General features: G+C 32.3%; 5 protein-coding genes across 5 annotated transcripts in view; 1 reads left to right on the top strand and 4 right to left on the bottom strand.

Annotated features, from left to right (window-relative positions):
• Window positions 1-6,677, bottom strand: part of LOC111621650 (membrane-associated protein Hem-like) — a 92,165-nt gene extending 85,488 nt beyond the window's left edge. Inside the window, exon 1 of the mRNA XM_023363857.1 lies at window positions 6,426-6,677. Within this exon, the coding sequence (XP_023219625.1) occupies window positions 6,426-6,536 (111 nt within the window). The 5' untranslated portion in view covers window positions 6,537-6,677. The remainder of the gene's footprint in view (window positions 1-6,425) is intronic.
• A 26,017-nt stretch (window positions 6,678-32,694) lies between these two features.
• Window positions 32,695-43,779, top strand: LOC111621664 (forkhead box protein D3-like). Its single transcript, XM_023363866.1, has 2 exons — window positions 32,695-34,406; window positions 42,206-43,779. Exon 1 carries the CDS (start codon window positions 33,443-33,445, stop codon window positions 34,400-34,402), a length of 960 nt encoding a protein of 319 aa, XP_023219634.1. The 5' UTR covers window positions 32,695-33,442; the 3' UTR covers window positions 34,403-34,406; window positions 42,206-43,779.
• A 4,941-nt stretch (window positions 43,780-48,720) lies between these two features.
• On the bottom strand, window positions 48,721-49,535 carry LOC111621682 (bone morphogenetic protein 2-like). The gene is made up of 2 exons (XM_023363886.1): window positions 49,517-49,535; window positions 48,721-49,408 (listed from the first exon to the last, which is right to left on the bottom strand). Exons 1-2 carry the CDS (start codon window positions 49,533-49,535, stop codon window positions 48,744-48,746), a joined length of 684 nt encoding a protein of 227 aa, XP_023219654.1. The 3' UTR covers window positions 48,721-48,743.
• An 8,567-nt stretch (window positions 49,536-58,102) lies between these two features.
• Window positions 58,103-61,217, bottom strand: LOC111621654 (bone morphogenetic protein 2-like). Its single transcript, XM_023363860.1, has 3 exons — window positions 61,186-61,217; window positions 59,426-59,879; window positions 58,103-58,886 (listed from the first exon to the last, which is right to left on the bottom strand). The coding sequence occupies exons 2-3, from the start codon at window positions 59,661-59,663 to the stop codon at window positions 58,222-58,224; spliced, it is 903 nt and encodes a 300-aa protein (XP_023219628.1). The 5' UTR covers window positions 59,664-59,879; window positions 61,186-61,217; the 3' UTR covers window positions 58,103-58,221.
• Window positions 61,218-66,282: 5,065 nt separating this feature from the next.
• Window positions 66,283-72,089, bottom strand: part of LOC111621663 (cAMP-specific 3',5'-cyclic phosphodiesterase, isoforms N/G-like) — a 68,633-nt gene continuing 62,826 nt past the window's right edge. Inside the window, exons 13-14 of the mRNA XM_023363865.1 lie at window positions 70,126-70,308; window positions 66,283-68,629 (exon numbers count right to left, since the gene is read on the bottom strand). Of these exons, the coding sequence (XP_023219633.1) occupies window positions 68,339-68,629; window positions 70,126-70,308 (474 nt within the window). The 3' untranslated portion in view covers window positions 66,283-68,338. The remainder of the gene's footprint in view (window positions 68,630-70,125; window positions 70,309-72,089) is intronic.

The following is a 72,089-nucleotide window of genomic DNA, read 5'->3' as shown; positions in this document are numbered from 1 at the left end:
AGATTAAGGAATGACAGAGAAGGATGGATGACAAAAAGGAATTTACAGGTCTACAATTTTTTCAAATTGCAGCCCAACAAGTACTCTCCAGTAACAAAGTAAATAAAACCATCAAACACCGATAGTCATGGAGTTTGCACATGGCCAACAAACTGGTCATGTCATGCTTTCTGAGTAGTTTCTTTGTATTAGTAACACTTAAATTGGGGCCAGATTTACATAAAAATCTTCCCAAGATGCATCCTCCTTGGCAGATCTCTCACATTGTTGTAACCAAATAAGTCAAATCAATTCTAATAATTTTTCTATAAATGTGATATCTATGAGGACATAGACTAATAAGAAACCTAGACGTCCTACCCTCCTACCCCCTTCCTTGATTTCTTAGTAATTCATAAACCCATCGTCCCAAACTTCTTTCACTGATACTGCTTAAAATGCTCTAACATTCAGCAAAATTAATGTATGTGCAACAATTTTAAGGCACCAAATAGAGCTGGAAGTCTTTTTCTGTGCTGAAGTTTATTTTTCCTATTTATTACCATGGCAATATTGCTTCATTCAAAATTTCCTGTAGTTGTAGTCTGTATAATGTACACTTTTTGCTCATGTTGAGTCTTACTGTTAAATATGCTTCCAGTATTCTTATGCCACAACTTTCAAAAGTTTCCTTTACTTGCATGTTTTTGCTGAGCTTTACTTTTTCAACCTGGTTTCAACAGTTTTTTTATGGGATCATATAAAAGCAATTATTCTTACACTTTTACAAAACTTTTTTATTTAAACAAGTCTTATATCAAGTCTTTCAGATGTTAAGGTTAGCAACTTCAATCACATGCTGGGCCATCACAACATATCCAACATGTTTCACTTTTCAAATATTAATAGTAGACCAGTATTAATTAGTAGTTATTGACCATCTTCTCTCCCAGGAGGAGAACAACTACTACTTTTGGTCGAATTAACTTCAACCTACATCTGCAACAGTCTCTTTTTCCTATCAGACCGACTGGTATGATGACATTTGAATAGGAAAATTACATAATATGAAGTTACCCGTCTACACAAAATATGATTTAAGTGGTTTTTGAAGGTGCCAACTTTAAATATTTGGTCCTTTTTTTCATGAAATTTGATTTGTTGTCAGATCATTTTATATTCACATTGGTTTACCACACCAAGTGACAAATCTAACACATTTTAAAAGTTCTTTCTTCCTCTACAGTACATAATTTAAAGAATTTTTAAAATGTGTTAGATTGGTCACTATGATAAACTCTTATGTAACCTTTATGAAAACCTTTGTAAATATAAACCAAAGACTATAATATAATAGAAGAGTTATAAGTACGAAATAATCTAATAATCTTAATGTTTGTCAAGCAATTTTTTGCCAGGCTTACCTGCTAGTAACTAATAAATGAAAATATAATACAACTCACTGTAATTGCTTTTCTCTGAAGCAGTAGTTAGTTCCAAGCTTAAAAAAATTGCAGATTCTTTTATAAAAGATGTATTTTGGTAGACCTTATTTTCAGCTGTTAGCTTTTAGTCATTAATAAATAAACTACAGTAATAATAAGCATCTGAAATATCTTACATTATTTTTTTGAGAATTTCCAATTGTGTTAATTTAAAAAGTTTTGTTAAAATAACAGAATTAATGAATTATAAAATGTAATAAAAAGAACAAACTTTTTTATTTTCCAAAAAAACCAATAACATATAACATTTTAATTAATATATAATATACAAATTTATCACATTTCAGTTAAAGCTTAATATCAATTTACATAATGTTTTTAAGTAATATAATAAAAACGTTTTTAAAAAAACAGACCCGAGAACCCTCAAAATGTATCTCACAGCCCTTCAGGGTCTGCAAAGTACAGTTTTGGAACCTCTGCACTAGAAAATATAAAAAGCATTTTCAAATTGTAATGATATGTATTAAATATATTGTCAGCAACAGAAACAATCAAAGAAAATAATAACACAGTGTAATTAAAACTAAAGATTACATATACTGTATATGTTTATTATACTAGATAGCATATGATAAATGAACTAAGTTCTTTATTAATAAAATTCTATAAACCTAAATTTGTTTATTATATATATTGTAATCTTTAAAAAAAAAATGCTAAGAAATAATTATGGTACCAGTACATGTCAATGTAAATTATATGCATTATGTTATTTAATAAAAAATTTTTTAATTTTATAAAAAAATTATTTTCAACAAATTAAAATTTTAAGTTTAGAGAACTGCATTATTGGTGATCTTTATTTATTCATCTAAAGTGGACCAAACCAGTGCATTATCTGATGCAGCAACTTTAATTTTTTCAATGATGAAATGCATTTTAGGTATCTTTAGCACTCCTCTTCAGTTATCTATTTCTTAATTTAGTTACACATTTGCCTTTTTATGATGTTTCTTGTAGAAAGAAGTTTAAGATTCAAACCATACGTCTTCTTAATGCTGCATCATATCCAACAATATTTACTGTGGACAAGAGTTTTTAAATCCAAAGTAATATTTATGTTATAAACTATATAATTTTACTATTTGGAAGCCCAAATTTGTTTTAAAACACTCAAAATGTATAAAATAATTGGAAAAATTAAATAAGTTGTTGCATCAGATACTGTGATAGTTCTGTCTTCTTTAGAAGAATATATAAAATTACAGTAAGACCATTAATGTGGAGGATACATTCGTAGACAAAACAGCATTAAACAAGGTCATTTTAACAGAGTAAATAGGGAAAGGGGAAACGTGTTCAAAAATAAACAGATTTTATTTTGATTTTAAATTATTTTTATATTAATTTACATATATTATTATGTTAAATAACAAACATACGCACACAGAAATGTAAAGTTCATTTTTTGTGATGAAGGTCCTGGCTCTTCTGAAAGTCTTGTTTTTTGTGATAAAGTCGTGTAGTTTCATTTTTTGCTTTATTTTTCTTTCCTTAAGCAAATGTTGGTAGCAATAGAGCACATCCAAAATGCCTTTTCTTGCTTTTGCACTCCTTTCAAAATCTGGATAATTTGCTACAATTTGATCAATGATTTCAGTTATAATTACCAAATTTTTACTAAGGAAATCTATAGATAAATTTTTTGGGTTCTTTGTTTTCAGAATCACTATTTTCCAGTTTTACACAAATTCCTTGTTCTGCCAGTTCTTGAAGCTCGTTGGTAAGGCTCACACCAGAAACCTGCAGTAACTCCTCAATATCCTGTCATCATACCTCTCCTAGTCCTGCTGTATCGATTAGGTTGACAATTTGGTCAACCTAACGGTACAGCAATAGGCTCTTCTTGTTGAGAATTCTTGGATACTTCCAGCCATAACTTCTTCCACACTCCATTCATGCATTTATCAGTTAATTCTTGCCAAATAAAGTCAATATTGCCTATGGCATTCATGATGTTATATTTTTTCCAAAACTGCACCAAACAAACATAGATTTAAGGAAAGTACAGCACTACGATGAATTGCCACCTTTTGCTGCTTGGTTCATGTTTTGGAATAATTGTATTAAATACAAATCAATGAAATGCCACAATAATTTGAATCAGCATAAATTTTGAGTTTTTTTCAGGCTTCAAGCAGACTATGTTATATTGAATCAGCATTAATCGAGCAGCATCCTGGATCTTACTGTATCAAAATGTGAAATTTAAATTTCCTTCTCTTTTAATTGACTTGTTGTAATATTTTGTCAGATATCTAGATATATAACTAGATGAAATCTTAAACTGTAGTTTACTGAAGGTCAATTAACAACAAAAATAATTTTGACACTGCATACATCAAGAACATTAAGACCATTAAAACTACTAGAGTTTATTAGAAATCTTACAAACTACTTATTTCTAAAACAAAAAGCAAACAATATAATATTCTTAATTGATTTAACTATTAGAAAGACAGAATGTGTAATAAAATTAAATGCTAGTTATTTGCAAATGTGATGTAAAAATTCACAAAAACAGTATAATATATATATTAATATAAAGTTACAACAATATAAAAGGCAAAAACACACCCATTATAATCTCCATATGAATATCATTCTATTTAACTCCAAATACTATAAAATACTCTCATTCAGCATGACATTATCGTACTAAAAAAATTATATTTTCTTTCCATTGCAATATTTTACTAATTTCTATATATTTAGAAATTTGTACTATCATAATACATTATGGTGTACAAATACAATAAAACCTCAGTTTTTAAACATTTGGTTTTCAAACAAATTTTAGGAATTTGTTTGAAAACCAAATGTTTAAAAACTGATACAAATACTAGAATACTCTCAAACCTGAAATCCAGTTAGAAGAATGAAAACATTTAATGAAAAACAAACAATTTCAACCTTACAAAGGCCATCCATTGTCAGGTTCTACTAGTAGAACGCAAATTGAACCAAAACAGAAATTTAAATAATGTTTGTTTGTATATGAATGTCACATGCACAGGAATGCAGTAGTAAGAATGATTACAAAAGAACACAAAAAGGTTAAATGCTTATAAATAACGAATGGCTGGTTTATTAAAATATTTGTACATTGCTAATTTTATCATCTTTAATTAATTTATTAAGAAATTTTTTAATAACAAAATTTAAGAAAACATATGTACTGTACATATGCTTTTTTATTGTATTACTGTACAGTATATAAAATATATATATATATGTTTCTACTAACTTAAACCAGTCATTTATGTTAGTGCTTATCATACCAGTGAATATGAACACGAAATTTCTTAAATTTATTATATATTTAAGTTTACAAAATAAAGAGATTTTACAATAATTATAGCTAATAAGTATATGATACACCCAAAATGCATTTCAGACTATAAAATAGTCTGTCTTCAGTTGGTGTTTCAATTAAACTCACAAGATAAAAATACACAAAAGTTATATTAAAAGACCAAAATAACATACAAATAATATATATATATAGCAACATTCTACTGGATTTCTGGAATTTTATAGCGATAGTTTAGAAAATGAAAGCATACAATAAATGAATTATTTTATTATTAGGTCTCAATTAATAAGCTATGAATCATTTTATTTGTTGAGAAATAATTCATACGGTTTTGTTGTAAATGGAAAATCATTGACTATATATATTAATATATTATTCAGTCAATAATTTTCCATTGTCACAATAATTATTTAATACATTAAGTTTAATAATTAATAGCACTAAATTAAATTACCCCTTATTGAAATTAAACATATAAAATGTTACAATCATCAAAACATTTTCGAATCTCTTAGATTTAAATTCAAAATTTAATAACTTTCAAAAAAACAAACATAAATATTAATAAGCAATTCTAAAATCTTAGAAGTATTTATTAAAATTTTAGGTTGGAATTATAAATCAAATCAATTATAATCTGAATTGAAACATTCAGAAAATTTTCCAATTTTAATAGAAAAATCCAAAATTTTCCATTTAAGATTATGTTATACTCACTTCCAATTATTAAAGATTATGTTATACCCACTTCTTTTTACAAAGTTCCTAAAACCTTATTGTACTGTTGAAACTTCAAATATCAAGTTAAAGGGCATGCTAATTGGGTTTAACTGTTCTTTATCTTTCGCATACTTTATCAGTTTAAAATGTTATTAGCAAATATTTTAATTTTATAACTTTTTTAACATGCATTTAAGTAATAACTGTAAACATGAAAAGTTAATTTAGTTAAATTGCTCGTTTATTATTCTAATATATAAATTATTACACATATATAAATTATATTATTATATACACATACAGTACAACATAATGTATATATTGTATATTATTATATATACATACAGTACAACATAATGTATATATTGTATATTATTAAAAATGTTTCACATGTAAGTAGTCATCAACGAACGAACGATACATAAGATAGCATCGTATACGGGATTAATCAACAAAATAATTATATAGATTTCAGTATGTACATTATTAAACAAGTATAGAATTATATTATATAGACATGCAGTATGGTTAACATTGTAGACTTCAACAAAAGAATAATTAGCATATCAAGATACTAAAAACATTCTAATCTAATAAGATTTATCTTAGATATTTCAATGTGTGTATATATATATATATATATAGGATATATTCACATTCAAATATATATCATATTACATTAAAATATACATAAAAAATGTAAGTGTATGACTCATAAGATAGCATTAATATCACATATATACATTGTATGTAGATATCAGTGTATATATCATTTATCAAATAATAAATCTGTTTCAATTCAGGATGTAAATTACATTACTTATTATTTCTTTTTCGTGTTATTTATAGTTATTAGACACGACTGCTGGTAGATATAATGTAAATGAATGGAGAAAAATTACCTTTTTGATATTATAAATCCTTGTAAGCATTCCCATTCCTCTGTCATTGAGGATGGTCAACTTTTCAGCCAACTTCTGTTGACTCGGTATAAGAGGCCTTGCCATTTTCATCCCAGAAGCTTTATTGTATCTACTTTACTATCGAAGAATAGATTATTAAGCAAGTTAAAACATTAGAATTAATTTAGCAATATCCGAACCACACTTTCTCTTCTTCTTTGACATTGACTGCTTTAAACCTGGAACGGACAAGGCGAAAATGATTAGAAATCAACTCCGTCGGAAAAATCTTTAATTTAACATTTTAAAACGTTATTTAGTAAATATTTTAATTTTATAATATTTTCGACACACATTTAAGTTTCTTATAATTTTATACTTAATTATTTTATAGTATATTTCACTTTAGTAATTTCCAAGCATGTATTACCTTTGGGGCGTGGTTGGTGGAAAGTGGCTCCATCTGTTATTAATTGTTAAAAGTTACTAACAATTTAGTTTTGAGTATATACTGTATTATATATACTGTATAGTTGTGTATATAGTGATTCAAATTGTTGAATCACTATATAGTAGATTATATAGTGATTCAAATTTTTGAATCACTATATAGTTGATTATATAGTCATTCAAATGTTAATTATTTAATAATGTTGCTGCTTTATAAAGCATAAAAAAAATTATGATTTATATATGTAAATCTGTAAATAATTTAAAATTATCTTTGAAAAAGAGCATGTATATGGCAATACCCAAGTTTAATTTTAATCCTTAAATGATTATTTTATATTTTTGTTATCTTTTATTCTATTGCATTACATTTATAAATGAATTCAGTTTCTTTTCAACTTTCTTATATTTAAATATATAATTTTTCCTGATTTCATTAGTAATATATAGAAAATTTTTAGTAATATTAAAAGTAGATAGGGAATGTTCTCTTAATGAGATTTTTTTTGTAATTCTAAAGACTTTACGAGCCGAAAGATTACAAAAACTTCATTAAAATTTGGTATGAATAAATGACGAATCGATATCAGGAAAAATTATTTCTTGTACGAATTAATTTTCAGTTACATATTTCCAGTTCTTTTTTTTTTCTCCTTCTTAAAATTTTTCCGACATAATTCAAATTTTTTTTATTATTTTTTCAGAAAATTCGATACATTTTACTAAATGCCTGAACAAAAAACAAAATTTTTAAACTTTTTAATCATTTTTAAATAGAAAAACAAAAATATAAGTTTTGCATCTTGTAGCATTATAAATTGAAATCTGAATTGTTTGATTAAATCTTTAATTTTTAACAGTGATTAAAGATGACGAAGAGGATTTTAATTAATTTTAATAACTTATTTAATATATAGGATTTTAAAATCATTATTCAATACAATTTTATATTAAAATCTTTCTTTAAATAAATCATTATATGTCTTAATATGTGATTTATATATTATAATTATCTCATTAAAATTATCTTTCGCAAACTCATCATGGTTTATCAGTAAAACTCAAAATTATTTCATAACGCGATAATATATCATTTCTTTTCATATTATTTATTTATTATTTATTTTTTGAAATATTTTCAGAAGTTATCAGCGAAAGCGGTGGAAATAAAGCAAAAATAACTAATCTTATTTTATTTGTTTGTTTAGAAATTACCAAGATAAAATTTTTTTGAAAGAATTAAATGATTTCTGTACACAATATTGATAAGTAGCGTAATTTAATTGAATAACAGTGCAATTTTTATTATATTTTGTACATTGATTGGTAAAATATATAAGAATTTCTTGTATAGGCGTATTAAATCTTTATTAAAGTATAAGTCGACCCCCGCTATAACACTGTTGATTATTCCGTTTTATATGAATTCCATGTTGTACGAGTCACTTAGATTTTACAAATACGTGTGTCGGGCTGTGAACGGCTCACGTACTTGTAAAATCTAAGTGACTCGTACAACATGGAATTCATATAAAATGGAATAATCAACGGTGTTATAGGGGGGTCGACTGTATAATATAAAAGAGATTTAAATTATTTTAATTAATTATTAATAAAATATTTTCATGGAATTCTGCTAAATTTCCATTTTCTTAACATTTTGAATTTCATAATTGTTGCATTTTGGGGAGAAATGTAAAGCAAAGGTAAGTTAATTAGCAAAATGTAATTTTCTTCCTGAAAATTTAATTAATTTTGCTCCAGAGGAAAAAATGTAACTTAATTTTTAAAATATCTTTATAAGTAACATGTTAATTTATATTTTAGTTAATAAAATAATTAATTTTTTAAAAATCTGAGTAATTATCAAAATTTATATTGTCAAAAAGGAGCTGGGAATTTTTCTCGTGAGGATCCGTAAAGGTTTCAACCTCTATAAATTAAATGTTATTTTTGCTAAAAGAAAATGAAATCTTTAGAAATACTTATTATTAATAAAGAAACATTCTACGTATTTTATTTGTTGAAAAAAAAATGGGAAAAAAAGGGGTCCTGAAGTTGTAAAAGGGGCCTGCTCTACCCCCTGGTCTCATACAAGTTCTGGACGGTCTGCCTATATCTATATCATATTATTTATTTTAGTTGATAAATATATAATAGAAAGTATTGTAAGAATTCAATATTTCCATTAATGCGGGGATCTCAACATCATAAGCAGACTAATATTTTGTTTATCTCTAATTTGTTACTTTCTGCAGAAGATATAAATGATAACAAACAAAAGTATGTTAATAAAAGCTTGTATAAAAATGATAAGCCTCTCTTGCATACTAATAATTGCATATCATTAATTATTACAAATGATTATTGAAATTAAATTTTAGTTCTCTTTTGAAAGATTTTAAACTGATAAAGTTAGGGAGTAATTCAATAAATAAAGAGAAAATGCTGAAATAACATTTAAAAAAAAAAAAAAAAAAAAAGTTGACTTCAGCGATTATTTGAAATTTCAAAATTAAAAAAAAAATAAAATAAAAATAAAATAAAAGCGTTAAAGCGTGTTTCGGTACGTAATAAAAAGCAGAAATTTTCGTTAATTCGTAAGTATTTTATCTAGTTTTAGTCTACAAGTTATAGAAGATTACTGTCAGCTTCTCGGGAATTTTCTATTTTTGTTTTTCTTCCCTTTTCCCAAAATAAACAATTTCTCTCAAGCTGTAAAAGGAAAATTTCTAGAGATTAATATTAAAATTCCTGCAAAATGTTTGCATTTAAGAAAAGAAATTTTGTATATCCCACTTAGTTTTTAATATTTAATAATTATCGCCATCTAGGGACAATTGCATAAACTACATTTAAAGAGATATTTCTGTCTAAAAGACTTCCGGTTGGCCGAAGACGTTTTCGTGTAATTTCCGGGTAAGAAAACAGAACGAGATCTTCGATCCCGCTACATATTATTAATTTTGTATCTAACTGATTAATATTTCGTTTCTCTTGTTATTTTTCTCTACACCACAAACATGTCAATGACAACTTCTCATTTCTGATTGGATGATTTAGTTTTTGAATTTATAAAAAAGAATTTCTAAATAAATAAATAAAAAAAAAGTATATTTTCTGAGTTATTATTAATTCGAAAACTATATTAATTTCTGATATTAAATATAAGAAGCTTGTAAGAAAAATAAGTTTTGTTCTTAAGAATCAAATAGGCTATAAACCTATATACAATGTAATACAATAGACTTGTGTATCGAAATGTCTAAACGAGATGCTTCTAAAAATTTAATTAATTCTATCCTTTAATAATTACAAATATTAACAAATAAAAATGTATTATTTAAGTTGTTATTTTGGCCTAGAAGTTAAGAAAAATACTTCAGGAATTTTTCGGAGATTGGTAATGTCTCGGATATGTCCGGCTTCGGACGTCGGCCATTTTGGGCCTTGCCGAACCCATAATGGGTATGGGAAAAGACCCTTTTAGTGGCTAAAGTTAAGAAAAGCCTTAAAATGCATTCCATTCTATACCTTAAAATAAAAGGAATATATTTTAGGTTTTTTCCCACTGAAAATAAAATAACTTCATTTTTCGAGGTTTACTTTACTTTCTTGCGTTTATTTTTATATGATTGAAATAATTTACAGGTTTTCTTACTTTTTTCCCTACTAGAATCAATTTTTATGTATAATATCCGATGGAATTAATTTGGCTTTCTAAGGAGGAATAGTGGTAATAGATTTAGTCCCGAAATTTAATGCGCTTATAGAAGAAAATCTGGTAAATTGAGTATTGTTTACTCTATTAAATTTATTTATCAAGGTTGTTTTGATATGTCGAAAAGCAAAAACCAAGCTTTTAATTGTGTAATTAGTGTGATTAACGCAACCAGAAAATTAAAAAAAAGAACTGAAAAGGTAAAAACGAAAGAAACCGGAGGAGAAATTTTCGGTTTATTTTGAATTAAATAAAATCGAAGGGCCGCGACACATGGCTCTTTTGATACGTAAACGGACTCCGGTTGATGGAAAATCCTTCTCCATTCCTAACTGGAGTGCTTAACAAACAAATTAAGGTGCTCTTAATGAGATCAGCCGCCATCTGTGCTTCATATAGATAAAAACTGGCGGTGCGTACTCCACTCTTTGTTCTTCCAAGATCATGCTCGCTTCGGCATGTTTCCTTCTTGTGGACCCATGCATGATGCCTGGTTAAAAATTGGTATTATGCTTCGGTTCATGAGATGGTCATATGACTTATCATCTATCTTTTGTGAGTAAGTAAAACTTTTATTGCTTATTAATGCGAATTTGACAAGAAACCAACGCTTGATTGAATCCCAGCGTGGGCTTCACCCTGGGGGTCTAGATCACCCTCTTTACCAAAAGCTAAACTATTATATAAAAGTAGAGAGTCGATTTAATTTTTTTTTTTTTTTATTGAAGTGGCATTAGCTTTTGGATTTCGGATCTCTTCTCTGTAAAATTAGTGTTATAAGAGTTCTATTATTACTTTTTCCAATAAATGGCATTTTAAGTAATTTATTTATAGAAGAAATTTTCAAAATAATTTTTTTAATGGAGGAAATAGTAATGTAATTTAATTATTAGCTATAGCAGATTGGATAAAGAGACCTTAGTCGATTCTGCATTTGCTTTAAACAAACTAAGATTATACTAATACTCTGTATCCTCTTAGATCGGTTTGAATTCTTAATTAGATCATTATGAGATAGCTTTTGATGTGAATAACCAAAATAAAAAATAAAAAAGTCTATTTTTAAAACATTTAAAATAATTTAAAAGTTTGTAAATTTGTTTAGTTAAATTTTCTGCGTTAGAAATAAATCCAAGTAATCTGTGGAAAGTATCAACGGAAAAGATTGAATTATTAACAATTAGTCTGAAAATAGTTTTAGACGTATTTTAATAAATACTTGAAGTTTAATAAACAATTCATACAATTTAAATTTAAGAAAGACAGCATTATCTATTACGGATTCTACAGAATTCGTAATGTAATAAATGTATTTGGTAGTATGAAACTTTAAAAAATTGTGTTTTCAATTAGTTTTAAGGGGAGATTCGGAAAAGTTGTGAAGAGAAATGGTGATATTATTATGATACTCGCCCCCTTAAGTGGCCCTTAGAATCAGCGTGGGTTTCGCTAATCCATTATGACAGCGGATCCAAATACATCAAGCACAACTGAGACTCATAAAAAGTTGGCAAAACTTTGATGTTTAAAGAAATGTCTTAAGTAAACATCCAGTTTAATCAGCTTTTTTGACAGGCCCGATTCGTCCTTTGACGGAAAAGTTGTACAAGAGTAAACAGCAAATCACGCCGGTACTTGAAAAGTGTCACATAAAAACATGGCCGATTCTCTAACTTTTTATCTTTTTTTCTCTTCTCTGTCCATGTCTTGCTGCTTGATGTTGACCAGTCGCCCTTAAACCACAACGCTGTCACTGTTGTGCCCGCATTGTTTTTTATCGGTCCTTCTGACCACCTAATGGGCCGAGCATCATTTGTCCTTTTAAATAGTAATCTGCTTGGGTAAATAAGCTGCCAGACGGAAACATGATTAAAGTATCAGAAAAACTTTTTGCTCCATTTTCTGAACAGTTTTATTTCCTGAATTTAAGTGATGGACATTTATATCCTTTCCAGTGGAAAAGTAGATTTCCAAACAAAATCTTAGTTATAGTATGAAAAATATAGGATTTTTTTCTCTAACCGACAAGGAAAAAGAGCTTGTGGAAAAGAAATTTTAAGCATAAAAAAATCTCATTCGGTAATCATGGAAATTGAGACGCCAACGAAGGAAACCGCAGCGCTTTCTTCGAGATAAATAAATTTTAGGCACGAACGGGATGAAGAAGTCAGCATAAAGAAAGAGAGCAAAAAACAGTAAAAATGTTATTGGTAATAAAATCTTCCTAATGGAGGAATGCTCGGAGGGTGGAAAATTGATCAGGAACATCATAATTCAGAAACGTCAGCGCCAGAGGTATGAATGGTGGCGTGTGCCGAAAAAGGAAGAAATGACGTATGTGCGCTGCCGATAAGAAAAGAAGGAAAAAAAGAATGCTTTGGCCACTAAATTTACCGAACGAGCTGATTTGCCTAGAATTGAATGGGTGATGGTTTGAATGGCTGAGTGCATCATTGTAGTCGCAGGAGACAGATTGGTGCACAGAGATGTCACGGACAATTTCGCCGCCTGGGGGCAGCAGAAAGAACTAGATTTGGGCATCAGTTATGTGGCCATTTACCGCATCCCGTCAGTAATCTTATTTACGGTATAGAGAAAGGCAATTTACTGCTCCTAAAGTCATTTTTCAGTTCAGAAAGCTTCGTCGATTAGCTTTACCGTCTCTGCCATAACACGATTGGACAAATCTAATCAAAACTAGACAGTCCAACTCCGATGATTAGGCAACAGCCAACAAGGCATTAATATTTGCCTATCACAGGTGGCTTGCGTCCATTGTGTTTCCTCCTGCCAACGAGGTGGCTGTGCAGTGTTGCCAGATTTTGTAGAAAGTTTTCCAACAGGAAGCAATTTTCTGCGCCGCAAGCCGACAGACTGGAGTGTCTTTCAGTCGGTTGGACACAGGAAACGTCTGTGAGCGTTGCCGCCGACACAAAACAGCAAGTTAAACACATGAGGCAGCGATTTGATGACAAAGCCAGATTTAAGTATCGCCTTGTATGCATGGGGGAAAGTTTCGAGTGGCACATTTACTAGATGGATCACAATGGAGCGCCCAATGCCCATCTACTGCTTATCTGCCGAGATAATGGCAGCTCCTATTGATGACTGCACACAACTACATCTGCCATAACAATTAAAGTACACAAATTATTGTCAAGTCAACCGCGCTTCATTATCTGTCGACTGGACACACGCCTTTTTCCAAATAACACGATACAAAATGAATACCCTTACCTGATTATAGATCAACTTATCTATTTTCTATTCCAAATAACCCAGTCGCAAAGTTTAACTTTCTACTTACATTCGTATAAATAACCGATTAATCTTTTAAATTTATGCAAATTATTTTATTTTCAAATGGGAAAACATCGACAAAAGACGATAAATAATTCAATCCGGGATTAAATCAATTATATCTCTTATTTTTTCCACAGAATAATAATGATTATCTGGATTAATAAATAAAGATTGTTATATTTGTTTAAGATACGAACCTTGATAGTGACATTTTAATGGCAGATAAAATGTACTTGTATTGTCTTACTTGCTAAACAGAATACATCTGTACATAGATCTTGATTAAAAAATTTATAAATAAAAGTATTTCAGTTTTTAATTATCAACTTTTCTAAGTTTATAAAATTAATTTAGTAAAATAACGAGTAATTAAATAATTATCTTTCATTAATTATTTTAAACATATAATTAACTTACACATCATTATTAAAAGTCATTAAAAACTGAGTAATGTCGAACAGAATCCTTCTTTTATCTGTTTGATAGCGAAAATTACCTTCCTAGTTACAAATAAGTCATAGATAATACTATTTATTTTATTTATCCTTATGTTTGTGATATTTTTTGTCTAGATATAACTGGACAAAAAATAAAAGATGACAACACTTTTATATTTTTTGAAGATAATAATAGATTTAAATACATCTTTTAAATAAAAAATAACCAATGATTTCTTTATATTTATATCATAATAATAAATTAAATCCGCAATATAAAAATAATACATTAAAATACACAGAACTATTATATTTATGCGTATAGATTAAAGATCATTTGTAAAGAGTGAGTTGCATTTAGATTTTTTATTTATTCTCTCTAACAAGAAATTACTAAATACAGGAATGCTTTTTTTAAATAAAACAAATACAAAATTTATTGTTAATATCCTTATTTAAGTATTTCTTTTTTGAAACAGGATGATAGCTTCTCAAAAGAGCATCTCTGCCATGCGGTAAAGTTACATCTTTCAAGCGGTAAGAATGAAAGAGAGAAAGAAATTTGCTTTAATTTTAAATGGAAAATTAAATTTATATAAAATCGAAGAAAGATAGAAACATAAGCTAGATAATTACTAATATTCTCGAAAAATGTTCCGCATCCAAAAATAATATCTAAAGTACCGCTTCAAACGGACAGGTGTTGGAAACATGCATCTCGACTATAAGTCATTTACTAGTTTTACCCTTTTTTTTCTTTTTCTAAACTTCCTGGGAAACTAATTCAACGTCACGTAGGAAATCTTATTTTTAAAATTTCGTATAAACTTCCTTTCTAAGTGTCTACAAAACGTGAGTAATTACGTATAATATGACTCAATGGATTTTTGTTTCTTTAGTTTTAATTTATCGCTTAATTTTTATTTGGAAAATTTGAATACAAAATAAATAGACGGAACAGTTTTTGATTTTATTTAAATTATTTTCTGTAATAATTTTTCGTAATATATTTTCTGAAAAGCATCCACAATCGTTAATTAAGTCCTTAAAAAAAATCAATTTAACAAAGTTTGATTGATGCTATCCCATAACAGAAATCGGACTAAGTGGTTGTATTTATGGAATAATATTGTTAAAATAGCCTTTAAAGCTAATAACATCGTTTTAAAATAAATATTATCGATTTTATAGTTGGCTTTAAATGCGTTAAAGCATTTGAAGTATCGTTAAATGATCACTTTACAAACCAATAGTGTGAAATTGATGAAGCCGATGTCAAATGAATAAAAAACAGGAAAGATATAAAATAATTTTATCGTAAAAGAAAGTGCGTTAATTTTATTCGATTAAACGAACGGAGAACTTTGTATAGGCTGGCACAGAGCAAATAGGGAGTTCGCCCTGTCATAAAGAAGAGGACAGAAGGCACAAACTTAGTCCATCCTGTTGAGAAGCAAAAGAGTCCGATTGACGAAGTTAGTCCCGATCCATCTCAGTCCGGGAGGAGCCATCTGCCAAGCGATGGCCCATTAATAACGGCATCTTGTGCCAAGTCACGTGCATTATTGTTTGTATTGACTACGGAAAGACATTTGGTTGGGAGAAGTGCTGGTTGCAACCGACGATTAATTGAGGGCCCGGTGATGAAGCTTTTTGTGCCGCTTCAATTACATGTTGGCCATGACAATAGGCGGACTGTTTGCAGTGCGAACTGCGAAAGGCAGTGACTTGTGACATCTCGGAATCAATCTATCGGTTAATTAATGCCGGGCCGGATGCCACAATAGATAATGAACCTGCCGCTAATCCACGTCAAACAAGGGATGGCAATCAGGTTCTCTCCTGATCAATTGACTTGACCGAAAATTCCATTCAGCCAAGTGTCGAGTAATTCTTTGCCGTTGCTAGGATACCAAAGCTGTGACGTAGCTTAACCTCGCTCCCAGCAAACTTGGGCTAAGCTAAAGTAAAGATTGTGGCAAGCACAAGAGACACTCCCTCTTCTTTTTGCCGCCACCATCGTTCGGGTGGCACCGCCCTCCCACCATTACGCTCTGCCATCTTGACTCGCCAAGGAATATTGTGCTAGCACTAATTAGCATAACCCCATCTCTAACAATCCTCTAACACGATTTTCGATTATTAAAAGAAAATTTTTCTATGAAAATTCTTTCGCTACATTACATTAAAAGCTCCTATTCTTCTACAAAAAACGATGGAATAAAATCAAAGTTGCATAACATTCTTTTCGTTTCAAGACATCAAAATTCCTTAGAAATAAAATTATCGAAACTATTACTTGTCAAAAACACATAAATTTAAAAATCCAAACAGAGAAACCGTTCAGTCGGCAAATTCTTATCATCAAGAAAGCTGTAAATTATGGTTCAACCCAGTCTATGCCATTAAATTAAAAAAGTTTATTATTCTATTTCTGCTCAGTGGTATCCAACTATAATTGAAAAATATTCACGTCCGTATTTTGATTAAACTCTGAATGGCCAGGTTTAAAATTAGATAACAACAATATTTTTTAAAGAGATTTATAATTTGTATGCTAAAGGCCCATTTCTTCAACTTCCAAAATTAACTGGAAATTTAAGAATCTATGATTGTAATATATATATATATATATGTTAATCTTTATTCTGAAGCGTTAGAGAAACTAGAACATTCAATAATAATACAGCCTATATTGTAGAATTTCAATTTAAAATGTTAAAATTAGGAAAAATTTATCTCAGGATTGCAATGAATTCGGTAGTGTTACATTTTTAGAAACGAGAACGAATATAAATAAAATTAATTTTCATTTTATTTTAAATTGAAGAAGGGTTTTTTAATTCGGAATTTAAATCTTTAACACGTACTTGAATTTATATTAAAAAAAGGAAGTTTTAAAGGGGGGATTGCATAGACGAACAATGATGAGGTTCGGAACGGGATTTCTGTTTTTGTCCTTTTCTCACTTTTTGACGGTCCCTGCGAATGAGTGCAGAGATATGACAGCAGTATGAGATGCACTTCTCGCCAAAAGAATCTCGAATTCAAGAGTTGACCGTCGTTGGAGCGAGAATTCTTTGCGGATATTTCCTGGAATGTTATTTATAAGGCCTGCTCTTTCAAACCTACCAAAACCACTAGGACCTCTAAACTTTAAAAAAATCTACTACAGAACTCAAAATAGAGTATGATAGAATAGAAAAAGCCGCTAGTGATACAGAACTCGACAATATACTTAGAACCTGCTCCACTCATTTTTCCTTTTACAATAAACTTTCTCTAATCTTTTAAAGAATCCGAACTATTTTTAGTTAATTTAATGAAATCTGATGAATTTTTCAAGTTTTAAATAGGAAATAAAATCATTTTATAAGTTTTGTGACCCAATAGGAAGCATTTAGCGCCTTTAAGAAAGCAGCTTATTCTTAAACCCCTTCGGAATCCATAATGGAAGCAAAGGCGAAGAAAAGGAGAAGAGGGTTCTTTTTATTAAAACTGGAAGACGTGAAGGAGTGCTTACACCAAATTAAAACAACAATTGTAGCTGGTGAGCGAAACATTTCACGGCTTCCTCCAGAAAACTTCTACACCGTTAAAGATGATGTCGGGGATGATTAGATTAGGAAGTTGGCCGTTTTGCTAATTCGGGGAGTGACAACCCCTCCATGCCGTAATGCTGAAGTCGGCAACTAATGATCTACTTAATGCAGTCGAATGATCCGGCAACTATCTAACATTCATCCACACCGGGGCCCTGGTTAGCCACATCCAATCATTCACGGCTGATTAATTTGATAGGCTTACATCCCCCGCTAAACTGGCGCGTTATTTATGGGAACTTGACAATAGACGTCCACATAATCACGTTTGGTGCAGTCAGGCTCGTAAATACCACGGCCGTGACACGTCGGGGGAGGAATTCATACGACTCCCTCCCCCTTTGTTCTCTTTCCGCCTCCTCGGGTACTGCATCAACCCGAATAAAAGGCCCCCTCCACGGCCTTTATTATTTACACATTCGAAAAATTCGACTTTTCTAAATTAATTTGCAATACTTTAATTCTTTTTAATTCACGGAATAAATTTTCCATCCCCCCCGAAACAACTTTTCCCGTTTTAATTTAGAAAATCTGATTTGAATCAAAGATTATTGCTGCTTTTCTAATTGACAGCTTTAGTTTCATGATGGGAAGTTATACTTTCCGCTTATAGTTTAGAGATTTATAAAGAATTTAGGAAAGTAAAATATCGGATAAATGATCAAGAATCACAAGTTTATTAAATTCTAATTTGGTTCAAGATATAGGATAATGTAAGAACGCAACATAATTTAATAAAACCCTATATATTTAATTTAAAGTAGGAGGTTCGTCTTTTAAATTATTTAAATTTTACGGTGAAAGATTGTCAATAAATAAACTTCATTTATACGTAAATAACTAAGAAAAATCTCATAAAACTTCATATTTTAATTAATTTTTATAAAGAACTTGAGATGAAGCAACTTTTTCATCTCAAATAATAAATAATTAATTTATTAATTTCAATTTAAACAAAAGTTTATTTAATACTGTGAGGACTAATTCAAATATTAATGAATTGATTTTAATGTTTATTACAAAATTATAATATTAAAAGGTTAAAACTTATTCTCGCAAATAATTACATAGGTAAATTAAAAACATATAAATACTTTTAATAATTTAAGAAAAACATAATTTATTTCTAATGATCTAAACATGATTGAGAAGAGCGACGCCATTTTGCATGCTAGCTGTGAAGGAAGTTCCGATGCGACCGCACAGGTCGGGTGTAACACTTTTGTTACACAGTGTATTATGTAACAGCACCTCCTACAATGTCAGCATTGAGGCGAAGTTAGAATGTGTAGACAGTGGCTACTTAGACAAGCTACCGCAGCAGAAACCAGACAAATTAGACGTCTGTAATTAAGACCAAAGGAGGAGCGAGGAGCCATTAATCTTCGGTGGCTCGCCGCAGCTGGTTGTGTGACCTTTGCCGCTTCCACATGTGCCAGATACGTAAAAGAAGCCACACAATGTTAGCACATGGGTGCATACCACGACACATGTTGGGTCACCTCACGCACCTCTTCCTCTAGTTACATTGCTCGAGGTCACAGGTCACACTCCGTATCCAGTCTGCATAACTGGCTTAAAAGTCTTCGTCGACATCGAAGAGAGAAAAAGCATTGGCAATGATTTAATTCCGATCTGTTTCTTCCCAAAATTCTTACTTATTTGAAAAGAAATTGATCCAAATCCTTTATTTACGAGGATCCAAAACACGTATAACCATCAAAGATTAAAGTAAGAATTGCTAATAAAATCATTTATAGTTAATTCACGACACTCAGCTTTCATTATTTATCATAACAGTTTCAGTCTAATTTTAAATAAGCTCCTAATTTTCTGAATATAAACATATCTTCCTCCATTAATTAATACCCAAATTTCTTCATTATAAAATTCTCTATGCAAATCTAATCTCGCATATTTAAATATTTTAATTTAAGCGAAAATATAATTAGAATCCAATTAAAATAAAGCAAAATGAAACAAGAAGAATCGATTTCAAGAGAATTACAGTAGTTTAAAACGCCTATAACAGTCCTAAACCAATTGAAAATTCCACATGAATATACTAAAATATTAATTTAATTTTTAAATTAAAAATAAATAAATAAATAAACGTAAAAGTAAGCGAATTCTTTTTTAAATAATAAATAAATGTAGCTAAAATAAAAATAATGAATTTGACTCATAATAAAAGTGGAGAAAATATTCCTAAACTTTGTAAATTAATTTTCATTATTAAAGAAGCAAAGCCATTTAGCATCCATTCTTTTACTCGCAGATCGTTATTAAGGCTCTTTTATTACTTTTCGAGTAATATTACGCCATTAGTTAGGTTTAACGAGTAAATTTCAGTTTGCATATCTTCAATAAAGGAAATGGTGTCATCTCCATTTTCAAAACTCTTCACAAAATCTCACGCGGGCTTAAAAATACCTCATTTCTAGTAATAAAAAACCGACTCCAAAGCTTTTCTTTCCAGCTATTAAGAAGAAAGATTTAAAAACTTTTATTTAATTACATTTAAATACACCATTAAACATGATCAATTTTATTTAATTTATTAATACTTTCATTTATTTTAGATCGGAGAATAAGTCTAATAAGTCTAATTAAATGGACTACATAATTAATTATAATAGGTTAAAAATATATATTTATTTTAAAGGTAGAACTAATATACTCTTTCAGTTGTTTTGATAGCTACTAAAATAATTGAAAAATCTTTAATAAAAGTAAATAAAAATTAATATAAATAATTATTTACGTTATAAAGTTTTCATTTGTAATACTCGGCAATCTCAATTATTTTAATAAATCCAAATTTCCACACATTTATGGGCTACAATATAAATAAAATTTTAACTCTTTATCTCTGAATTCTAGACATTATCGACGAAACCTTTGGAGTTTTTAATTTAAAAAATTAATTTTAAATTACTAGATTAGAATGGCTGTGAATATACCTGTGTTAATATAACTCACACCGCAAATTTTATTTTAAACTGATTAAAATAATTAAAAAATACATTTAGATTACATTAAGTTGTATAAGAAAATGGAGATCTTTCGTACGAAAGTTGAATTTGTCAAAATTATTTCGAATTATTACGTTATTTGAAATGGACGAGTAGTAACTGGGATCGTTTATAATCGTCTAAGAGGATCCGGGATCGATTACCATCGATCTTTTTCTTCGACAGTCGACTCTGCTAGGGCCTGATGAGTACTGAGGCCCTTCTCGAAGCTTAAAATATCGCGTAATGTATTTTAAAACACTCAATTAATATTCATATTGTTGCAAAATAACGAATGAATAAAATATCAAATTTTTAATAACGCTTTACATTTAGGTAGATAATAATAAAAGTTTGTTCTCATTATTAAAATGTTAAATACCAAGGATTCCTTTATCGGACTATTAAGGTTAAATAGTTACTAAATAATTCGGAAGAAGGCAGACAGCCAGGCCGTCGTCTCTCGTTAAGTATAATAATTATAAATATTTGAAGTAATTATGGGGTTAGTTGTATCTATTATAATATTATCCATTAAAAATATCGCGTGGCCCAAATTGAAGGCATCAGTTACGGATAAAAATCAATACGATAAAATTTACATTCTTCTAACGTATTTTTAATATTTTTAAGGTGAAATAAGTAATTAAAACATAGAATTAATTTAGTAATAGTAAATGGAAAGGTATCAAATTAATAGATAATTAAATATGGAGCAATGGAAGAAAGGAAGACCGAATCGATTCTTGTTACGGATATATTATTTAAATAAAAATTTAAAAAAAAAATGATAATTCGGTGTTGAACTGTTTATTTATGCAGAAGTATCCAGGTAATTGATACTCGTTTGCCCCATTCCCCTGCAAGAACAAATTTGTCGGCAACCAGAGGAGGGATAAATAAACTGATGGACCATCCAACTTCTCAGGTTACTTTTCTCTTTGGCATCTGTAGAGCCAAAGTTGTCAGGAGAACGTTAATTGAAAAATCGTTTGGGAAACGTCGTGCCTCTCATTCCAAATATCTTGGCCCCCTAGGCCCAAAAAAAGATACAAGCGTCCCGGATGATGTACGCCCGTTTTTGCTGGCTGCAGTTTACTTTTCGAAGAGATGACGTCAACAATCGAGAGAAGAATCTCCTTTGAAAAGGATTTTGACTTTTAAAAGGGCCTTCAGCTTCTAAACTACGAAAGACTTCAAAAGAAATTCTAATATATTTATCCATTATTAATTTTTCTCTATTCGAATGTTTAAAAATATTCTGTAGACAAAGAGTATGTCGTTTTGAATTTACATTTTATTTGATTAAATCAACATTACAGATTATTCGTGCCATTTTTCTGCTCTATAACAGTGTTAACAATGTAATTAAACCGATCTTAATTTATTTACATTTTATTATTTTTTTTACAAATTTATTGTTTATTTTAGGTAAGGAAAGATTGGGCTCGTGTCTATACCAAACAAATTTTTTAAGAAGCTTTCTGCATCCTCGAGAACTTAAGAAAAACCTTATTTTAGGGGAAAAAGTAGCCTTGTCATTTCGTATTTTAACTCGTAAAATCCCATATCGAAAACATTATCACAAAGTTCTAAAAAAGCTAAGCCATTAATAATAGGAGGTCTAATAGAGAACTAATGACGGACAGCTAAACGTCGCCTCCGGATGCCACCGAGGCACAGAAACAAGGCTAGAACTGTCGAAGGCCCTATCTCTGGGGAACTTTGTCAACAGAACCGAGGGATCGGTGGGGGTTGGCAGATATGACTCGTTAACTCCTCTCAAGGGGAGCTCTGTTCTTCGAGAAGCGAAGGCGCGATGCTTTTCGGTATTTTGGGTAGAGAGGCATCAACCCGTGAATCTCTGTCCCTATGTGTTAGTTAGGTGGGTAACAAATCAGCCCGCTGACAATGAAGGCTCTGTACTGACAGAAATGGTTCACACGGACCACGGAAGGCCTAAATTTAGTTTTCTCAGTTAGCTTTCATCTGGAAGGCTTTCGGTAACGTTAGAGCTTAATCTTCTTACTCTGACACTATACAGTGCTTAATTTAATAAATAACTTATCTAAATTGAAGAACTTAAAGCTTTTATATTTTGCTTCTTTAAATCAATAAAAAAAATATGCATTGTGTAAAGCCTGCAGGTGAATATCTCTTCTCTCTACGCCTATAAAAATTATAAATCAGCAATCTTCAGTCATTTAATCCTTTATAGAAATAATAAAATTCGAGATTATTTCTTAGATTCTGCAATATAATTTAAAATATTTCTGATTTATAAGAAGAAAATAAAGATTTAGAAAACATAAATTATATCTTACCTTATTTTTTTTTGTACTTTTCATCCTCTCTTTTTTAAATTTAACCGGTCATTTTCGTAGTTTCCTCTTCCAGAAGATATAGAGATGGGTCATAAATCAGCGGTAACATCTTATTATGTAGAAGATTAAATAAATACATTTGATAAGCAAAACAATAAGAAGTAAAACGAAAGCCGCTATCATAAACAACTTAGGAAATAATTCATGAGTAAACATTTTGAGACCTCTAACTCTTTTCAGCTAGGAGGGTGTGAAGAGGGACTGCAGGGGGACCATTACCAGTTACAATTTATCCAAGGAGAACTGATGGAATGTTATTATTTACTAGGGACTGCACCACCTGAGAAGCCAGGAAGTGACGCAAGCGGGTAGAACTGTCGTTCTGTTTGCTTACTTTAGGTCAGATGAATGATTCCGCAGTGACATACGCTGCCCACGTGCTCGGCCCCTTCTCTCAGGCCCCTCCGGCGCAGTGGGAGTTCCGACAGATACAAGCTCACATCAGGTAGTACACATCTTTGTTATTGTAGAAGTGCTATATGGTTACTAAACCGGTGTATTATGATTGTCGATGAAAATCCGTCTTATTCGACTACAAAATACTACACTTTTACTCATAAGAAGTTACTTTCTTCAACAGAATGCAGATTTTTGAATATTTATAGCAAGGAAAATTCAGAATCTGCTTCTTTTGAAGGTGGAGAGTTCGAATTTGATTCCTTTTAGATTCAAAACTTTTATGCTTGGAATCTTAATAACGGCATTTGTAGTCATTGTCGGGGTTCAAACACTATTGGTGACTTGGTACGAAAATCAAAACTGAAAAAAAGTAGAAGAAGGAAGGTGACCTTACGTGACCCTGTGTGTTTTTCTCATCAGGCGACAGGGAGTTCCTGTTCATCCAGCTGCCCTGATGACGACCCAGAAACAGCTGGGACAGCCGACTGTTGTCTTTAGACGTTTGTGTAAGCAAATGTTTTGTCTCCCTGTCAGTAATGATCCCGCAGGTTTAGCCCTGGCCCCCGATGGATATACCACATGGCTGAGTCGGCATCGAGTTTTACAACTCTCTGTGCGCTTCTTTCTTGCCGCTGAGGAGGTGGTCGTGATAACCAAGCCGCTTTCATCGACTATTCCGATAAAGACGTGAAAGGCACGATCATACGAAAACCCAACGAAAGCTCAAATAGATATCATACTATTTCTTATACGGCTTTATAGTGACGATACCTTGTGTATTTATGGAGTTCTAATGCAATAACATTACGTTTAGAACTACAATAAGGTCTTAAAATTTAGAAAATATTTCAATATATGATTTAATTTTCGATTAAAAACTCTAGAATCGAACAATGCATTCTAATATATTCAATTCTAAATTAGATCCTAAAACTAATGTGCATAATAACTATTGCGAATTTACCACTCTCTTTAAAAGTTAGACTAATGGTAATAGTTAGAAAAGTTAATAGACATCATATTAAATGATTCAAGGACAAAATTTGGATATTTTGAAAATATACTATGTGCAATTCCTGAGTTTCGAAGACATTTTTATCAGTTTTATCTTTATGGCTCCATATTGTAACCTAATTGTTGGCACAGCTAACTCTTTTACAGTCGGATGTCGTAAAGTTCTCAAGGTTTTATGATGCGAAAACACTCTTTTATCAACTGTATACACAGCCTGATAAAATGTTAGCGGTTCTTCATCGTCCTATCTTGCTTTATTACAAAAAAATATATATNTATATTTAAAAACAACAAATAAATTCAGTTTATCTAAATAATTTCGAATCTAACGAAATTTCATTATATTATATGTCATTCAAATAAATAATATGCATTAAAAACATATACTTACTTAAATTACTTTTAAAGGTTTTAAATTATCAAGTTCATATTGATTTCAAGTCATTTATTAAATAAAAAGTTCGAACGTTTAAAAATTAAAATTTTATCATCATCATCATCTAGTTGTTACAAATTACACTTAAGCAATTTAAAGTTTATTTGGCTGCTATTTGAAATAAATTAAAAATATGATTAAAAATTGCAGCCCGGGATCGTGATGATCTCACAACAAATAATTGCTCATTGTACTAGTAAATTGTGTAGTAAATTGTGTAGTAAATTAACAACTATAAAAATATTTAAGCATTATGTATATATAAAATTTCATTGGATATAAATTAATCATTATTAAAAAATATACTCTGTTTATGGTGAGATTGAACATGTTGGTTGCATCAAACAAATCAGGTTTGATGAAGACGAATTAGATCAGCCATTTCCAACCGGGAGTACGCGGAAAAAATTAATAATGTCGTTTGTACTATAAGAATATTCGGATTCTGCGTTGAGGCCTTTGGTAACGTCACGGCACGCGATGCTTAGTTTTAAATTAAAACATATTTTTATTATATTTTTCTGTGTCTTTTCTCCAACGCTTTTTGATTTAAAAAAACTTACATGTAATTAATTGTACTGTACAGAGCTGTATAATTGACCAAGGCGCCGCTGTTTGACGAACATGCAAAATAAAACTTAGGAAAATGAGCTGCCAAGGAGTACGCAAGTCAAAAAAGATTGGGAACCACTGGATAAATATTTTCAAAGCTGAAGTGAAAAACTGTATTAATACAATTTTAGATTATATACGGTATACGCACTCACCAGTGGCCAAGCGGTCTTCGTACCTCGAACACTGGGTTCGCGCCTCGCTCGGACGGGCTGGCCACGTGGAATTTTCCGGGTTTTCTCCACCTATGTAACTTCTAAATAGAGTCAAATTTCCTTTAAGAAGATCTCACGGAAGGCATCCTATACGGTTAACGTGTGTTTTGCATAAACTTCTTAATAAATCTTAATACAAATTTAAAATTATTATTTCTATAAATAAGGACATTATTTACGGAATACGAAGCGTGTAATAATTTATAAAATAAAAATTTGTTTCAGTTTACGAATGGAGATAATTTAGAGAAAACAATAATATGCAATATAACATATAAATAGAAATTGAATATAGTATTCTAAGTATAGAAAGGGAATGGGAAAACCCTGAAAAAAGAGCAGTGCTTCAGAATTGGAACGATGAGTGATACCCATTGCGGGTGGGAAGTATCACATCTTGGCTAATTACCGGCTACACACAAACGGTGAAGCTCTGAGTTTCTTCCCATAGCAGATCGAGAATTTTGAAGGGCCAAAAGATAGAAAGAGAATCCTGTAATAGTTAAATTCTTGACACACGATGGTGAATTATCGGGCAAACAGAGTTAGAAAAGCAACGAGGGAAGACGAATTTAAAAATTGAAAGAGGGTTTGTGGGTGTTGATAAACAGTAAATGAAGAGAAGTAAAGTTTTTAGACGGAAGCCGCAGTTTTGTTTCGGAAAGAAAAGGAGACGGAAGTTTCGACCGCATTTTAAGGAGAAAACTTGCCGCAACTGGGAGAGGAACAAAGTGAAGCAGGAAAACACTTCTTTGAGAGGAGATGTTACAAGAATGAGCGGGGAAGAGGCGATTGTCAGTTCGAACTGGGCAATCAATGGGAATCCTTTTAAATACACTTTTCTCAGTACATTAGCCGGACAGGTGCAGCATTTCTGCGCGCCACTCCATTTACAATGATTGACAGCCCCGCCACTTAGCCCCTGCCATTGATCCATGGGAAATAACATGTGCCGTGACTTTGCTTCTTCCGTCATTTACATCAATCCCGGAATTTCCAATCATTTTTGCTCCCCGACGGCGGATGCTTTGCAAATTAAACCGACCAACGCCAATCGGCTGTGATTCTCCTTGCAAATTGATTTTCTCTTAACTTATAATAATTCTAATCTTCTCCTCTGAATTTCCAATGATCTCTTCTACCTCTACGCGAAATTGATGTCGGAATTGACTTCTCTATATTAGCCATTTTTTTTCCTTCTCTCTTCGACCGAAGCTAGCACCATCTAAACCAATGCTTCTTCTAATTGCCACTTTATAGATGCTAGAGATGCCGAGGCCTTACTTTTCGCGAGAATCTTCTTATTCTTTAGGGTCTTCGCGTAAATACACAAAACACGAGCCGTAATTAAATGAAAAATTATTGCAGACAGTAAGTAGCTTTAAAGCTAATCATTTTGACTTTGATCGTTTTTTTTCTAATATTGTTACGATAAAGACACTATCCAAATAGCATTCTTGAAACTTTAAGCCCTTAAATTTTATAATTTTAAGTAAAGTATAATACTGATATAGACTTAATAGCGTAATTCATCAATTTAGTTCGTTTGTCGATATTTATAGACCAATGGGTTAGTTTATAACATAATAATGTTATTCTGCGTTTTAAAGTAAACAAATCTCTTCTGTTGAAGAGAATGTAAAACAAACTGGTTACCACCACTAAATAACAACAAACCGATAGGTAAACACTCGACCAGGTGTCGCTGTTTAAACGTGTCGGGCAAAGGCCCACTCCGACCAATATTAACTCCCTACTTGAGCTCGAACATACAAGAGGTGCAGTGGCCAGATCCTAATCTAAACCCTGTAAGTAGGGATCAGGGGAAGGGAGCGGTCATTAAAGACATGTTCCTGTTTGCAAACAGACCTCCCGGTCCATTGTAGGCCCTTGCTCGGTGATTTCAATGGCCCTAAGTCCGCTTGTGATTGTAAAGACTCTCTCGCTCCAGGGACTATTTAATCAATTTGGGAACAAAGAAGGTCTCAAAACAAGCACAACAATATAGACTACGGCCCTCTGTTGCGCAAAGGATTAAGGGGAACCAACCGGCCGTGAAATAGGCCCTTTTGTGCCCCATTTCCCTGGTGTTGCTTGTGCAGATGTCCCCCCTCCCGATATACAACAATTAGACCTGTGCTTGTCACTTCTTCCCACTCGGCTTCTCTCTATTTGTTAACGGACGTGTTGTGCTGCTACAGTAACAGTAAATAAACCTTTATATATCAATGGTGTTAAGAAACGGATACTTGCCTCTATTTTCTTTGCACCGCGTTGCTTTATAGGCCTATATAGGGCCTGGTTTGGGTTGTAATTCTCTCTAAAGACTGTCCTATGTGGTTTTATTGAAGGATGTCAAAAGTATAAGATATATTTATGTAAGTCCATTAATCGTTTTATTTATTTATTTTTTTTTAGCCAGCATAAATATAGTAAGTATACAGTTTTTATAGTGGAGTAATAGTAATAAACTTTAATGCTATTGTTTAAAAGCGAAGCATTAAAGTTTAAAATTCTCAATAGAGATTCCTAATTCATCAGTAATTATGTTATTTGCTATTCATAATTTACTCTTAAAAGAATATCAAGATGCCAAAATAACAGATTTTAATTTATTAAAAGCGAAGAAAGCTCAATTTGCTATTTAGAAGGCAATCGATGGAGAGGCAAAGCAAAGAGGAGAAGAGCGTTTGGTTTTGCCACTAATTAGTCATTGTCGGTGCCGCTGAACTTCTTGCAGCCAGATAAAGCGTAATTAGACAGAGAGTAGTAATTCTGGAACAATTTCCTGCTTAATTAAAATTTTTGTTTGTTTGGTTGTGCAGAAGTGCAAACTAATTCCTGCGCCGCCTGGTTCTGTTTGGAAACACTGACCCAATATTTGTTTTTTGATGTCTGCCAAGGAGGAAGTGTCCGACTCTGGTTATTAGCACCTCACTCACTGCTTCCCAATATTGCAGTGCCCCAGGGCCTTCTTCTGTCTCTCTCTCCCTGGCTTCTCTGCCAAAAAGTGTTATTCTAATTCTGTTCTAATCTCCTCTTTGTTTTGCACGTCTACGACAACAATTGCTCTTCCTCTTCATCTCACTCGTTTCAATTTAAACGGTTTCTGGGGGTGGTCATTCCGTTTTATAAACTTACGCATTGTATTAGTATGGGAGCTGAATTTTCTGTCTGACACATTTTCCCGTTTGTCTCTGTTATACGCATTTTCCATCACTTCTCTTCTCCCCGCATTCTTCGACCTTTCCACAGCCGCCACACATTTTCTCTCCTTATCCCTCCTCAAACACATTCATCCTCTCTTCTATTTTTTCTATTTCTTTCTTCTTCTACCCGTGTCTAAACTTTACCAACTCCTTCTCTAGTAAGTCTTTCGAAGAAGTTTAATATAATTTTTCAGATTTCACTAACTCCTTTTTTTTATAGAAAAGATAAGGAAAGATCTTGGAATCCTTCGACAAGGATTGCTCCGATATATTCTAAATGATCGTCTAGCTTCGTTTCATCTCAAAGCTTATAAAATGGAATCGAAAATGGAAAATTTTTATAGGGAAAAAATGAAATGGAGTATAAATATGAAGAAGCTAAAGTTTATTTTCCAAAAGTTGCGTCAGGATGCAGAATATATGTAAATAAGAGCAACAAGAAATCAAACATGGCGCAACATCATCCATAGCCGGAGGCCATTTATCTAGTGTGTGGAAGAAAGCATTTCTGAGTTCGTACAATACCGACAATGGAGTAGTTGCACCTCCTCCTTTATGGGGGACCCGCCGTTCAAGTGGTCTCTCTTCTAATCAGAAGGGAGGCCATATTAGCCCAACTAATACACCAATTTGAGAAGAAGAGCTTCCCTCCTTTTTGGACCCCCTGAGGAACAATTTCGGGCACTCCTTTCTACATTGGAGGTCCAGTAGAAGCAAAGTAACTCAATCAACCCGGGATATATTGCGACTCACTCCATAAACCTATCTGCGACATAATGGGATAAGTAATAAGGGTAGAAAGTGCAGTGGGCCGAACAAATAACCTCGGAAGCTTTTTTACCAGGATTTATCTTAAATTACGCTTTGTTAACTATTATGCTATTTATCGTGAGCACAAACTGTAATTGTACAGATTGCAATATAGAAAATACATTCGAGTTTTAATAGTGAAAGATGAGCAAAGAGCAAAGAGCAAATCTTAGTAATATGCTAATGTCTAAAGATTGTATTTAAGAAAGTTACAATCTTAATTTATATTCTCGCGAATTTTATAATTAACGAAATTAATTATAAAATTGTAAAATTACTAAACATAGCTTGAAAAGCAGGTAAAAACTTTCACACATCTTATCACTTCAGGCAAAAAAGTCCATTTCATTTATTGTTTCTGTTGAAATGAAATTATAGTTACGGAGAAGTATTAACAGGAAAGACGCCTGAGTGTAAGAGAACTCTGCTCAACACAATGTCTACGTTAAGAAAACTCTCAGGCTCATTGCGATAAGAAAATAAACAGGATCCAATTGGCTGCATTTCTCTAAACACTGCTGGATTTTAGTAAGAGACGATTGCGACACTTCTCGGTCAAAGGCCGATTGTCATTCACTCTCTCTCTCTTTCTTTTTCTCTTCGGAATATCAAAGTTTCTTCTGTCCAAAATATCAGAATAATCAGGAAAAAAATGAAGATATGTTGATAAACTTTCGCTTATCAAAATACCACAAGATTGTATGAAAAGAGAAGGCGAGAAAACAATTATTTTCAACCTGCTTCTTTCTAAATATAAGTTAATTTTCACTTAAATAAAAGAATTCTTTTTGAAAAAACATATGCGTATTAGCCGAACCTCTTCGCACTTACAGGTCTTAATTATTTGGAAGATGTAGATTAGTGTAATTTACAGTACCTATATCGATGATGAAAATGATCTATTCTCAATCATCATAACTTATTTTTAAACTCTTTATCACAATAATAATATACTCCAAATAGTAATAGTTTACTTCCATATATTTCCGATAGTTTATGAATTCATTCTTTTCATAATTGCAATGAAAACTAATTAGGAAAACGCATGAGAAACCTATATAAAAATCTGATTAAAAAAAAAACGAGGCGCTTGTATAAAACCGAATATAGTTAGAGGAGAGAGGAGAGCCGATAAAAGGAGAAAAGGAAAGAAACGTGCAAGCGACATCGCTTCTCCTGTTCGGGAGGAGAAAGAGAAAGATAGAGAAGGAAAGAGAGAGCGAGAGAGAAGACAGGAATTCGGTTCGGCCCCGTGTTAGTGCTGGCAACGTAATTATTTATTTAGTTTTTTGGCGAAGAAGAGACCGCATACCGTCCATTGTCCACTTTGCTTATATTTATCTTCAGCTATGCGGTCTTTGAGGCGGAGAAGGGCACTTTATTAAGAATACCTGAGCCGCTCGCTCCCTTCTTCCCGGCGATTGCTATTGTGGTGGAGACAGTCAATCGGGCCATTCAAGAGATTTTCTGCTCCGACTGGCCCTCTATAGACCTGCATTACGGGGATTAAGGAGAATGGCCGACCTCCTAACTGCATTCATGACACTAATAGGAGGGCTTTGTCGTGTCATTAAGGAGGGCCATGCCTTCCCACGATGTCGTGGTGCAGCCCTGCTCAATGTCATTATGCACTGTGAAATCTTCCGAGTCTTATTTTTCTTCATCTTCTTATTCTTTGCAAATTTCAAGACTTATGAAATTTGGTTTATCGAGCCATTCGAAATTGTCTTATAATACCGAAAATTCAATTCCTTTTCTCATCGTGTTTTCCATTTAATTCAGATTAGGAATTTTAATTACCTTATTCACTATGAAGATGCTTATTTAAGGAAAATCAATTCAATACTAAACCGATCTTGATTAAAATTTCTCTTGGACCTACGTGGAATTATTATACATTCTCTCGAAACAAATCTTTCTACATGACTAAAATTAAGGCCTAGAGTAATCTTGATTCGAATTTAAAAAAAGGTTTTTTTTAACATTTAATCAATAGCAGCTATCGGACTTTAATTTAATTAAACCAATTATACTATTCAAAATAATAGATTATCAAGTTAATTCTTCGTTAAAATAAAATAACATGTTATTTTAAAAGTAGGAAAAAAAAAGTAAATTTAACGGCAATCGTTGCTATAAATTCTCTAATTTCATGAATGAAATAGGTAAACATTTAAAAGGTTTTTCTTATGGTCTTACGGCTAGCTATTTAGGATTACAGAGACATTTCAAGAGTGAAACATTGGTAATTTCGATAGTTAAATAAGTTAAATTTTAATAGAATATATCGAAAATTGGCACATTGAAATAAATAGGCTGTTAATAATCTGTAAAGCAGTTATAGATAAGAAATAGTTTAAATCTCGAACTTCTAAAGCAGTCTCTTCACTGCCGAGATAATTTTAAATAGCTTCTAAATCAATACTATCGCTGCAATTTCGATAAAATATGTTTATAAAACTATAAAGTCAAACTTATTTTTTCATTTCTAAATACAATTATTTTCTTCGTAAGGACGAAAATTTCAGATCTCAACTGAAAATTGCGTAGAGAAAATGGAAAAGTAAGTATCAAATAGAACATTTTAAAAGGTTTAAATCTATTTTTTAAGTTTATTTTAATTAGATTAAAAATACTGCTTTAAAAAGCTTAAATTTAAGAGTTACCTCCAACTTAAATAAATATGTTATATAAATCTATGATAATAATAAATATGTAATAAGGAAATGAGATATTTTGGTTAGCAACAAGGAAAAAGACGGGAATATTATCTACTTGTCAAAATGGACTTTAACCGGGGAATCCGGAAAAGGTAGGTTTGTACGTGTATAAAGAATTGGAAAATAAAAGATTTGTTAGATATTCGGCAAAAACACAATTGCGAGCAGCTCATCTTTAGTCTTAATTAGAAAAAGAGGTCGGTTCGGTACGGGGGACTTAAAACAAAAGAGTGCGACGCGGCCGAAGCGAGCCTGACACGCGCGAACACGGCAACTACAAGGCAGACAAGAACAATACCTTTCAGCAGCGACGCCTCCCGCTCCGCCCTGCTTCACGCTTTGCTTGACAGACACGTCACGCAGCCAGCGCACTCAATTAATAATTCCTGGAGGGCGGACGGTCGGCCGCTCGGCCCCTTTGTTGGCTGAATCTGGCGCTGGCTCCACCTCCGTCACGTGATAGCGGCCGATTGCCATTGGCGCAGCTCTTCCCCTCGGAGGAGAGGTAAAGTTGGGAGTCGGGTTTTGTTTTCTCTAACAACGTGATGCAGTGACGAAAACGTGAGAAAACGTGTTGGTTGTCGTTGTCGCGTTTACGTTAAGTCAGGACAGCAGGCCGGAGGGGCCGCAGTCTCCAGTCCCACCCCTGCCTAGCAGAGTGCTGGATGTCCGGCCAGTAGCAGTGTCGGCCATGGAAGCACTGCAGCAAGTAGCCATCTGCTCGCAGCAGTCGTCTGTCTCCTCTTCCTCCAGGAACGACTCGACGCAGTCCGAATGCGGCCACGAATTGCTGTCGGTCGAATCGGACGAAGACTGTCAAGATCTCAGCAAATCGTTCAAAGGCGAGGAAGGCAAACCCAAAAACCAACTGGTCAAGCCTCCCTATTCTTACATCGCCCTCATCACTATGGCCATCCTGCAATCGCCCGAAAAGAAGTTAACCTTAAGCGGTATCTGCGAGTTCATCAAAAATCGTTTTCCCTTCTATCGGGAAAAGTACCCTTTGTGGCAGAACAGCATCCGCCACAATCTGTCTCTTAACGACTGCTTCATCAAAATTCCTCGAGAGCCCGGCAACCCGGGCAAGGGTAACTACTGGACTCTGGACCCGGCCAGCGAGGATATGTTCGACAACGGAAGTTTCCTGCGTCGACGCAAGAGGTACAAGAGACAGCAACCCGACCCACTCAAGGATCCTTCGGCCTTCATGGCCACCATGGACGCCTATCGGCACCCGCACGGTTTGTACGCGGGTCCTCACTCACCTTTCGCCCTGGCCGGCACCTACCCTTACGTCTCCACGCTGCCACCACCCATTCCATTTCTGTCGCCTCAGGACCTGGCTCGAGCTTCTCTTCATCCCGTGGCTCTAACGCTGCCGGCGCCCCTGGCCACTCCGGTGGTGCAACACCCGGTGGCACACGCCAGCGACAAACACGTCAAGTCCAACTTCACCATCGACAGGCTGATCGGTGACAAGGTGACGGACTCCAAGCCGGACTCGGGGCGTTCCGTGCCCTCGGCTACCGCCTCTCTGTTGAGTCTTTCCAGGACCGTGGCCGATGCCACCTTCTCCTGCCCAGCCGTCAGTTTGGACAAGTACAGACAATACCTACAGACGCTGGACGCCGCTTCTTCCTGGCCCCGATGACACAGTGAGTTCTCTCTTATGTACATAGAGGACACGGTTTTAGGGCCCACTCCGTCATAATTCCAATTCCGGTTTATTATTTATTATGCAAAAGTAAAGATCGGGTAGAGACGGTTGCGTTCGTGCCCAGCACTTTCCAGTTTGTGTCGTCCCGTGACGTTAAAAGAACGGATGGTCCTGCGGGCCTTCTGGTCCCGCATGTACTAATAGAGAAAAAGAGATGTTTGCGGAAGCAACCCAAATGTAAATAAGGATAGAAATAAATGTGTACATTGGCTATTTTGGTGTGTTGGACGTTGTTATGGCAACCGTGCCCTCAGTGTCCACTAATCTCTGCACTCTCTCACATCTCGATTTTTTAAAAACCGCGTTCAATCAGGTATTTAATATATATATTTTTTCAAATTTAACCCTTAGACTTTAAGATAAAGCCAGTTATTCTTCGCTTGCGAGTAACATAAGACTTACTAGTGCTGAACTAGTTAAGCGCTCCAACTTTACTTGGCCTAAACAGCTATATGCCATACAAATAATTCTTGACCAATAAAAATTCTAGAATGACGACAATCGTCCAATTGTCAATTTCGCATCGCCACGTAGAAAATAGGTGTTGAATACTAATTGACGAGTTGTTATGTCTTAGATCTCGATCACAAGGACTAACCAAGTCAAGGTGTAGAATTCAATTTACTGTTATATCTTATTGAGTTGGTATGTTATTAAATGGGTCTACTTAGATCACATTGGTCTGGCACGAGACTCTAGAAACGTAAATTTACTCCGAAAGAATTAATTCATAAAATGTTTGGCCGAAGTTCGGAGAAATGAAAATATTTAGAAATTCAGAATGGCGCGTATCTTTGGAAAAAAGCCTTAAAGAGTGTCAAAAAGCCTAATCATCGAGTCGGAGTCGCAAATATGAGGAGGGACCTGAGTGACTTATCGGTGTCACCTAGTTTGTCACCTCGACAACGTCGAGACAATCGGCTCTGCTTCTTCGTCATTATAAATCAACGTCATCCTGTCTAAACTGCGAAGAAGAGAATTGGAGAAGCGGCCTTTCTCTTGTCAAATTCGCTCGGCTCGATACTTGGCTCGCCTGCACTTTTGTAAATATAGATGCGCTGTATTTTCCATTTGCCTATTCTGCAAACATTAACACGGCTGATTTACATCTGTCGTCGGAATTCCCCTCCATTTAGGGCCTTTTTCCCCTTCCTCTTATGTAAATACGGGGCTGTCCATTATACCAAGTGCCATCGTCTTTTTTTTCGGGCCCGCTTATTTCATGCTTACATCTTACATGCTTAATGCTACATGACTATGGAATTGTTTCTTCTCTATCTCCAGTAATTAGCTAGACTTTTCAAACTAAATTTCTATCGTGTCTCTGGCTTACTTACAAGTAAATGAAATCGCTTCACTAATTTCTCTCTTCCACTTCTTTCTCTGGTTAAGTTTTTATTCAAAATTTCTATTTTTTTTTCCATAATTCTTATTTTCTTCACTTCTATTTCTTTAAAATTAACGTGAAGTCTACTTAAAGGCTATACAGGCTACACAATAATCGCATAATCTCGCAATTTGACATGGTAAATGATTATCATTGTAATAAATTAATCCTGACTATTGTTAAGTTTAATTAATTTTACCTCCAAAATCTACAATGCTTTGACAGTAGCTTATTTAGATCAGTTAATATAATTACGTATAATACTGTATACAAAGACTATAGATATATTATCAACATTTACCTTCTGAAATGATTCTATAGACTAAATACTCTTCCTTTTACGTTTAAACTTGAAAATCAGTCTATAAGTTTGTGATTCTCTAAGTTTAAGAACTTCATTAGATACAAATTTACAAGATAACATATACTTTACTTAAAGTATTGATAGTTATTTTATTTATGTTTTAATCAAAGCCGTCATTGAATAAAAATATTTATAAGGCCTAAGTTAAATCAGTATCGATGATGGAAAACTCGTTAGTTCCATAAATCTATGCAGTAAAAGGATGTACGAGATGTTCGTGCTTGGTATCTGCTAATAATTTTACGTCGTTAAAGGGTCTGTTTGTCTTCCGATTGTGTCCTTTTGTTTAGCCTTTAATAACCTGACATCGGCTGATGAAGCCTGGGGCGCTCGGCGGATATATTAATAAGATCGAGCGACCCTTTTAACATTAAATAACCCTCGAATCATTACAGGTTTTCGTTCTAAATGCTATACGATTCGGATTTTCTCCCTATTTAAGGTTAATTTAGAGTTCTAAAAATGACAGGCTAGACATTTTAAAAGAGAATTAACATTTTCAATACAAAACTAATAATGTTATAGCAGGATAAATTCTAATCTACCTTCAATTTTGCTTAATTTATTAACTTGGAAGGATTTTATTTTCCATTCTGTGAAGTTACACTTGTTATAAATTTGTAATCTTGGTTCGTAATTATTCGTGCAAGGCTCATGTTAAACCTCGCATAATAAAATAATAATGTAAACGATTGGTTTTCTGTGTCGAATCTGAATTGACTTAAGAGTAATAAGGCGCGGCAATCTCGAATGACCAATCAATCAATAGTTATAGAAAATAATGTGAGCCTTTCCAAGCATTTCTAACATAGTTGACCCCCGATAATTAACATACCCACCCTTCTATTTATCAAAGAAGACTTGTTCGAATCAGTCGAAGGGTTCAGAGGGCTATTCCGAGAAGTCATGCCCTAATTACTGTTCTTTGACCTTTCACCTCAGATCCATCATCGAGATCATCTCGAATTTACTTAGTCGGGGAATTCTTGCTGATACTAATGACATTTTCTGACCGGAATTAATATCCGACATTAAACAGATATTCCGATTCCAGAGGAATGCAAATCTTTAATAACCAATTTGATTATCACAATGAATTTAAACTCCTTCTTCGTATATTCTGTAGATAAATAATTGTGGAATGATCGAAACCAATTCGAAGAATATGACTTTACAAACGTAGGCCTTCATCACTTTATTAATTGTCAAACAAATTTAAGTCGGAATTGAATCTTTTAACTGGGCATTAATTGATTGAAGATTTAGATTTAGTTTCAACGTCGATTTATGTTTAATGGAGATTAAAATAATGCTTCACGAACCAAAAAGACTTTGCTTATCCTTTTATCCTTTACTAACTTAAGAATTACGACAATTATGAAGTCTTTTTATAAAATCTGGAGATGTACTTAATACGAAAATCTTTATAGAAGGACAAAAAAGTAATTATAGGCCTATTTGTTGAAGATTTCCAAGTATATAATCATCAGCCTCAAATTGTTTGGATTAGTTATTCGGTTAGTTTTCTAGAATCTAAACGTAGGCCTGTAATACGCGAATTTCGATGTAGGCCTGTATATATTGAAATCGAAACGGCATCCGTTTTAAAATAATTCAGAGAAGAGGCATAACAATTGTAGAAGTGAATTATTTACTCGGAGGGCTTCGATGACAAAAGTTCGCTTGTCGGAGGCGACAGATCTTCTTTCATTAGCCAATTGAACACGATGGCCCTTCAATTGCACACTTATTCATCATCTTCCTCTAAAATCGCTCTCGTCACTTTCTTGCTTCGTTCTAAACTCGCCTTTTCCTTAAAAACTAACATATAGCCTACATATTAAGTTGATGTATTCAAAGGGATGCATCAAACAGTTCTACCTAGAATAGTGGTTTTGATAAGATTTCTATCTTTTTTATAGCTATTTCGGTGCTTCGGGCAACGACGACAACCATAGACAGCAATAGCTAATTTATTTCAGTGGTTTCTGAATTGAAAACTCAGACATTATATCCGTCATATAGTTTCATCTATATCTATCAAAAGAATTCTAAAGAAATAAGAATTACGCCATTTAAGTAGCCTCCATCATTCTACGAGCGACTAAAGGGTTAATGCTATACGAACAATAAGTCCAGACGGTTTTTTGGGACCATTCTGGATATAAATGCATTAGTCCTTCCATCTACAGAAACGATCAACAATGAGATCCACAAATGATTCGTAAGAGGATTAAGTCGCTATTATTTAATAATTTATCTTGATAATGGTGTTAGTTTGATGAGACCGATAACATCTGCCATTAAAAGGAAAAGGCTCGGTTGTAGGAGAAGATCCAGACAAAGCTTAGAATAGTAAGGCTCTATAATAGAAGATCCGATGCAGCAGATACTTTTTGATATGTGAACGACATCCTTGGACGGTAGTGTCAATGGGCTAGTAGGAACAACCTAATGGTAAACCGGAACCCTATCGCAGTATCGAGTTATTTAAGATGGAAATTGGAGTGTTTACAATGCAGACGATCCGTCCAGGCAAGCTGACGACGTAATTACGGAAGACCGCAGGCTGCAGCCCTGGCCTGCACGTGAAAGGCAGCTTAGAGGAAGACTAACTTTGCAGAGTAATTGAATGCAGATTAAAAGAGGCTTAATTCCCCGTGTAAACACGGGAAAAAATTAGTTGCCAGCTGGCACCGTCGCTCCCGGCGTTCAATTAGAGTTATTGTTGTTATTTAAAGTTATTGCTGGTCCGACTGTGCTTCTATCACGCTCTTACTCTCTTCCCATGAATCCTTTACTTACGTAAAACGCGTAATTTGTGTTTTACCTTCGTCTTCTTTATCAATTGAAGGTTGTAATGCACACGCGACTCTTAGATCCATTTCGATTTCGAAATTAGTCCATTCTAGCGTCGTATTAGAATATAGAATGGACTGATTACGATGTTAACTGTTCAGAAACCAGAAAAACCAAAAGTGATCTTCGTCCGAAACCTTCGAATGCAATCCGACCGAAGCGAAACTGTACTAATTTATCCTAAATGTAACATTGATTGGTGCTGTCGATTGGCCCAGAGCGCTAGTTTAGAACCTCTGTCATTCTTCCCCGGTCTCCGATTGCTGTCTTCACGCTAATTTCCTCCCATTCTCCTCCTCCCTTAACCAAATAGCCTAACAATTATGAGTGAGAGGCTACTAAATCCCATTTAATTAGTTATCTCGTCTTTCAGTATCCGAGAGAAAACAGTTATTTTCCAAACGTGTTAAAGAAACTGTCATTCACCCTGGCAGTAAACCTTTGCTTTCTTCTGTTCAGGCCAAGTTTATGCCTATCTCCTACCGTATTGGGCCTAAATTAGAAGCCGAGTGCAATTCTCTCCGGTGAAAGAATTTCGCAAGATAAAATTAAAACAAAATCATCTATCTAAACATTTATTTTTACTACTGTAACAGTATCCAAAAGTTAAAAACCAGCAGTTAACGATCCTTCGATAGAAAAATTCAATATATTGTAACTAGTAAACTAAGTAATGTTTAAAAATAGAAACAGAAAAACCTAATATTCGAAAAGGCCAGTAACTTAATAATAATCCTTCGACTCAAAAGAGTAGTTATAGAAGGAGATACAGCCTATAGGCCGAAAAAATCGATGAATAGAGCGAAGCTAAATCAATTATTGAAAAGACAGAGTGCAGCTTCGGATCATCTGCATCTTTTATACTTGCATTCAGTTCCGTTGCATACGTTTTCAAAATTGCCAGTACGACGTGGCCTGTAGGCTCTGTATTTTCGTTTACGCTTTCTTCTAATTTAAAAGAAATAAACCAATCTCTTCCTTTAGTTAAACAATTACACACCCCGAAAACTATTAAATTCTATAACTTAAAACTATTTGATGAATTAGTTTTAGCCTATTGAATATCTCGTATAATTTATGTATTTATAAATTATATCTAGTGTTAATTTAATTTTAAATAATATAAAATTCTTCTAAAATAAAGCTTTAATAGTCGTAAATGGATGCAAATAGAAACCCGAAGTAAGCCTTTGTATAGAATATCGTGACTTTGTTCTTCCAATAGATCACTTTAGCTTAAGGAAATTAAATAATGTGATATAATACAGCTAATATTTGTTCTATATTAATAAACTTAAGTATATTGTAGTTATAATTTATATAAATTATAATTATAGATAAGTATAATAATCTAGATTTAAACGTCAACATAGATTTAGAGTAAAACGTTATCATAATACATTTATCGCAACATTTAGCCCTTTAATCGCTTCTCAAAATGATTTAAGGGATGAATATATTATCATAATTTTAAGCTAAAAGATTTTTTAATAAATTATTTAAACTTAATATAAAGATTTTACATAGATAATCGAAGTTAATCTATAAGTAAGGCCTACATTTAAAAGGATGTTAAAGACTTTCAAAATGGAAAATCGTAGGTTAATCTAAAGCCTTTCCCGAAATTAACTGGCCTTTACAATGTATTAATTTATAAATCACTGCTTTTTATACTATTTGTATTTTAACAATTGTAAATTTTCAGTAGACTCTGGCTTTAGAGAAAATACCGGAAAAAAAAAGAAAAATGTCTATAAAATTCTTATTTAATTCGACAAATATGCGAATTTGATACTTTTTGATAAATTTGATAGAATAATCGATTATTTTAGAAGAGCTTTAAACCAATTTATATAGGATAAAATCGAATGGAATCTAAACGTGCCTAAGGCACTTCAATAGAGTACTTTGTTATTATTAGCATATACATTTAGGCCTATTTTGAAGAAATGCGTAAATGAAATGAGATTTGAGTCTAATTTAAAAAAGAAAATAATGAGAAAAGTCGAAAGGATAATAAGAGAGAGAGAGAGAGAGAGGCCCGGGTAGGAGAGCGTTTCGGACCGAAAAGAGTCAGAGCTGCCATAGAAGAAGCAAAGCGAATGGAAGTGCACTCTCTGTTCGTATTTTCGGAATTGATTGCGGAAGACAAGCAGTGGAGAGGGTCAGATATTAAAATGCTCATATTAGAAGCGGGGGATGCCCCCTATCATTTCCATTCCGTTTGATGACGACATCGATGCTACCTAGGTAACATCTAAGTCCAATTTCGGTAGTCACGTGATATAGGAAGGAAGACGTTTCTCTTTGCAGTTTCTACTTGAGATAATATTTATCTTTCGGACTGGGATATTTTTGGTCATGGGCCTTTTTTGCGCTCTCTCTTAAGTAAAGTTTTGTCACCGTCGGGTTCCGGATACAACGTGTTTATGTAAGGCTGGTAATCTTACCGCCCTGGACTCGCCAAACTGGCGATAATCTACATTATTACAGTCTGTTACAAAATGTAGTTTTCTTTTCTTTCATTCGTCTAAATCAGCCAAACAAACAAAATCGGGACTAAAATTTACTTCGATAACTCGATTCCGGTGGAAAAAAACCCCTAAAAGATTTCAAAATAGAGGCCTTCCTCTGTATGCCACTGGATTTGTTTTATCTCTATCGTAATTATTCATAAACTAAATTTCTATTTGAAATAACTTATGTAAATTTTGTTTACGATTACCTTGGAAACTTTTAACCCGACAGATTCGCTATGCCACACGGATGAAGTCATTTTGAATTTACAAACTTTAAAAAAAATACATATTTTAATGGGGTTGGTTGATTGTCGTTGCTTCGGAGGGTGGTAAATATTGTGCGCGAGACATTGCCTATATTTTAAAATAAATAAATAAATATTAAAATTGAAAGAACCATTTTTACTAAATGTTTTTCAGTAAAGTTCTATGGAACGTTTAATCCCTTTTGAATTCGAGATGTTCCCGAAATGTATAAAATTAATAGAGATCTCTACAAAAATATTTGGTTAATATAATTAAAACTTATTTGACGGACAATTTACGAGAATTCTATCTTTTCTTTTTAAGAAAAAATCATTATTATAGTTAAAATAATTTTGTTTTAGGTCGAAAAGGTGTCATTCGAGATCGTCGCCCGTAGAGCAACCGAACGATTATTTCTAACAAGAAAACTGAATTAGTATCAACCCATTTATTATTTTTCATCTTAAAAGGAATTTATTATTATTTAAAAATTTTTACTCGGAAAAAAGATTTATTTTTTGGATACGCGATGCAACAAATTTGCGAATTGAGCGGAGAAAAAGTGAATGTAGAAGGATGTATAACGCAAGTATTTTTGGCAATTTTTATATTCCCGGATTCTCCTTCCTACCGAGGACTGCACGGAATCGCGAGGGAGAAATATTTCTTCGGCTTCTTCCATTCCACGAGCGTCTTTCCGGAATTCCAGCCGGTCACGTGAGGAGGCGGCAGAGAAGAAGACTCGATACTTTAATAAACGAACTAAATAAACACGCGCAGGGCGCAATTTGGATGTAACTCGATATGACGTAATCAGGGAGAAACTGGGTTCTTCGGTGGCCATTTGGGCCACGTGACCCGCAGCTCTCGTCTGATCGATGCACAACATTAGCGGCAGCGTCCATACATAATTGATGATGGGATGATGATTACCTCTCTCTTTCTGTGCCGAGACTATTTTTCGTCACGTGATCCACCTGGTTAGAATAATTCTTCTCCCTTCCATTTTGGAATTTCCCAATTTCCATCACAATATATTCCTTTTTCCCCCTTCTTCTTCTTCCCGTTCGAGAGCGCTACTCGTCCCCGATTGAAATAAGTTTGTAACTTTTCCTCTTTGTTTCTCGATATTGATTCCGTGTTTTTAAAATTCCATATCGCATTTTTCGGTTCCCCTTTCGGCTTCCCCTCATAACCAGACTCTACTACCCCCGGGCCTATTCCACGCCTTTAACCCGCGAAGGGGTCGGGAAGCGACCTCGAGCACCCCCTCTTCCCGATTTCGAGAGAGACAACCAATAAAAGAAGACACGCGAATAGTCATGTGACGTAAAAAGACAGAAAAATTGCTTTTTTATGTAAAGTCCTCGGGGCACCTAATGACGTAGACAACTTATCCTTTATGTAATTAACAGGATCGGAGTGGTGCTAGAGAAACGAAACAAAATAAGAGCAGAGATTTTGGGAATTTTTTCGGCACGAAAATCTCCGAGAGTGGAGCAAAAGAGTAGAACCTTGTATCAGAAGGGTTGTTGATGAAAAGCAGATTGTTATCCGCCTAAGAGATGTAACCCAAGCCCTCTCGCATCTGCATGCTGACATAGCAGCAAAAACAGACGGTTAAATAAATACGTGCCTTCCTCTGATCCTTCCGTCTTCCTAGTCACTTCCCCTTAGGTAAACACATTCGCGCCCTCCTTATCTGTCCGCCAGATTTATGGAGGACAGTTAATGATGCCGTCTGATTATCCGCAGACGCCCTCACCCTTTCTACGACATATTACGCCAACAGGTGGCACAATGCTGTACAGGCGGCACTTTCGCTTTCCCGAGTGCAGAAGTGGAAAGATGCTAATGGGAATTCCTGGAATGGTTGCCTTCCGCCACGTTATTAAAACGAACCTGCGGTGTGACGTGTCACCTAGCCTTACGAATTGTTACCTGCCTTTTGACTACCGGATATTCGGTGGTAACGGCGGACGAAGGGGGAAAAAGAAAGCGGAAACTCTCTTCGGCTCCTCTTTGAAGACAGGGTTCGGACCTCTACAGAAAAAAGGAAGGAGACAAAGAATTAATGAAGGAAAGAAAGAGTTAGGTTAGGACAACAAAGACAAATTTGTGGGTAAAGCCGACAAGACCGCACCCGAACCAATCTTACATCCAAATGACAGACAAAGAAGAGAAAAGCGTCCATGTCCGTCTGTTCCCGTGATTTGCAGCTTCTCCCTTTGTTGCCGGTTGCTATCTGGGGGGAGGCAACGGAGCAGTAATGAGGCCCTGGCTTTGGAATTTTCAATAATGGAAGGAAGCGGGCAGACGCGAAAGCTAATAAAAGGCTGGCATGCGACAACCGTTGGTTTTAGACAATATGCTTGCAGCAATATTTTGTCGCAGGAGGCGTCAATAGCTCGTTATAAACCGGAGAAGTGCCGACTGCCCCGATGCTCCAGAAACTTCTTTCGGCTGCATTAAGTCCAATCAGTCAAGCCAGGCGCGCGCCTCGACGCTTGACAGCAGGAATCTGCGCTCCCCAAATCGAATCAGTGGCAAAAAGGCAGCCAATCCTCGTTTGATTCTAGAAATTGAATACGTCTCTCTTCGTTTTCCAAATCTCTTCGCTCCAGCGCGCGACACCGTCGACGGCAGTAGCCCTGGAGGGCCGAGACTCTCTTCTCGGGCCCGTACAAATGTATATTTCGGCCATATTAACCTTACTAGTCACGTGGCATTGGGTCAGTTTTATCATGGACGAAGAAACAACACCGAATTACTTACCGCGTTGTTTAGCAGGCACATTGGCAGTAACCCATCACGTGACATTCGGGAGATTGATTTCTATCGATTGATACCAGACAAATCGATGAGGAATGCTTCACGCTTCGTCATCTATATCACCTGACTTGTCGGCAATTAAAATCGAAACATTTTCCACTACGCGGGATGCCGCTTGGACTCTCCAATGCTCTATTCAATCACGTCATCCAACGTCCTTCTAAAACAATCACGTGACAACGCAACCCCGTCACGTGACTCAATGGACACAACCCGGCCTTTTTCATTTGTTAATACAATTGCAATCAATAAAATTTGTTTTTCAAATTGTTTCAAATCCGCCATTTACGACGAATAAATAATTCGGCACGCGTGACGTTATAACTAAATCAACTTGTTATCCGTACACGTCACACTACACGACTCCATTTGCAATAAGGACGTATGAATTGAATTCCGGACATAAATATAAACCATTTTAATTTTTATATAAAGTAATTTAATATTAATATAACGAAGGAATTATTAAAAGATGTTTAATTATTGTGTGAAGAAATAAAAATCTATTGTAAATATACATTATAATGTTTTTTCAACCGAAAGAGATATTTATTAGTTTTAAATGTCATTCGTTATATGTTTAAAAATCTTGTATAAATAAGTCGAAATTTATGTTATTTGTATTCACTATCCAAACTTTCGGTTAAATTAAACATGGCATGTTCTACGTCGTTCGGCTTACTCGCTTCTTACATAAATTATAATATCTGTACAGGAAAAAAAAACACTTTTGTTTTTAATTTTAATCAAAAAATTAATTTGTAATTAATGAAAATTAAAAGTCTTTTTAATATATGTTTACTTTTATTTTAAAATATATATATTTATTTCAACTGTGGCGCCATCTAATGTCAAATTAAATAACTAATCGTTAAAATTAAAATATTTTCTTAAAATGTCGTAATTGTTAGCAGTTGAAACACAACAGAATTTTTTCGAGACTTATGTTTGAAAATACAAAAAAAAGAAACATAAGAAAAAAAAATGTGTGCGCTCCTTGAAATTATTTTATATAATTAAAAACGTCACAATAACTGTATTGTATTTCTCCAGATGTGTGTCAGTTTATTTTGATAACAAATTCTAACAGTAATTAACTTTTTGTGATTAAATATCGAATAAAATATTTTAATATCATTCAACAATATTTTCATTCAAAGTTAACATAAAACATTTACAAGTTGTTTATTAATTATAAAAAAAGAAAAGAAATTAAATTCTACCCATTAGAACTTTTTTTATTATTGTATTATCTTGTTATTAGTAATAATTGTTTAGAACTTTTATGTAAATTAAGTAAAAAAATTTGTTTAAGATTGTTTATGAAACACATACACGTGCGTGCCTATAGTGTGTATTTCGTCTATAATTAATTGATTTTTCAGTTACTCCAGCGCCATTTTGGTGCGATATAATAACTCATTTTACGTAATTTGTCATAATAAATAATTCGTTACAGTAAAAATCTTATATAATAATTGTTCGTGTGAAATTATTATTAATTTTTTATTTAAAACAATGAAAAATTTTTAATTGTCATATCAAAAGAAATTTTCATAGCTAAATGATATAATATTAAATATTTTTTCGTGTTCGACGGTAATAAAAATATTGATATATTTCGTGTAAGATTATAAAAAAGAACAAAATATCTACAAATATATACTTGCAAATTGATTAACAACAGATTCTTTTAAAGGCATAAATATTAATGCAACGGCTATGTGCGGCACATCATAGTTTTTTTTTATGTTAAGGCTTTCTTAGTCGAATCATTAGAATTACATAAGGCTATTTGAATGAAATCCTCCGCGTTTTAGTTTGTAAAAGTCCGGTAATTCGTCGTGAAAGTCTACTGTATGCTACAGTCTATACACGCGGGATGTAACATCAAAATCAACAGTATTTTACTGATTTTTTATTCATAAAATAGTTTTATTCATTAGTAAAAATGTTATTAAATGATCTGAAATTTATTAAGTTAAAATTTATACATAAATCATAATATAAAGCGCCTTTCACCGGGAATTTTTTGAAATAAAAAATATTGTTTTTAATTCTAGCGCACTCAAACGTCATCTATAGTAACTAAAATTTATGAGCTCAAATAATTATGGAATAAATCCTGTTTCAAACTTTTATTTAAAATATTTTAAATATTAATAATTGAAATATAATAATAATAATTACTTTAATAAGCGTATAATAATTATTTAAATTAAAGTAATTTAAAATTAAATTGAAGCTGTATTCTGGAGAAAATCTGGAGGGCGCTTTTTAATTTATGTCACGATTTATATATGAGCAATATATAAAATTTTTATCGCTTTAATAATTACTTAAATGGAATAAAAATGTAACAAAATTGAAAACAACAATACTAAAATATAAACGTTATTTTTAAAGAACGAATCTCCTTCTATCAAAAAGAAAAATTAATAAAGGGTGATAGGGAGTGAGGTCGCCCTTATCACCGCTACTAGAAACATCCCTCAAATTAAATGCTTTATTATATTTTTCATCATTTTTTCAGAAATATTTTAGTAAATAACTTTAAATCTTTTCTTATTTTAAGTAAATCCATAAGAAACAATGCTATAAATATATAATTATTTAATTAAAATAAAATAAAAATTAATATATTTTATCTACTTAAACGATAAAAAAATTCGAAGCGCCATCTGTTGATAAAAATATATACTGAAATATAATTCATGATTCAATATTTCCTATTTCGAATCTAATTAAATTGCTCCATTTTATGTTAATATATATGCAGATTAATCCATTTTAACTAATTAAATTAAATTAAATATTGACTCGTTTATTCATGCATAACACGATTTTACGTAGAAAATTTTAAGTCGGCTTTTAAGTTAATGTAATGTTTTGATAATTTTGTTTATGCTTTAAATTCAACATAAAAAGTTGTTCAATATTTAATGCAAATGAAATTTGAAGGCGATGACATTTAAAAACGTCCTGATTTCAATTAATAAAAGAAAAGATACGGATCATTTCATGGGTCATTAAACTGTAATAAATATAAAATACCTTAATAGCCATGTGTATCTTTCATTATCAAATTATTTCTATGGATATGATTCTCAACAATCTCTGATCCTAACATTGAATCTATCGTACTCTTTTTCTAGGTAACAAAATCCAGCTTCTGAATTAAATTAATGGTAATTGAAGGATTCTTCTTCTTAAATACACCTTTGCCATAACACGATACAACCCAAAAAATAAATTACTTAGCAATTTATTTTTTGTGAAGTTAAAACAGGATCCCTCCCTTGAAGGCTCAGCTTTTATGGCTACCGAAAATGATGGAATCAAAGTTACGTGATTAGAATTAAATCTATAATTATTTATAATTATCATGGCCGAACACGTGCTTCCAGCTATCATTATATTAAGATGTCAGATTCTTCAATAATTGTCCTAACAGATTCAAGTTAAAAGTAATTTAAATTAGTTTTCAATATGCTTACAAATTGCCCTCAAAATGAAGAATTTGATTGTATGATTGAACTCGAAGAATGATGTCCGCCATCTTTAGTTTTCGTAGCATTATCCTTCACTTAAGAAGCTGTTGATTGTTATAACATTTTAAAACAAGACTGCTGTTTATTAAGGTAATTGTCAATTATTTTGCTGAAAATCTAATGTCGTTACTGTAATTTATATTAATAATTTGCAGTGTTTATTCAAGTAATACTCTACATTTCTTTAATATAGGCTAATACAATTTGTTTAAAAAGTTTAATATCGAATGATAGATTTTATCAATTACACTTGCTAAAAGGTTTACATTAATTTATAAAAATATATTTGTTTCTTAAATAAGGATTGTGATAATGAGAACTTTAAATGAATAAAAAAGATTTAATTTTCTACTCGAATTTGTTTGTATAAATATACAATACATCTCAAGAAATCATGTTAAATATAATATAAAACAGCACTATGTGAAAAAAAATCAGATAATAATGATATTTTAATTATAAGTTAAAATAAAAATAGATTTTATCACAGGAAACTTGAGATTTGACATTGCATATATTATTGACAGCCGCAGCTCTTGACAACCATACCCTTCAATTTTCTAACTACTAATTTTGGAGGGTCCGAATCTGTGTAGTGTAGAATCCTGAGAGAACCTGTCCTTTTCGGCGCGCAACACAGTCTAGGCACTTTTATACTTCTGCTCCTCAAAATACTCCTGATCAACGCATTTTGGCTAAGTATAGAAGTATCGTTACGACATTTTCCTTTACAGTAATAAAAATCGAAAGATTCTGGTCTGTATATCCAGTTCCAACCGATCTCTTTAAAGTTAACTTTGAGTTTTTTTAAGCAACAATCATAATTTCTCTTGCATTTTGATCTTCTGTTTTTAACCTGTCTCTTCATTCTTCGGTGGGATACCACGTGTAAAGTGGCTTCTGTAGGAATAGATTGGCAACTCGCGCACTCTAATGTTAATCCTTGATTACTGTCAGGCTGCTCGATCCACTGGCCCACTATCTTGAACAAATCAAGTTCTTCACCCCGATGCGTACTGAGATTAAGCGTGTTGACTAGATGATTTTGATGCAGCAAATGCAATACCCCACTATTGTTGGGATGAATGGATAAACGTAGAGTTGCAGAATGCAAGTCCGACAGGGACATTTGAGGTAGGAAAAACATCAACTTTTTTCTTAATTCTCCTTCTTCGTGTTTAACTAAAATAAAAAGTGGAATAATTTTAGAATATTTTCATTCTTTATTTTTCGAATTTTTCATTTATCAAGGTCAAATTGAAACACAGAAAAAGAACTAATTTTAGCAACCGACATGTTGAAATACCATAATGGACAGGAAAATCATACAAGAATGTGCCTTAAAACAATTTGTTTCAGCAAGATTTTAGTGTTTGTATCATTAAATGTCTGTCATTCAATTTATATAACTAAAACAACCGGTTTCCGAAAAAAAAGAGACTGATAATTTGTAAAATTAATTAATTAATCAGATCTTANTCCCCGATTGAAATAAGTTTGTAACTTTTCCTCTTTGTTTCTCGATATTGATTCCGTGTTTTTAAAATTCCATATCGCATTTTTCGGTTCCCCTTTCTCGCAACATTTAGCCCTTTAATCGCTTCTCAAAATGATTTAAGGGATGAATATATTATCATAATTTTAAGCTAAAAGATTTTTTAATAAATTATTTAAACTTAATATAAAGATTTTACATAGATAATCGAAGTTAATCTATAAGTAAGGCCTACATTTAAAAGGATGTTAAAGACTTTCAAAATGGAAAATCGTAGGTTAATCTAAAGCCTTTCCCGAAATTAACTGGCCTTTACAATGTATTAATTTATAAATCACTGCTTTTTATACTATTTGTATTTTAACAATTGTAAATTTTCAGTAGACTCTGGCTTTAGAGAAAATACCGGAAAAAAAAAGAAAAATGTCTATAAAATTCTTATTTAATTCGACAAATATGCGAATTTGATACTTTTTGATAAATTTGATAGAATAATCGATTATTTTAGAAGAGCTTTAAACCAATTTATATAGGATAAAATCGAATGGAATCTAAACGTGCCTAAGGCACTTCAATAGAGTACTTTGTTATTATTAGCATATACATTTAGGCCTATTTTGAAGAAATGCGTAAATGAAATGAGATTTGAGTCTAATTTAAAAAAGAAAATAATGAGAAAAGTCGAAAGGATAATAAGAGAGAGAGAGAGAGAGAGGCCCGGGTAGGAGAGCGTTTCGGACCGAAAAGAGTCAGAGCTGCCATAGAAGAAGCAAAGCGAATGGAAGTGCACTCTCTGTTCGTATTTTCGGAATTGATTGCGGAAGACAAGCAGTGGAGAGGGTCAGATATTAAAATGCTCATATTAGAAGCGGGGGATGCCCCCTATCATTTCCATTCCGTTTGATGACGACATCGATGCTACCTAGGTAACATCTAAGTCCAATTTCGGTAGTCACGTGATATAGGAAGGAAGACGTTTCTCTTTGCAGTTTCTACTTGAGATAATATTTATCTTTCGGACTGGGATATTTTTGGTCATGGGCCTTTTTTGCGCTCTCTCTTAAGTAAAGTTTTGTCACCGTCGGGTTCCGGATACAACGTGTTTATGTAAGGCTGGTAATCTTACCGCCCTGGACTCGCCAAACTGGCGATAATCTACATTATTACAGTCTGTTACAAAATGTAGTTTTCTTTTCTTTCATTCGTCTAAATCAGCCAAACAAACAAAATCGGGACTAAAATTTACTTCGATAACTCGATTCCGGTGGAAAAAAACCCCTAAAAGATTTCAAAATAGAGGCCTTCCTCTGTATGCCACTGGATTTGTTTTATCTCTATCGTAATTATTCATAAACTAAATTTCTATTTGAAATAACTTATGTAAATTTTGTTTACGATTACCTTGGAAACTTTTAACCCGACAGATTCGCTATGCCACACGGATGAAGTCATTTTGAATTTACAAACTTTAAAAAAAATACATATTTTAATGGGGTTGGTTGATTGTCGTTGCTTCGGAGGGTGGTAAATATTGTGCGCGAGACATTGCCTATATTTTAAAATAAATAAATAAATATTAAAATTGAAAGAACCATTTTTACTAAATGTTTTTCAGTAAAGTTCTATGGAACGTTTAATCCCTTTTGAATTCGAGATGTTCCCGAAATGTATAAAATTAATAGAGATCTCTACAAAAATATTTGGTTAATATAATTAAAACTTATTTGACGGACAATTTACGAGAATTCTATCTTTTCTTTTTAAGAAAAAATCATTATTATAGTTAAAATAATTTTGTTTTAGGTCGAAAAGGTGTCATTCGAGATCGTCGCCCGTAGAGCAACCGAACGATTATTTCTAACAAGAAAACTGAATTAGTATCAACCCATTTATTATTTTTCATCTTAAAAGGAATTTATTATTATTTAAAAATTTTTACTCGGAAAAAAGATTTATTTTTTGGATACGCGATGCAACAAATTTGCGAATTGAGCGGAGAAAAAGTGAATGTAGAAGGATGTATAACGCAAGTATTTTTGGCAATTTTTATATTCCCGGATTCTCCTTCCTACCGAGGACTGCACGGAATCGCGAGGGAAAAATATTTCTTCGGCTTCTTCCATTCCACGAGCGTCTTTCCGGAATTCCAGCCGGTCACGTGAGGAGGCGGCAGAGAAGAAGACTCGATACTTTAATAAACGAACTAAATAAACACGCGCAGGGCGCAATTTGGATGTAACTCGATATGACGTAATCAGGGAGAAACTGGGTTCTTCGGTGGCCATTTGGGCCACGTGACCCGCAGCTCTCGTCTGATCGATGCACAACATTAGCGGCAGCGTCCATACATAATTGATGATGGGATGATGATTACCTCTCTCTTTCTGTGCCGAGACTATTTTTCGTCACGTGATCCACCTGGTTAGAATAATTCTTCTCCCTTCCATTTTGGAATTTCCCAATTTCCATCACAATATATTCCTTTTCCCCCCTTCTTCTTCTTCCCGTTCGAGAGCGCTACTCGTCCCCGATTGAAATAAGTTTGTAACTTTTCCTCTTTGTTTCTCGATATTGATTCCGTGTTTTTAAAATTCCATATCGCATTTTTCGGTTCCCCTTTCGGCTTCCCCTCATAACCAGACTCTACTACCCCCGGGCCTATTCCACGCCTTTAACCCGCGAAGGGGCCGGGAAGCGACCTCGAGCACCCCCTCTTTCCGATTTCGAGAGAGACAACCAATAAAAGAAGACACGCGAATAGTCATGTGACGTAAAAAGACAGAAAAATTGCTTTTTTATGTAAAGTCCTCGGGGCACCTAATGACGTAGACAACTTATCCTTTATGTAATTAACAGGATCGGAGTGGTGCTAGAGAAACGAAACAAAATAAGAGCAGAGATTTTGGGAATTTTTTCGGCACGAAAATCTCCGAGAGTGGAGCAAAAGAGTAGAACCTTGTATCAGAAGGGTTGTTGATGAAAAGCAGATTGTTATCCGCCTAAGAGATGTAACCCAAGCCCTCTCGCATCTGCATGCTGACATAGCAGCAAAAACAGACGGTTAAATAAATACGTGCCTTCCTCTGATCCTTCCGTCTTCCTAGTCACTTCCCCTTAGGTAAACACATTCGCGCCCTCCTTATCTGTCCGCCAGATTTATGGAGGACAGTTAATGATGCCGTCTGATTATCCGCAGACGCCCTCACCCTTTCTACGACATATTACGCCAACAGGTGGCACAATGCTGTACAGGCGGCACTTTCGCTTTCCCGAGTGCAGAAGTGGAAAGATGCTAATGGGAATTCCTGGAATGGTTGCCTTCCGCCACGTTATTAAAACGAACCTGCGGTGTGACGTGTCACCTAGCCTTACGAATTGTTACCTGCCTTTTGGCTACCGGATATTCGGTGGTAACGGCGGACGAAGGGGGAAAAAGAAAGCGGAAACTCTCTTCGGCTCCTCTTTGAAGACAGGGTTCGGACCTCTACAGAAAAAAGGAAGGAGACAAAGAATTAATGAAGGAAAGAAAGAGTTAGGTTAGGACAACAAAGACAAATTTGTGGGTAAAGCCGACAAGACCGCACCCGAACCAATCTTACATCCAAATGACAGACAAAGAAGAGAAAAGCGTCCATGTCCGTCTGTTCCCGTGATTTGCAGCTTCTCCCTTTGTTGCCGGTTGCTATCTGGGGGGAGGCAACGGAGCAGTAATGAGGCCCTGGCTTTGGAATTTTCAATAATGGAAGGAAGCGGGCAGACGCGAAAGCTAATAAAAGGCTGGCATGCGACAACCGTTGGTTTTAGACAATATGCTTGCAGCAATATTTTGTCGCAGGAGGCGTCAATAGCTCGTTATAAACCGGAGAAGTGCCGACTGCCCCGATGCTCCAGAAACTTCTTTCGGCTGCATTAAGTCCAATCAGTCAAGCCAGGCGCGCGCCTCGACGCTTGACAGCAGGAATCTGCGCTCCCCAAATCGAATCAGTGGCAAAAAGGCAGCCAATCCTCGTTTGATTCTAGAAATTGAATACGTCTCTCTTCGTTTTCCAAATCTCTTCGCTCCAGCGCGCGACACCGTCGACGGCAGTAGCCCTGGAGGGCCGAGACTCTCTTCTCGGGCCCGTACAAATGTATATTTCGGCCATATTAACCTTACTAGTCACGTGGCATTGGGTCAGTTTTATCATGGACGAAGAAACAACACCGAATTACTTACCGCGTTGTTTAGCAGGCACATTGGCAGTAACCCATCACGTGACGTTCGGGAGATTGATTTCTATCGATTGATACCAGACAAATCGATGAGGAATGCTTCACGCTTCGTCATCTATATCACCTGACTTGTCGGCAATTAAAATCGAAACATTTTCCACTACGCGGGATGCCGCTTGGACTCTCCAATGCTCTATTCAATCACGTCATCCAACGTCCTTCTAAAACAATCACGTGACAACGCAACCCCGTCACGTGACTCAATGGACACAACCCGGCCTTTTTCATTTGTTAATACAATTGCAATCAATAAAATTTGTTTTTCAAATTGTTTCAAATCCGCCATTTACGACGAATAAATAATTCGGCACGCGTGACGTTATAACTAAATCAACTTGTTATCCGTACACGTCACACTACACGACTCCATTTGCAATAAGGACGTATGAATTGAATTCCGGACATAAATATAAACCATTTTAATTTTTATATAAAGTAATTTAANATTTACGACGAATAAATAATTCGGCACGCGTGACGTTATAACTAAATCAACTTGTTATCCGTACACGTCACACTACACGACTCCATTTGCAATAAGGACGTATGAATTGAATTCCGGACATAAATATAAACCATTTTAATTTTTATATAAAGTAATTTAACATTAATATAACGAAGGAATTATTAAAAGATGTTTAATTATTGTGTGAAGAAATAAAAATCTATTGTAAATATACATTATAATGTTTTTTCAACCGAAAGAGATATTTATTAGTTTTAAATGTCATTCGTTATATGTTTAAAAATCTTGTATAAATAAGTCGAAATTTATGTTATTTGTATTCACTATCCAAACTTTCGGTTAAATTAAACATGGCATGTTCTACGTCGTTCGGCTTACTCGCTTCTTACATAAATTATAATATCTGTACAGGAAAAAAACACTTTTGTTTTTAATTTTAATCAAAAAATTAATTTGTAATTAATGAAAATTAAAAGTCTTTTTAATATATGTTTACTTTTATTTTAAAATATATATATTTATTTCAACTGTGGCGCCATCTAATGTCAAATTAAATAACTAATCGTTAAAATTAAAATATTTTCTTAAAATGTCGTAATTGTTAGCAGTTGAAACACAACAGAATTTTTTCGAGACTTATGTTTGAAAATACAAAAAAAAGAAACATAAGAAAAAAAAATGTGTGCGCTCCTTGAAATTATTTTATATAATTAAAAACGTCACAATAACTGTATTGTATTTCTCCAGATGTGTGTCAGTTTATTTTGATAACAAATTCTAACAGTAATTAACTTTTTGTGATTAAATATCGAATAAAATATTTTAATATCATTCAACAATATTTTCATTCAAAGTTAACATAAAACATTTACAAGTTGTTTATTAATTATAAAAAAAGAAAAGAAATTAAATTCTACCCATTAGAACTTTTTTTATTATTGTATTATCTTGTTATTAGTAATAATTGTTTAGAACTTTTATGTAAATTAAGTAAAAAAATTTGTTTAAGATTGTTTATGAAACACATACACGTGCGTGCCTATAGTGTGTATTTCGTCTATAATTAATTGATTTTTCAGTTACTCCAGCGCCATTTTGGTGCGATATAATAACTCATTTTACGTAATTTGTCATAATAAATAATTCGTTACAGTAAAAATCTTATATAATAATTGTTCGTGTGAAATTATTATTAATTTTTTATTTAAAACAATGAAAAATTTTTAATTGTCATATCAAAAGAAATTTTCATAGCTAAATGATATAATATTAAATATTTTTTCGTGTTCGACGGTAATAAAAATATTGATATATTTCGTGTAAGATTATAAAAAAGAACAAAATATCTACAAATATATACTTGCAAATTGATTAACAACAGATTCTTTTAAAGGCATAAATATTAATGCAACGGCTATGTGCGGCACATCATAGTTTTTTTTTATGTTAAGGCTTTCTTAGTCGAATCATTAGAATTACATAAGGCTATTTGAATGAAATCCTCCGCGTTTTAGTTTGTAAAAGTCCGGTAATTCGTCGTGAAAGTCTACTGTATGCTACAGTCTATACACGCGGGATGTAACATCAAAATCAACAGTATTTTACTGATTTTTTATTCATAAAATAGTTTTATTCATTAGTAAAAATGTTATTAAATGATCTGAAATTTATTAAGTTAAAATTTATACATAAATCATAATATAAAGCGCCTTTCACCGGGAATTTTTTGAAATAAAAAATATTGTTTTTAATTCTAGCGCACTCAAACGTCATCTATAGTAACTAAAATTTATGAGCTCAAATAATTATGGAATAAATCCTGTTTCAAACTTTTATTTAAAATATTTTAAATATTAATAATTGAAATATAATAATAATAATTACTTTAATAAGCGTATAATAATTATTTAAATTAAAGTAATTTAAAATTAAATTGAAGCTGTATTCTGGAGAAAATCTGGAGGGCGCTTTTTAATTTATGTCACGATTTATATATGAGCAATATATAAAATTTTTATCGCTTTAATAATTACTTAAATGGAATAAAAATGTAACAAAATTGAAAACAACAATACTAAAATATAAACGTTATTTTTAAAGAACGAATCTCCTTCTATCAAAAAGAAAAATTAATAAAGGGTGATAGGGAGTGAGGTCGCCCTTATCACCGCTACTAGAAACATCCCTCAAATTAAATGCTTTATTATATTTTTCATCATTTTTTCAGAAATATTTTAGTAAATAACTTTAAATCTTTTCTTATTTTAAGTAAATCCATAAGAAACAATGCTATAAATATATAATTATTTAATTAAAATAAAATAAAAATTAATATATTTTATCTACTTAAACGATAAAAAAATTCGAAGCGCCATCTGTTGATAAAAATATATACTGAAATATAATTCATGATTCAATATTTCCTATTTCGAATCTAATTAAATTGCTCCATTTTATGTTAATATATATGCAGATTAATCCATTTTAACTAATTAAATTAAATTAAATATTGACTCGTTTATTCATGCATAACACGATTTTACGTAGAAAATTTTAAGTCGGCTTTTAAGTTAATGTAATGTTTTGATAATTTTGTTTATGCTTTAAATTCAACATAAAAAGTTGTTCAATATTTAATGCAAATGAAATTTGAAGGCGATGACATTTAAAAACGTCCTGATTTCAATTAATAAAAGAAAAGATACGGATCATTTCATGGGTCATTAAACTGTAATAAATATAAAATACCTTAATAGCCATGTGTATCTTTCATTATCAAATTATTTCTATGGATATGATTCTCAACAATCTCTGATCCTAACATTGAATCTATCGTACTCTTTTTCTAGGTAACAAAATCCAGCTTCTGAATTAAATTAATGGTAATTGAAGGATTCTTCTTCTTAAATACACCTTTGCCATAACACGATACAACCCAAAAAATAAATTACTTAGCAATTTATTTTTTGTGAAGTTAAAACAGGATCCCTCCCTTGAAGGCTCAGCTTTTATGGCTACCGAAAATGATGGAATCAAAGTTACGTGATTAGAATTAAATCTATAATTATTTATAATTATCATGGCCGAACACGTGCTTCCAGCTATCATTATATTAAGATGTCAGATTCTTCAATAATTGTCCTAACAGATTCAAGTTAAAAGTAATTTAAATTAGTTTTCAATATGCTTACAAATTGCCCTCAAAATGAAGAATTTGATTGTATGATTGAACTCGAAGAATGATGTCCGCCATCTTTAGTTTTCGTAGCATTATCCTTCACTTAAGAAGCTGTTGATTGTTATAACATTTTAAAACAAGACTGCTGTTTATTAAGGTAATTGTCAATTATTTTGCTGAAAATCTAGTGTCGTTACTGTAATTTATATTAATAATTTGCAGTGTTTATTCAAGTAATACTCTACATTTCTTTAATATAGGCTAATACAATTTGTTTAAAAAGTTTAATATCGAATGATAGATTTTATCAATTACACTTGCTAAAAGGTTTACATTAATTTATAAAAATATATTTGTTTCTTAAATAAGGATTGTGATAATGAGAACTTTAAATGAATAAAAAAGATTTAATTTTCTACTCGAATTTGTTTGTATAAATATACAATACATCTCAAGAAATCATGTTAAATATAATATAAAACAGCACTATGTGAAAAAAAATCAGATAATAATGATATTTTAATTATAAGTTAAAATAAAAATAGATCTTATCACAGGAAACTTGAGATTTGACATTGCATATATTATTGACAGCCGCAGCTCTTGACAACCATACCCTTCAATTTTCTAACTACTAATTTTGGAGGGTCCGAATCTGTGTAGTGTAGAATCCTGAGAGAACCTGTCCTTTTCGGCGCGCAACACAGTCTAGGCACTTTTATACTTCTGCTCCTCAAAATACTCCTGATCAACGCATTTTGGCTAAGTATAGAAGTATCGTTACGACATTTTCCTTTACAGTAATAAAAATCGAAAGATTCTGGTCTGTATATCCAGTTCCAACCGATCTCTTTAAAGTTAACTTTGAGTTTTTTTAAGCAACAATCATAATTTCTCTTGCATTTTGATCTTCTGTTTTTAACCTGTCTCTTCATTCTTCGGTGGGATACCACGTGTAAAGTGGCTTCTGTAGGAATAGATTGGCAACTCGCGCACTCTAATGTTAATCCTTGATTACTGTCAGGTTGCTCGATCCACTGGCCCACTATCTTGAACAAATCAAGTTCTTCACCCCGATGCGTACTGAGATTAAGCGTGTTGACTAGATGATTTTGATGCAGCAAATGCAATACCCCACTATTGTTGGGATGAATGGATAAACGTAGAGTTGCAGAATGCAAGTCCGACAGGGACATTTGAGGTAGGAAAAACATCAACTTTTTTCTTAATTCTCCTTCTTCGTGTTTAACTAAAATAAAAAGTGGAATAATTTTAGAATATTTTCATTCTTTATTTTTCGAATTTTTCATTTATCAAGGTCAAATTGAAACACAGAAAAAGAACTAATTTTAGCAACCGACATGTTGAAATACCATAATGGACAGGAAAATCATACAAGAATGTGCCTTAAAACAATTTGTTTCAGCAAGATTTTAGTGTTTGTATCATTAAATGTCTGTCATTCAATTTATATACCTAAAACAACCGGTTTCCGAAAAAAAAGAGACTGATAATTTGTAAAATTAATTAATTTATCAGATCTTATTTAACTAATAAAAAACTAAATAATTAAATTCTTCTCAGTGGAGTATTTTCTTCTTCAAAGCATTATTTATATGGAAATTTGAGAACGAATTCACTTTTGAGTCTATATTAAAATGAATATCGATCAAAATAAAGAAAAAACACTATTGACCTTAATAGATGAATGGATATTTATAAGTATCAGGTAATATTATAAATTAATTAATCTTCTAATATATATATTAAATTATATTAAATTCCTACCTATTGACTTGTATTTCGATAGTTTTAAGAGCTTCTCTTCCCTATAATACATGAGCAACATTCTCCGCATTTCTTCCACAGAGATGTTAACCTTAGACATATCCGGCTCACTCCTGATGTTAAGGTTATCAAGAAACATTCGTTTAAAGGCTTCTAATTCCATATTTGAGTTGATACGAGTCCGAGAGAGACAGTAAACCGCCACCAAATTAAGGTAGATCAGCCATATCCTGATCATCCTCCGACACTCATGACAGTTCTTATTCTCCCCACATCATTCTATAAATCGAGTTGCACGTGGAGGTTCATTTTAAACTGCAAAGACGAATAAGTGGGAGGGAGAACGTATACGTGTCGTTTCTCTTCCAATGGAGATAAGGAGGTGGGGCTCGGGTTTTCCAGGATTTCCCAGATGTCTCTGCTGGTAGTCAGTTAGGGGGAAATGCTTATATACCTAAAAAAATAGAGAAAACCTGTTGGTGCCGATAACTTTTCTAAATATTTACTTTCTTTTAAGGTGGAGAAATATATGTATTTCTACATTATGATCTACGTGAAAACCTTCCCATCTTTATCTTTACAATTCGATAAATATATCAAAATTCTAATTAAAAATAAGATATCTTGATTAACGATCTAAACTTATATAATTTATTGTTAGCTTTCTTTTAATACTTTTTAAATTTTATTTATAAAATAGAAGAGGGCTTTCCAATTAAAACATTCAATAATACAGATATTTATTGAACAGTACAATCAAAAGATGTAGGGTATGTGTATAAAATAAAAATAAGCATAAAAAGGACTTAACAATTACATAGAAGTATACATTAGAGCCGAATGACTAATTACATCAATTAATCAATATGATTTGAAAAACGAAGTTGATTATAGTTTGGAATAATAAATAAAAAGGTCAATTGAATCCCTTTCTAAAGCGTTAATGCCAGGAGTTTGGAACAGGAAGGGCTTTTCCGAATAGAAAAAGTGACATAGCCCGAAGAAAATATTAAATCGTTTGAATTCCGTTCTACCCAGTTGAATGTTGGCAGCGAGAAGGAAAGATTTGTTAGAGATAACAGCAGGCCCGAACGCAGCATTTTTAAAAGGATGGTTAAAAGATTAAAAAACCCGCTATTTTTCATAAAGTAGTTCATTAATTCCCCCAATATATAAAGTAACACAAAACAGTAGACTAGGGAGGAACTGAACGGGTACAAAATATACATAAGATATACACAATATACTGTTTTATTACTCTTATAGTCCGATTGTATCCCTAAGTGGAGATAAAACCCCTTTATGTGGCCTTGGATGACTGTATCCAAGTTTCAATATTTTTGAACGGAATATTAATCGTAATAATTAATCATTTAGAATTTATGAACAATGTAAGACATTATTTGTCGTAATTGCTAACTCATCTTTTCATAGTAGCAGCTAACTGTTCGTGACGTAAAGCGATGAATAAGCAAACTGCAATAAAAAGTTTATCGTCATCTGAAAATGGCTGGACCAATCCTAACTTGCGAGAGGGAGAATTATTTAATAGTTTTTCTTCTATAAAATACGTTTACTATTTCTTTTCGGCGAGCTTTAATGAAAAATTTATGAACGGCATCCGGAGAGATTGCAATCAAAATTTCAGGTTTCTGGAATATCCGTTACAGTTGAGGCTTATAAATGGGGAGTATAGATACCAAAATACAGGCCTAATCTTATTATAGAGTAAATGATATCTAATGTGATGATTCACCCACTTAGTATGCCAATAGGTGGAAAATGACGTACTAAATAATTGAATAATCAACAAAAGAGTCTATTGTCATCTAAACTGTAATAAAGTGCGATGCCATAAATGATAGAGATGCAATTATTTAGAAATTTGTCAGTGTATCGTGATAATGTTTAAAATATTATTAGAATAGGAGGAAAAGCCACATTCGGATTTCCATATGTGGATACGAAGTACAATAAATATCAAGAACGTTCTTTTACATTGCAATATTATATGTATGTTTGAAAGGACCTTGAATCACGCAACCTTTACGTTTGCCTCTTATTTCGCATACATTTGTTGTTTTGTTTTAAGAAATAAATATATGCGAAATAGGAAAATATATACACTAAATTTACATTAAATACTCTTCTAGAAAGAGATTTTCTCGATCCTAGTAACATTAATCTAATATAATCCTCGAACCGTCGACGGGGAAAATACTAAGAAAGAGCATTTCTCCTTTAAAAAGTTTTGGCAATCTTCCTAACTTTCCGGTTAGAGGGCTAAAAGGACCGCTTCGTCGTGTTATGAGGTCTTAAATCCTATTTGAAGACTCCTATATAAACTCGGACCTCTTGTTAGCAATTATTAAGGATAATCCTCCTTGTAAAGAGTCCATTTTGGTTTTTCTCATGATTTAACACTTTCCGGAGTTTCACTCGGGGATTATGGCTCCTCTTTGTCCCGGGCCCCATACCACTATTCTTTAGATCTATATAACAGGGGGAAAAGTTTATAAAGAAGACAAATAGTATTAAGGGAACCGGATCATCTACATGACAAACGATAAAAATAATTTGCAATTTTTCGTTTTATAGAAGATCGGAAATCGAATGGGAACCGAAACAGCTTTTTACATCGGAAAAACTGAATGGAAATTCGTAAATACGAGGGCTAAAAATACTAGAAGGAATTTTTGGCGAATTAAAAGGGGAAAAGGAAGAAATTCCAACTCTAAATTTACTAAGTTAGAGTTAGGCTAGTAATTATTATTAGGTTGCACATTCAGCTAGGAAGAAATGTCGAATTTCTACAGCCAAGGCGGAAGGCATGAATCACGACTTCGATTGTTTAAATCTTTTTCAAATATTCCTCATCTCCCTTTATTATATTATTTTTAAAAAATTATTCATTATGCCCTTATATATATATATATAATTGTCGGGTTTTATTGATTCAATGCCTCATTAATTAGCTGTAGAAAATTATCAGGCAATTTTTTACAGGTTAGAAGCAATAGCGAAAAGAAAGATACATAAGTAATTGAGAGTAAATATGAAAATAATTCGAGGAGAAAATTAATAAAAACTTACCGGATTAAAAAAAATTAGGCAGTAGTCTTTAATTATAAGTGATAACTGTTGGAGTCACGCGCTGTTCATCAGGTATCGTTAAACAAAAATTAAGTTACACTACTTCGGGCAGAAACGCTTTTGACTCATTTCGACTGATTTAATTCGACTGATTCATTTCGTCCAGCGGCAAATTTAATTGGTTTCTAAATGCCCTCGACAACAAATAAACTATAGATTATTTCTGTTGTTTTTTTCGAGGAAACAATCTGGAATTCTTCGTATAAATATCAGAACACTACTTTTGAATTCGAAAGAACATTGACCTCTGATCAAGTTATTGAAAAGGTCAGTCAGTGACGCTAAAACCACCCTTTCTCGGTAGGATGAATCCTATGAATTTTAGGAATTAAATAAAACGTGTGAGATCATCAAAGTGACCGAAACACGCTTCCCTTCTTTTTTTTTTTTGTGAAACAATTTTCAAACACAAGCGATAATTTTACGTTGTTCTAGTTTAAAGTCAGCCGTCGATCATTTAAGTAGGTAAAATAGGGCAATTATAAAGCTAATAATGTGTTTGTTGATTTTCTATAAAAGGGATTTTCCGAACTAGAAACGACCTTGAAGAGGGTGCCAGGGGGTTAGTAGTTGCCAAAGAGGAGTGAAATTCCCAATGCAATTAGACGTAGCGCGCGATACAAATCGATAACATAAATCGATAAAAACTTATGGGATGACTACTACTCTTTATTAATTACAGCTACTGAAAAGAGCAGTTTGTTTGAATAGTCATTATTTATTTACTTTCAACAAAAAAAGATTATAAATACATTTTCTATCATTAATCACTCATCAAATTATTCAGTAATAGACAAATAAATCGAAAATTATAGTTTGTTATTGGTTTAGGCTATATTTTTACGGAAGTCAAACTTTGACTATTAGCAATTGGCTTCCGTATATCATCATCATCTTCTTCATATCGCCGCACATTTTAAGATGTGAAGGACCGAATAGGTATTTATTTAAATTAATAGTTACCTCCGAAGCTGAAGAAAAAGTATATAAATTTATGTAATTTTACCTTTCCTAAATCGTAAATAAATTTCGTTTAGAACTTCTTAGAATTGTAAGTTTTAGAAAACCGGTTTCACAAAATTCTTTTCTAAAATTGCTAGAAATATTTACGTAAGGATCATTCAAATAATAAGTATAGCATTTAATTCTAAAGCTGCTAATATATAAAGACAAATGAATTTTTCGGAGAAGCTGATTAAAATCAAGTCCTTTAGATTTGTTCTTTACAGCGTCACTTCGGTGAATAAATTAATTTTTTTTTTATTTCTTAATTAGATAAGTACTGTTCCAGATCAGTTTTTTTCGTTTCTTTTTTTTCTGGTTCAAGGACAAGCAACTATAAACCTGAAGTTATACGGAAGTTTCGAAATGTTTCCATCGAAACTTGAAGAACAAATATATATTATCGAGACAGCATTAAGTAAAATATGATCCAAGAGAGAATTAAAAGCTTTTCTCCCCAAGCTGTGGTGATTCCAAACGCATCACTTCCGACCCACTTGTTTATTGACCCGCTCTTTTCTCTTCTCTCATGCTTGGCTGGATAGTAAGAGAAATATTGACGTCATTTAAACGGTCCAGTGTTTATATGACGTCATACGCCCACACTTATCATTACCCAATAGAGCCTCCATCGAATTTTCAGAACAATACACGATTTAAATGCAGTAATGCGTTAGGAAAGACGGATTTTCCATCCATAAACATCTTTTGGCACGGAAGTACTCTCAGGTATCGAGCTATGATTAGCAGATCTATGAGTCAACTAACTAAATATAGATGAAAAAGTGCATCAATGAAATGCTCCGAATTCTTCTTTTAGAGTAAATTCTAACACGAAGAATTTAGTGACTCTAGAGAGAGAGAGAGAGAATCTCGAAACTCTTCGCGATCTTTAATGCAACAGTTTATTTGAAGCGTTAAGATACAAGTCTTTTTCTTTCCGAGAAATCTATGTACCGTGTCGGAATAGATGAGGAATCTAGGTGACATTTAGGGAAGGTCTGACCAGAAAACAATGAAAGACGGTTTCCGGAAATAGGCCGATATTGATTTCCCCATACATATTAGCGACCAAAAACGAGTCGTATTAAAGCATTCACAGGAAATCATAATAATAAACTTTCGAGGAAATTGAATGACAGTAGTCTAAAGGAGTGTCTCCTATTAAATCCCGTTCTACAGGATTAATTTACTAGACACCAACCCCCAGGCTACGATACACGAAGCCTAAAGTGAGAGGCACTATCAAATATGCGGTCTAATGGCAATGTAGCATTTTAGATATTCTCTACGTCTAAATAAATACTATAAAACTAGTAAAAATATTCATCGGATTTATTAAATTACAATAATAATTACCTTCTTATAAAGATTCGAAAAGATTTATTATATATGATGATGACCTTTGCCAATATTAGAATGCCAGTGGCCAAACTGAACATTTTTGTTTGTTTTTTCCGATTATATTTAGCCTAAATCCTAATATAGAACCAGGTAGAGCACCGGAAGGGGTAGACATTTTCCAGGTGCACTTGCCGTATCTGGAAAGGAAGAATGGTCGTTTAGCAGAACTTACTCACATCCGGTCTTGGGAATAATATTTATCAACAGCAAAATTCCGACTGACATTTCGTTCTTCCTTCGTAGTTAGAGACACCTTATAAGGGCTCTTGTTGAAAATCATTTTCGTTAGGATTCACCAAGATAATTTCACCACAAATAAAACATATTTTTCATACAGGCGCGTCACTTTTAGAAATGGAATAAGATTCACGGATCGCTGCTCCGGGAGAAAAATATGTTAATACAACATAAAAATAATGTTACAAGGGCTCGATTTGGGGGGAATACGTTCTAAAATTCCAAACTTTATTGCCATTTTCTATTGACAAAGTAATTTATTTGTAGAATTGTGAGTTTTCTCGCGATGCTAGATTCAAATTTTATCGCAAGTGTCTACCAGAAAGGTTAGAAATGGCCGAAATTTTTATTTTTTAAACTCTCTCCACACTAAGAGGGCCTTTTTTTCCCCCATGCCCATCACGGGTTCGACCAAGTGGTGAGGCCACGTGGCCGAGAGTAAATTTCGAGCCTAATACTAAAATTATAAACGTCATTATCATAACTCATTTATTAATTATGAATTAACACATTTATCACACGAATCGAGAAATAAATGTTATAATTTTCATATAATCTCCTGTTATTTTTTTAAATAACAACGTCATTAATTAAGCATAATTAATCCTAATTATTATTTTCATAAAGATAGTTCATGGGAAAGGATAAATTATAATCAACAACATTTTTATAGGCGTGTGACATCGTATTTGAAAATTTGTGAATAGAAACAAATGTTTTGATGGTATCAACGGCTAATATTTTTTCCTTAAATTTAGCAGGAATTTCTAAAATAACGTTTATGATATTGAAAAGAGTTGTTTATAAATAAGCATTGCGTCAGCATTCAAATTTACGAGTCTCAGTTATTTATTAATATCCTTCTGGCTTAAAATAACACAAAACTATAAAAAATTTGAAAAATTTAATAATTCTCATATTCGACGACAGATGGCGGTACGTATTTTATAGGATAAATTTGTACGAGTCGCTGTGGAAATTTAACTGAATTGGACTGAAAAAAAGTTCTAATATCCGTCGAATGAGGGCGCTCGAATTTAAGAAATATTCTTGCATTAAAATCTTATACGCGTACAGGAGAGTTTACTAATATCTGTTTTATTTTTAAATTGTTATTAATTTGGTCGAACTATAAATAGAAAATTATTCTGTTGGTGAAAAAATTTGGCTGCAGCGAGAATCGTTACAAAACTGAAGAATTACTGAAAGCTGATAAACCGGACGTGACGTCAAATATGCGCAAACGATAAAGGCCTTCTTTCTGTATTTAAATTCGTAAACATTTCGCAATTAAACAAAATACAAGATTACATTCCTGCTTTTTGTCATTAATAATAATGATGCAGCGCAACTTTTTAACATTTTAATCAGTTTGTAAAACAGCACGTAGGGCATACTATCAAGCATTTATTTAGTGTCATTACATAATTTATTTGAATAAATGCTAACAATGTAGGTGTGATTGATGCACAGGCTATTTTATTCTCCTATCTTCTTTGGCTGTTGGAACTGAACAACACTCGTACCTTATTGTATTTCCCCACACACACACACAAAAAAATCCAATTGTGTGAGCTAAGCTATTTGGATACAGAAAAATTCGAATTGATTTTTGTATTAATTTGTCAACCGTTGCTTTACAAGGATTTTTAAAAATATTTAAGAAAAAATTCCGACTAAAAGCTGTTTTTTTAAGCATAGAATCCAAATATGTTGTTTTGATAGGGTTCCAATTGAAATTTCCACCCCACTGGGGTCACGTAGTTCTTTAGACGATTTGATAATCTTGAACACTGACTAAAAGTTATTTTTAAACATTAATAAATAATGGGTTATTGAGATGTAACCCTGTATATTTTGTTTCTTCAATCTATTTATAAATTCTATTTGATGGTAAATTTGTTAATTTTCATAATTGTACTTTTTACCATTTTAGAGTGTGTATGCATTAAGAACAATAAAACATTCAGAACAATAAAACATTTTATTTAATTTCTGGCCATTTTGTTTTTTTCTCAATTGAGGAACTGGCTGAATTAAAAGGAAATAAAATCACAACCACAATTAACAATTACGTTTTCCTTTTCATAAAACTGTAGAAAAAAAAATGCTTAAGGATTTTCAATCCAAAATAAATTTATACAAAACAAGAAAATTTAACTATCTTATTGCTTAATGTGTAATACATCCACAGTTCAAACTGTGGAGAACTTTAAATATTTGATTATATTATCTACAGACTGTACATATTGAAGACATGAACTGTACATACATTATAAATATTTTTCAATGTTAAAACACTAAGCAATATTTTATTATTGCATATCAAGAAAAGGAAATCTGTAAAAGAATAAAAGAAATGAAAAAATGAAACAAATGAAGTGTTTAAAATATTAAACAAAATATGGAAGGTCTGATCAGGAACAAAATCTTATAAACATTTTCAACTTTATAACTGGATATTTTTTTCTCAAATTATATTTATCATTTATAAAATTTAACCAAAATGCATTTCATATAACAATATGAACATCAGCCAGGGTAATATTCACCACTGACATTATAAATATATATATTAAGGGATTTGTTGTGATTGTACATTTTGATATTCTGCAAGTGTTTTGAGAGGTATAAATCACTCTTAAAGCATATCTAAATAGTCTTTACATAGCAGCTCACATTCACAAATCCTTATGAGTATTTTGTATAAATATAGCCTCAATAAAAACTTTATCTACAGAAAGATGAACTATTTTTCAAGCTTTTTTCCCCCTCAAAATAAATTTCTAAATTATGACTGACAAAGAATAAAATCATGGCACTATGCCTGAGCAAATTATCAACAATACTAAATTTTGTACAATGTTGAATATTTGATGACGATGACAATGATCACAATATTGATAAAGCACCACATTTGGGAGAACTATTTTACAAACGACAACATGCAGAGAATTGATTTTTTTCTCTATACTGATCTAAATACTTTCTATAATATTAATTCTGGGCTCGGGCAAGATTGTTTTAAAGTTGATGTCCCTTTACCCCACGGGACTGATTACAGGACTAGAAAGAACTCCTTTGAATATGATCTAATTTTGTTGGAAAGCATGCGATTTAACCACAATCACCATCTTCATCTTCATCTTCATCATCCTCCAGATCATCAGCTGTGATGTGGAATTTGATTTTTTCAGCTGCAGCTACAAGATCATGTTGTGATCCTGCATCACTATCTCCATCTTCATGAGAAATTTCAATCATACTGTTAGTTGGACTTATAGGAATCATATTTTGATACCAATCTCGATTTTCTTCCAATGTATCCAAGATATCTTGAGCAGCAGGATTTACTAAATCAGCCCAAGTTTCCCACAAGGGATGAACAATGTAGTCAATAAAACCCACCTGAAAAATATATTTATAGTTAAACAGATTGGATTAATTAGTTAAATTAGTATAGTTAATAAGCTGCACAAAATGACAAAAAAAAATTTCAAACAAAAACTGTTTGGGTTAAAGTCAAAGAAATTATTTTTAGAGTTTAATGTTAATTAAAATTATGGCAGTCAAATGTTAAGATAAAATAAATTTTACATTAAAAAAATCTTAGTATGTTTTTAATAAAAAAAACAGTTATTGATATTTAGAATTTTAGTCTGTCTGTCTTCTAGATGGGCAAATTCTCTGGACTTGCTTAGCATACGCCACATGTATAAGAGAAAGTTTTGACTGTCAATATACTTTTTATATAAAGAACAAATATGCCAATAATAATTTATTCTAACGTTCTATAATTCTACACCCTTTGACATATTTGCACCAAATTTTTCATACTAACTCTCTAGGACCCTGTGGAAATATACGCTAGCATAAAACCTAGACATACCACTCAATTCCTTTGACATCATCCCCTTCACATTTTGTGATAATTAAGTTAACTGAATTAATATATAAGTGTAATAATAATTAATTGTTATGTAATTAAGAATAATAATTAATAACAAGTGGGATTTTTCTTAATTATTAATAGGGTGAAATCTGAGTATCCCATTCATTTCCCTTATCTCATCCCCTTCCCTTGACACTTATGTTTATCACAATGATAAGCTAAAAAGACAAAACTTTTATTATGGTCTTTATTTTAATGTGTGTCCTTATTTGGTTTTGTTTGTATAGTACTATGCATATCTGTTTTAAAATCATATAAAACTAGCAGTCTCAATTATTTTGAATAATAATAAAAAAAAAGGTCACTATGAAGCTGCATATTTTAAACTGTAATGACTCTCCAAATATTTATCATATGCAATTAATGTTATTTTCTAATGATTAGTAACACAGGTCCCCCTGCCTTATGAATGTTTACCAAAATTTGCAGATACAAAGAAAATCATATCATCTTTTCTCTCCTATGAAGAATCCAGAAAAAAAAATTTTTGTGGATGCAAGAAATAATAAAGGCAACTTTCAAATTCCTGCATCTACATAGAGCTTGCACTCTTCTCAGAAGTTACAAACCTAGCTTTAAAACTTAAATTGTGATAAAGGCATAACTTCATTTTGTAAGTTTTAATTTATATTAATTCAAATAAAATTTACATTAATTTTATTCATATTATATTTAGTATTTTTTATTTTTATATTTGCTTATTTGCTTGTGTAATGTTAAGTTTTCATACCTTTTTGTTATATTTTAACAAAATTGGGTGGATTTCTGAGGAACTAAGGAATGCTTAAATGATTTCTCCATTGAAATCAATATTGATTACATCTTTGATTTACAAAAATTTGTCTTATGCTAAGTTTTTAAGAATGCAATATGTTTGTAAAGCGGAGGAATCTGCATTGCAACAATTTGTCAATCTTAAATAATATATAATAAAGTTACAATCCCATATTACCTGAGTTTTTTCAACAGTTGCAGTATTTCTATCACACATGGGACTGATGTCCATTCCTTCTTCTCTTTCTTTATCTCCTTGTTGGAAGAATTCCTCCATTATCAAATCAACCCATTTTTGATATAATTTCAGAGGTTTAGTAGGATTACTAAGATCAGCACAATGTAACATATTTTGTAAAACCTGAAATATATTTGAAAAATACATTTAATATAATTTCAGTCTATAACACAAATAAATATTTTTTAACTTTATTTTTAAAATTAACTTCTTACTTAATATTTCACATCTTGAAAGACATGTTTTGCTTATAAATTTTATATATTCAATTTTTTGAATAATTGTTGTTAATTATTCATAAAATATTATGATTTAAACAAGTAATAAATTACTAATACTACTATAAATTGAATTACTGTAATAAAAACTGGTTATATGTAAATAAATACTGCACATATAACTAATAAGAAAGCAAATGTCTTCATACATTTTATGATGTCCATTAAAAACAGTTGAAAATGTCTGCTTTCTTGAAATTTCTTGCTGGATATTGGTTATATGTGTGATGTTTACTAATATTATTATTTTCATAGCTTGTTACTTTATCATGTAATTACATAAACAGTATATACAATTTTAATTACATTTGAATTTTATGCAAAAATAATATATATGAAAACACATGATTTTAAAATTAAAAGTACTTTTCAAAAGAGAATCAAAATATTTTATTTGGTATTAGATTCAGAATAAATCTAGAATGGAAATAATTAAAATAAATTTTTTTGGCCCAAGAAGATATTGTCTCTAAAAGATTTGACCAACAATTCAATTTTCTCTGCATAACTAAAATGTTAATTTTAATTTAGCCTCTCTTCTCCAATTAATATATTAATATTACATAAAACAATTATAGTATTTACATAGCAATATCAAGTCAATAGTTCCAAAAGATTTACATTATGCTCTTACCAAAGATTTGTTTTTATCTTGAAAATATTTTATTATTAAATTTTTATTTTATAGAAACTATAAAAATAAGTTATTGACACCATTCATTGATTCATAACATAAGAAACTAACAAAACAATACATTGTTTCTTGTTATTAACACATTTAACTTGTTCAGTATTAATTTTTAAAATGCATGTAATACAAAGAAGATAAAGAACATAAAAAGCTAAAGTATTTCATATTATATTTGAATAAAATTTATTTAATAAATATTTAATAATGGAATCCAATATTTCTTCTGAAATATATTCAATTAAAATGTGAAATTATTTTTATTACTTATGAGTTTTAACTGTTGACACTCAAACAGAATAGTAATTTGTAAGCAAAATACTGAAAATTTTAAATACAATGAAACATCAATCTATAGTACCCAGATGTATTGCTTTCCCAGAAACCTTGTTCAATTTCTAGTGTCCCTAAATAAATCCTATGTAAACTCTGAAAATTAAACCCACATAAATCATTTCTTGATTTATCATTTTCTGATATTTATTGATATTAAAATTTTTAATCCCAAAGAACTGTGATTGTTTTTAAGAAAAAACAATTTACTAAAAAGCTATTTTTAGAACGTGGTGCAGCAATTAAGTGACAGTTTGGACTCTGTACAGTTAGCTATGTGACTTTGCACACAATGAGCTTACCTGCCAGACAATAAGCTAGAAGGAACAAGGTGATGGTGACTATGATGATAAAACCAAACCCAAACCAATGCAGAGTTTTACTGAAACATTTTGTATATTAGAATCTGTGGAGAATTTTTCGTATGTGTCACAGATCTTTTGGAAAAACACAAAGTTTTTCCAAAAGAGATCAAGAAAATATCATGAATATTGAAAGTTTATTATTCAGTATGAAAAGGAAAAGTACAGTACTACTAAAATGAAAATCAATGACTTTTTAAAAAGTAATGAGGATTGGATTTGAAAGTGGAAAAAAAATATCAT

Source organism: Centruroides sculpturatus, unplaced genomic scaffold, assembly GCF_000671375.1.
Source record: "Centruroides sculpturatus isolate CEXI.00-Female unplaced genomic scaffold, Cexi_2.0 scaffold254, whole genome shotgun sequence".
NCBI classification, from domain to species: Eukaryota; Metazoa; Arthropoda; class Arachnida; order Scorpiones; family Buthidae; genus Centruroides; species Centruroides sculpturatus.
The sequence above is the reverse complement of the archived record's forward strand: the minus strand, read 5'-3'. Positions and strand labels throughout refer to the sequence as shown.

Excerpts from the sequence above, each read along its gene's own strand:
- LOC111621654 (XM_023363860.1), bottom strand. The coding sequence starts at position 59,663 with ATGATCAGGATATGGCTGATCTACCTTAATTTGGTGGCGGTTTACTGT. Across the intron at positions 58,887-59,425 it reads ATCGAAATACAAGTCAATAG|TTAAACACGAAGAAGGAGAA; the intron begins GTAGGAATTTAA and ends TTTTTATTTTAG.
- LOC111621664 (XM_023363866.1), top strand. The coding sequence starts at position 33,443 with ATGGAAGCACTGCAGCAAGTAGCCATCTGCTCGCAGCAGTCGTCTGTC.